The sequence below is a fragment of the Homalodisca vitripennis genome, chromosome 2 (genome assembly GCF_021130785.1).
Source record: "Homalodisca vitripennis isolate AUS2020 chromosome 2, UT_GWSS_2.1, whole genome shotgun sequence".
NCBI lineage: Eukaryota > Metazoa > Arthropoda > Insecta > Hemiptera > Cicadellidae > Homalodisca > Homalodisca vitripennis.
This window is the reverse complement of record NC_060208.1, coordinates 58127981-58200069: the sequence shown is the minus strand read 5'-3', so window position 1 is coordinate 58200069 and position 72089 is coordinate 58127981. Positions and strand designations below refer to the sequence as shown.

At 35.3% G+C, this 72089-nt stretch overlaps 3 protein-coding genes across 4 annotated transcripts; 1 reads left to right on the top strand and 2 right to left on the bottom strand.

The window, feature by feature from the left end:
* Positions 1-32112: 32112 nt before the first annotated feature.
* LOC124356259 (L-xylulose reductase-like) lies at positions 32113-36883 on the bottom strand. The gene is made up of 2 exons (XM_046807445.1): positions 36637-36883; positions 32113-32391 (listed from the first exon to the last, which is right to left on the bottom strand). The coding sequence occupies exons 1-2, from the start codon at positions 36686-36688 to the stop codon at positions 32132-32134; spliced, it is 312 nt and encodes a 103-aa protein (XP_046663401.1). The 5' UTR covers positions 36689-36883; the 3' UTR covers positions 32113-32131.
* A 704-nt stretch (positions 36884-37587) lies between these two features.
* LOC124355643 lies at positions 37588-40892 on the top strand. The gene is made up of 3 exons (XM_046806806.1): positions 37588-37720; positions 38715-39009; positions 40811-40892. The coding sequence occupies exons 1-3, from the start codon at positions 37588-37590 to the stop codon at positions 40890-40892; spliced, it is 510 nt and encodes a 169-aa protein (XP_046662762.1).
* A 12453-nt stretch (positions 40893-53345) lies between these two features.
* On the bottom strand, positions 53346-54266 carry LOC124356258. Of its 2 annotated transcripts, none has more exons than XM_046807443.1 (2): positions 53928-54224; positions 53346-53457 (listed from the first exon to the last, which is right to left on the bottom strand). In XM_046807443.1, exons 1-2 carry the CDS (start codon positions 54143-54145, stop codon positions 53370-53372), a joined length of 306 nt encoding a protein of 101 aa, XP_046663399.1. In that variant the 5' UTR covers positions 54146-54224; the 3' UTR covers positions 53346-53369. The 2 variants fall into 2 exon arrangements, with proteins under 2 accessions (XP_046663399.1, XP_046663400.1); XM_046807444.1 differs by having other exon boundaries at positions 53352-53452; positions 53923-54266.
* Positions 54267-72089: the final 17823 nt, after the last annotated feature.

Here is a 72089-nt window from a genome sequence, read left to right as displayed (position 1 = left end):
CAATTGTCTCGTCAAAGACGTACGTCCTATGGCCTTGTTTTACAATTGACAAAGACCAAATATGTATTTCTGCAATTCAATGACACTACCACTGCAAAAACCGACTAATAGAGCTAATAAAGAATCAAAGAGTAAAAGATTCTGAATTGCTAATAAAGTGAGTATAATAAACATACTTTAGGTTAATAAAGCTATAAAACGGTCCAATATTGTGTAACCATCTGATTTTACGATTACATTGTGGTTCATGAGCTGAAGAAGTAATATGTATGGACATTTTAAGATGACATTCAAAGCAATAATACTTAAAATATCTTAGCCAATAGACTAAATAAAACTGTTAATACGATATAAGGCAATGAATTTCCTTTGTACAGGTCACATACACATTCAATTTCCTGCATAGTCACACGGACACACACACACACACACACACACGCATGCACACGGACGAACACGCACGCGAGCGCGCGCACGCACACACACACACACACACACACACACACACACACCACACACACACACACACATACACACACACATACACACACACATACACACACACACACACAAATATAGTGAAGAAGGTTTATACCAAGAGAAAAGTATTTTTGGTATATAACTCAGAGTTATTGTGTGCTGGCAATCTAAAGCTCATTTACACTTTGTACAGTGCTTATTTAAATTTACTAATTATAATTGCTTACACAAGAGCATGTAATACAAAATTATTATGCTCACCGTTTAGTTTTTTAGTTTTGTTAAAACAAGCCAAACTAAAATCTTCGATATGGGGTATTTGACTCATTCATAGTTCTGATATACTGAAACATTATGGTAGAAAATAATTATGCAATAAAGGATTGCTAAAGCAAATGCAGCGATCGAGTATGGTGAATGTTGGTAAAAATAAGGCTATTAAAAAAATAATCAAGATGTATAATGACACTTTATCAAACAACTATATTGTAGCGTTTTTAAAGCTACATTGATTTATTTTTTAATTAAAACTGAAATTAAATGAAAATTTTTGGGGATCTAAATATTGGGATTTAATTTTAGATTAGATTGTGAAAAGTCAGGGTGAAAACGAACATGTAATCCTTTTGCCAAGTTAGTACTGGTAGTTTTAAATTGTTAGCTTGACTGCCTTGAATTGATTAGAAACTTGACTTGTTGCGACTATTGTTTCTCCTTGTTTGATACAGCTGGACCAATGAGAGAACACCGCGGATGTCCTTCAAAATTGATTGGAAAGGGAAGTATTTAAGCGCCCGCTCCATAATTTTCGCCCTTCTTTTGGTTATTTTCGTGATTAAGTTGATTACAGTGCGCCGTGTTTCTTAATTTTTTTTCCGCGAGGGATTTTGAGGTAAGCACCAAATTTATTGTAAGTTTTATTGAAATAGTCTTCCAGATCTGATATTAAATTAAATTTTTTTTGTCTTTGTTATAGGAGAAATTTAAATTCATATAAACTACAGAGCAATCTGAATAACTTATTCTCGAGGAACAATAGAGCACAATAGAATCATACAAGTTACATTTGGTTGATACTTGCAAGAAAAGTGAATTAAAATTGAACTTTGTTAATAACTTTAATTGAGATTTTGTAAAAGTATTAATTTATTAATGTTTTATTGTGAATTTATTAATTGGAAATTAATTAAACATTAATAATTGTTTGAGAGAGTTGTAATCTGAATTGCAGAGACTTTGAAAGTTAAGGTTCAACTAGTGTAAAGGGAAGTTTAAATTTTTATTTTTTGAATTGTGAGTGTACTTAGAAGTGAAACATTTTTATTTTAGTTATTTGCAAGTGGTATTTGATTTTTATTTTAAAAACTTTTATAAAAGAGCTCTGATTTTTAGTTTGATATATTTTATTAATATTTTATTTCTTGCCAAAGGAACTTTTAAATTTACTAAACGTTTTGTCAATTCTTTGTGGAAAATAGGATGATGAAAAATTCTGAAACGTTGAACTTATTAATCTTCCAGTTTTAAAATAAATCCATTGTAATATTTATTAACTATATAGGTCAAATATACCTTTTGGATATTTGTTAACCTCATGTTTTGGAACTGTTTTCAATAAGCTAATATAACAAGTAAGTATTATTTACTTACCATGAATATACCGTATACGTTTATGTGTGCTCAAATAAACAAAAAAATATGTAAAATATTAAAAACAAACTGGGTCTGACCACAATCGCATTTAATGCATTTGTAAGATAAAGATGTCAAACGGGTTAACAAGGTTATGTGCTCTAGTGCTCTGATAAAAAAGTTCATTGAATAATGAGTTTATAGCTTGGGTAATATATAATAGATAAGTACTGCCAAAAAATCAAGAATAAATATAAACAGATAACACAAGCCGTGGAGCTGCGTTATTTTTTCAGAGGTCGCGCGGCACTCCTTCGGCAGCAGCCTTCTAAATTTTCGACCCTGTTGTTTCTGGCGCCCTTGGCAGGGGCAACTCCTGCCAACCCCTAGGGACACCACTGAATAGGAAACAAAAAACGGTCCAGGTCAATCACTCAACTGTACGGCCAAGAATAAATCTAGAAATGAGAATAGATCAGAGAATCGATTAAGCTACTACCATTGGAAATCTTATTCAAACCATGTTAAAATTTGCTTGTTAGCTTGAATAAAACTATTCTTTCCACAATTAAAATTGAGTATTTCTTTAAGGTGGCATGTTAATTCGTTAGGATATTAAATTGTTAATTAAGTCACATGAAAAAGATAATTAGCACTTAGCAAATATCAAGTTATCAAAACATGAGAAAACAATAAGTTATTAACCTTTCAAGATAAATATTGCGTATAAACTTAAAAAAGTTAATATTATGATAGAATAATAAATTCAACGAAACATATTGTTTTATTTGTTTGCATTAGATCAGAGCTTCGATAAAAAGTTTAACGGCAAATTCCAATGAGATTGAGCGTTATTAAACATGGACGAAAGAGACGTTATGGAAATAAAGAGCGTGAGCGTTTTGGCAATGTTCAGCGTTAACTAATTTTCAAGACAAAAAATATTTATTCTGTATTTCTGTAGGACTGAAACATCATCCGGCCCAGTGTGAATATTTGTGTCGTGAGGGGCATCGATAATAACTAAATAAAAATAATAAAATATATGCAATTATAGGGCAATTAACATACACTAAATATTACTATTTAAATAGGTTCATAGTACCTAAATTTGAAGGACCATTAGATCACTCTGCTACCACTAATGCTAGTCCGAGTCCACATCTGGGAGAGAGAGTGACCAAAGGAGTTCAAGAGATGTAGCACTGAGAGGATGGATAACGAACGCATAATGCTCAATGCTAGTTCACAACCGCGGTAGTCGAACGCAGAAAGTCTTCAAAATTCGTCTCATAATAACACTTGCACAAGACACTGTTTGAAAGGGTTAAAAAGGAGTTTTGAAAAGTAGTACGGTTTAAAAATTATAAAGAGCAGTTTACATATAATGTAATTACGAGAGGGAACAAATAACCCTGAGGTGGGTTGAGGGACTGCTTTATACCGGATACATTGTGCTAGTCATCTGAACAGGGACTGAGCATTATAGATGGTTGGTGTATATGACGTATTAGCAGTGCTTAATTTCTAAAATTTTAGGTGTGGGAACTCTTAAAGCGGGAAGCTCAGACCGGTGGGTATGGAATACACCCCAGGAAGGAGGGGGGGCCCTCACCCAGGAAAACTTTTGAAAATTATAACTGTAATCCTTTGTTTTTAGGCCACCCAGACATAATAATACATTCATTTTTATAAAATACCAAGTGATATTTTAATGCTGTTTATTTTCTTTAAGGTGCTTGATTAGGATGTAAGAAAAATAAAAACATGAATTTAAATTATTGAGTTTACTCTCTACTCTACTCTACTCCATTAACACCTTGTTGCCTACTTTAAATTTCCCAGAAATATTTGGTTTGATTTCATTGACCATTTTGTTTGAATCAATGAAGCTCGCCAATATTAATTTTTTAATGAATTGGTAAAATAAAAACAAATTGAGCCTTATTCACAGTTTTATTTATACACATTACAGTAGTAATAATAATACATATTAATATGTAAATGGATGTTTGTTAATATAACAGCTTTTTTACAAGTTTGCATATTTTACAAAAAAATTGCATACCTTATGGGTACAAAACAATATTAATACATTCAAAATAAACCAACTTCTTGGAAAGGAAAAGGAAGCGTTTAATTACACACAAAATAAATGACACACAGAGTGGAGTAACACGGTTTCATTTTTTTTTAAATTTAGTGTAGTTTTAAAAAGTTAATGTTGTTTATTTTATTTGCTTATTAGTTATTATAACAAATATGTACGGATTTGTAGTATAATATTGTAAGGCAATGCCAAGACTGTTGGTAAACTTAGTTTTAGTTGTTTGTTAATATTTTAAAGTGAAAACTACAAAAGAAACAAAACAACAATACACAAAACTAACTGTAAGTACAAAAAAGAACTCAGAAACTTGAGTTCAGAACACAAACTATAAGTTAGGCATAGGCTAGTTATTTTAATGAAAACTTAATGTTCTGAAATTCTAAAAGATATTTAAAAAACAGATTTAGGAAAAAAGTTCCCACAATGCAATGCTGTCTTTCATGGTAAGTTTTCTGCCCTCGTTGTTTTGACTTGGTGTCAAGTGCAGAATGGTGTCCCTTCGCCAGCCAGGTTTTGACGTGTCGCTCGGGATTGTATCTAGCCACAGGAGGTCCTAGGAGCCTGATCCGCAATAAATCGCAAACAGTGCTAATGTAGAGTGAAGATCTAAGAGGAGACATAATTAGATTCATTGCAGAAAACCCACGTTCACATTCAGCACTAGACACTGCAATAATATTTATGATGGAAATCAGTTTCTTAAACGACGGCGGTTGCTCTAGAATAGTAGGTTTCTCTCCACTTAACATAGGCTTCAGTCCCTGCTTGAAGTGTCTGAAGTCTCTAATTATATCCTGAGAGCTGCTAATCTTAAATCTATCGCAGATTCGCTGGATCTCACATTCTCCGTAGGTGATGGATAAGTCTTTTGGCCAATACATGGGGTGGATCACTTTGATGTCATTCATGATTTTGGTGTAGTGTTCAGCCGCATTTGAAGATGATGATAGCAACCTTGAAGTCAAGTTGTTAGCGAGGCTCCGATAGAAACTGTTTTTCTGGAATACTGGGTATCTTGGATCTTACACAAAGTTTAACATCTTGAAACATCAAATCGTCAATAGCAATTTTAGCTTCCACTGAACGTCTACCCATGTTTTCAACTCGGTTTTCAAACACTTTGATTAACAGTGTTACATCACTGTGGGCTTGGATAAGGTTGAGGCTTGATTTTTGAAGCTGTAAGGACTGAGCCGGGGCTCAGTTTTGGACAATTTTATTTTTGTCTTTTATTTTGCCCACCTCGGCCACTCTTGTCAGTCGGTGGGGGAGTCACTCCGTCAGAGTATTGATTTTCTGCCTGGTTGAGGTCAGCTGGTTGACCTTGACTAGTTTACCGACCAGCTGTTCACCGGCACCGGCACCGGCTACTGTTCGGAGCGGTCAGGACTGTTCGGAGACACGTTTGGAGAAGCTTACTGTGTTCTGGCTGTTCTCTGTTCTTCCCGTTTCTCCATGGCTGGCTAATTCACCGACTTTCGGCAGGTAATTGTCTTTTTCACTTTCTTAACTTATTTAGTTGGCGGTTTTTCTCTCCCACCCAGACATATATTATCGTAGATTAGTTATAATTAATTTATATATATTTTTTTGTAACTTGTGTTCCTCGTGTACGTGTTCGTGTCGCAAAGTGTTCGTTCCTGTCTTCCGTACGTTCTAAAATTTGTTAATTTATTTACTATGCTAGTTTAATTTTTTTATCTTTCGCTCTTATGCTTTCTAACTGATCCGTTCGGCGAACGGAAATTATTTATTCCGTGTACACACCTTGTTTTTATTTAGTGTAAGCGAGACGGTACAGACTTTGCAAATTTTTGTTACCTCGTGTTTTGTGTTGCGTGCAAATTTGGGTGGCAACATCCATGATTTCAATTTTATTATTTAATTATTGCCTTTATAGTAGCGTGAACTGATTAGAATTTAATTATTGTTATTTGGGAAATAATATATTGTTATTATTTGTAAATTATATAATTATTATTATGCCTACCTTACAATTAATATTTAATAGCAAAATGTAAATTATTATAATATTATAATAGAATGATTAAAATCCAGCGAATTATAGTTACAAGTAATTGTTATCACGCTTAATCATTTAGTATGGCTGTTCTAGCCTATAAGTAAATGTTTATATATTTGAAAATTTGTTTTGTTTGTAATATTTAATATTGTCACCAAGTAGTGTATCTTTTTAATACTTGGTGTCTTGAGGTATTTTTGGGAAATAGTCTTCTGATACTTAAAAGGTACTGTTAGTTACAGATTGTTATTTTTTTTTTAATTGTTAAATTTAAATATTTTATTATACTTTGTGGCAAACATAATTAAGTTTTTATTATTTCTCGGGTTGTAGTAAAGTTGTTCTGAATATCTACTGGTTATGTTGGGATTCTATAGGGTCCCCGTGAGTGTCGTCAGCGGGACTGGTGCGGCGAGTCTGCCAATGAAACCACTGAAACCAAAACTGAATGCCCCGCGCCCTGCCAGTGCTCCTGTACCGGCATCCAACCGGAGTGCATGTGCTCATATTCATTTCATCTGGAACAAGGTTGGATCCAAAATGTTTTTTTACTTTTCTAATACTGAACTTGCGAGGATTGGGGGTTTGCAGCGAGCGCTGCCAGATATTAGATCTGGAGGAGGGCCAGTGTTAAGAGTAGTGTGTATTTAGTTTAGTTACATGAACTGAAGGGGAGGATTTCATCTTTAATTCGGATTCGTGGAGGCAACTAAGCCCCCGCCTCCTTCGAAAATCGGCTTTAAATATTTTTTTTTTATTTTTTGGCTACAAACCTGAAACCAAATTACTTTTTAAAAATAGTGGGCCTAGAAATTCTACAACCTTTTCCCTCCCCTCAGTTCATAACACTTACCTGTTAAAGATAATTTTTCCTACATGCCGTACCTGATATATGTTATTTATAGACCAAATTTCTATTTATTGTGTTATTAATATTATATTATTTATTTATTATGTTATTGTTATTATTGGAATTTATTTTATTGTTGTTATTTAGTTTTTAAGTTACGCGGTGCACCGTGGTGCTGCATAATTGTATTTTACATGGAAATGTTTGCCACCTACTAATTATATTTCTTGTACTCGAAATCTTGTCTCGTTTTTGTCTCTTCCCACTAGTGGCATGTGATTGTTTTTTTTTTTGATTTTGCTCCGAGTTTGGGAGGGGCACGCTTCCGAGGCCTCCTGTATTTTTCACTAACTCGGAACAAAATGGTAGCAGAGACGTGGTTACGGTGTTTTTACCCTCTACGGGCCCGGGGTTTTGTTTTGCCACTGGTGGTGAGAGAGATGAGTTGAAGTTGTTAGTTGACTTCCTGCGCCTGTGCCGTCTCGCTGTGCTATTTCCCGCCGATCGACAGGAAGTGTGTGAACCTATTTATTTCCTGATTATTGTTACTTGTGTGTTTTTGTTATACTTTGTCATCGTTGTTTTTTTTTCTGGTTTTGTTCTGGTACGGCGTAGTGTTTTGTTGTGGTTTTTTGGTTTCGCTGCCGTGTTTCGTGGACGGCAGGAATTCTGGGGACCCTGCTGAGAGTGTTGTCTCACTAAGTTATTCACTTGTCGCCTTAGTTATTGCTTTGTTAGTCGTTGACTTCGAGTCAGTGTGTGTTACTTGTTAGTCTGTGTCATTTATTTATTTATCATGCCTGTCTCTCTGGTGCCTGAATACTTGTTGAAGGAGGATCTCCATTTTGAGTTGTTGGCTCGTGGGCTTACTCCGGGTTCCGACTGCGAGTTCCATGCGGAAGCAAACTGCGTGATAATATGGAACTGGACCACGACCTGGCCTAGAGATTTGACGTTCCAGAAGCAGAGGCCTAATTTTGGAGGCAAAGTTGGAGACGTTTGAGAATAGTCAGGAGGACTGGTTGGAGTCGCCGCCTACTGGCCGAGAGAGGGCTAGGTATTTGTCCCGGCTTACCCATCTACATATGAGGCTGTCACTACTTAGAGCCAAGCTTACCAGTTCTGGTGATAAGGAGTGGTTGGAGGAACGCGTCACCTTGGTTGACGGCCTGCTGACTGTACTCGAGAGGGACGAGGGGGCAAAGGCTCCTGAAAAAACTTTGTCTGCGATTGACTCTGCTGCGGCTGTTAAGGGTGGAATGCCGGATCCCTGGGTCAGTTGTTGCTGATTTTGATGTGGGCGTGGCGTCGGGGGTGTCTGGTGTGGACGGGGCCCGGGGGCCTGTGACCCAAATGCCTGCTGGATCTGGGGGACTGGGGACTGTGGTGACGGGATCCTTTGTTCAGTATCACAAGCTTCCGAACCCACTTACCCCGTTGCTGCAGCGACTACCAACGGTGGGTGGTCTAGATACTGAAGCCTTGCTGCGGTTTCTTTCTGAGATCCTGCGACTGCATGACTTGCCTGGTCTTCAGGGAGCGAGCTTCCTGCATGTCATCTCTCCGTTTTGTAGGCCACCTTTGGGTGACTGTCTGGTTCGAGTTCTCCAGAGGGGTTGGTACCCTGGATGATTTTCATAGGGAGGCATTGGATTTCTTTGTTCCTGGTCAGTTGAGGGAACGTCTCCGTGTGGAGAAATTCTTTAGGCCTCAGGGCAACGGAGAGAGTTTGGCTAAGTTTGTGGCCGAGGTGAGGGACACTGATAGGGTGTTAAGGCTCAATATCCCCGAAAGTACTGTGGGTCACCACCATTCTTGAGGGTCTCAAATCCTGAAGAGAGGTCCCGTCTAGTTTTTGCTGGTCGCCCTTCCACCTTTTCTGAACTGGACCGTCTGTGCATTGCTTCGCGCAGCGTGCAGTTTGCTGACCGGCAGAGGGCGGAGAGGAACAATCATCGTTCCATCCAGCCCTCCAGGGCTGTCACGGCCGTACAGAATCCCGTGGATGGGCCCACATCACTCTGGTGGGCTTCATTCCACCCATCTGCTATGCCTGTGGTGAACGAGGTCATACTCGTCGGGAGTGTCCTAGGAGATATCGCACTGGTCCAAAAAAACTAGATCAAAGGGGGGTTTTCTCTGAAGTTCCCCCGAGGTCTAAGAAAAAATTTCAAAAAAATAGTACCTGTGCGAAAAATTTGATTAATAGTTTGGACACTATGAGCCTAGCAGAGAAGGGAGACCTACGGCTTAGGACAGCATCTTCGGTGTGCCCTTATATCAATATCTTAGTGGGAGACTCAGTGCATAAGGCCCTAGTTGATTCCGGGTCAGCCTGTAGCCTCATCTCTTCCCGTCTTTTTTGAAAGCCATTTCAAGGTTAGGTTTGGTGAAGCACACCGAGGAGTCTTCTTTAACTTGCTGGACTGCTTCTAATTCCCCTCTTCCAATTTCGAAGAAGGCTTCAATCAAGTTTAAGGTTGAATATTTTTCATGGGTGTGGAGCTTCCTTGTGGCCCAGGACCTGAGTATGGATTGTATTTTGGGGGCGGATTTTATTCAAAAGACTGGTTTGGTGCTGGATCTTCAGGCGGGCCAGTCTTATTTCAAATTCAATCGGCGAGTGTCAGTCCCCTTTTCTGATAAATGCAAATCGACGCCGCAGGTTGTGGAGGTGGAGTGTGAGGAAGGTTCTGCCCCTGGGGACCCGTTCGGTCACTTGGATGAGGAGCAAGCTGGGGTTCTCCGTGAGCTTTGCTCAAGATTTCCGGAGGTCCTCACACCCAAGCTCGGTTCTATTCTACCCCATCTCATTGAATATGAAAATTCGTCTGACTGACACTCAGCCAGTACGCTCCCACCCATACAAGTTGGCTCCTCCAAAGATGGAGGTTATGCGTGGTATCATCAAGGATCTCTTGGATCAAGGAGTTATTGAGCCCTCAAACTCATCGTATGCCAGTCCAGCGTTCTTGGTTCCAAAGCCTAATGGAAAACATCGTATGGTGGTTGACCTAAGAAAACTTAATGCCAAAATTGAAATAGACTCAGTGCCTCTCCCCCGATCTCCATTCTGCTTTTGATTGGTTCGGTAAGGCCAAATTTTTCACTATATTTGATTTGAACCAAGCATATCATCAGATTCCGTTGAAGAAGGAATCACGTCCTCTCACGGCCTTCTGTGTTCCGTGGAATTTGTATCAGTACCGATCTGTGCCTATGGGGCTAGCTGTGGGGGCCCAAACGTTAACTAGGTTGCTCGACTCCATCTTCCACGATGTGAAGTTCAGGTATGTCTTTAATTATCTTGATGACCTTCTGGTCTACAGTGAGTCTTTCACGGAACACGTTAAACATCTTGAGGAGGTCTTGGTTAGGTTGGGTAGGGCTGGCCTTACAGTCAATCCGGAGAAGGTGTCTTACGCCAAGTCTGAAATATCGTTTCTCGGTCACCTCGTGTCGTCTAGGGGTGTATCTATAGACCCTGCCAGGACCCAAGGCATTCGGGATTTCCCTCCTCCGAAGGATGCCAAGGGTGTTGCCAGATTCATAGGCATGGTTAATTTCTACCGTAGGTTTATTCCTGACTTTGCCGAGGTGGCCGCCCCTCTGAACGCCTTAAGAAGGAAAGACGCAAAGTTCGTTTGGGGTGAAGATCAAGAACGTGCTTTTCAACTGCTTAAGGAGGCAATTATCCAACCTCCTGTGCTGCGAATACCGGACTTTAGTAGGCCCTTCATCTTGCAGACTGACTCCTCATCCTGTGCTGTAGGAGCTGTGCTTTCTCAAGAATTCGACGGTGCTCGGCAACCTATAGCTTTTGCATCTAGGACTTTGACCCTTCAGGAAAAGAAATCTTCTATTTATGAGCTGGAGTGTCTGGCGGTCGTTTTCGGCATGGATAAGTTTCGGAGGTTCCTAGAGCATTCCGAATTTCTGCTGGAAACTGACAATCAGGCTCTTTCCTGGCTATTGGCCCATCCTTGACAACTCGGGAAGATTGGTCGTTGGGTTGTCAAAATTGCGGCCTTTAAATTCAGGGTGCAGCACATTCGCGGCACCCAAAACGTCGTCGCCGATGCTCTTTCTAGAATGTATCATCTACCCAGCGATCCTGTTGATTCTCAAGCACCGTTGTGTGGGACTGTGATGTTGGATTTCCCTGCTGCCTTTGAGAGTTTTGGCTCTCACCAACTTCAAGACCCCGAGTTGTCAAACATCATTGGTGAGCTCCAGGAGGGAGAAGCCCACTCTCCTTACTTCTTGTCCAAGGGTGTCCTCTGCTGTCGTGCCCGACGCGGAGGTGGTGGTCCCAAGATTGTTCTGCCGAGTGCCCTCATACCGATGGTCTTTTCCTATTTCCATGTTTCTCCCGTGGGCGGTCATTTAGGGATTCACAAGACCATCGCTAAAAATCAGAGATAAGTTTATCTGGAAGAGTATGGACAGAGACATTGCTGGTAGAGTACGAGCTTGTCATCTTTGCTCGGTCAGTAAACCTGCACAAAATACCAAATTAGGTTTTCTTTCCTCCGAGGTGGCGGAGCGGCCTCTTGAGAAAGTGTTCATTGACTATGTGGGACCCTTTCCCCGTAGCAAGTCAGGGAACACCTCCCTGCTTGTTGCTGTGGATGCTTTCTCTAAGTTTTGCTGGTTGATTTCCTCTTAGGAGTGCCACGGCGTCGCTCACCGTCAAGGCACTCAAGTCCCGCCTTCTACAGAATTTTGGAGTGCCCGCCACCTTCGTCTCAGACAACGGCACACAATTCGTGTCGAGGGAGTTTCATCGCTTCTGTTTTGGGCATGGAATCAAACATGTTACGACATCTCCTTACTACCCCCAGCCTTCTCATGCTGAGCGGTTCAACCGCAATCTCAGAGCCGCCCTCATCGCTTATCACGCTGAGAAACAAACTACCTGGGATGAAAACCTGAGCTGGCTTCAGTTAGCCTTCAATTCTGCTCTTCACGAAAGTCATGATTCCACGCCTTTTCAGGTCATGTTTAGTCGTCCTCCTTCTGATCCCTTGTCTAATCTCTGGAGTCTGGATAGTCTTCTACCAGTGCCTGGTACTCCCAATGTGAGTGACACTTGGGAAGCAGTCAGGGTTAAGCTCCTACAGTCTAGGGAAAGGGTGAGGAGAAAATTCAATAAGGGACGTATTGCTAACCCCTTCCAGGTGGGGGATCTTGTCTTTTGTAAGGCCCATCCGGTCAGTTCGGCCGTGGATAAACGGGCAGCCAAACTTTGCTATCGGTGGACAGGTCCTCACCGGATTCTTCGGTTTCCTCTCCCCAGTTACTGCTGAGTTGGTTGATCCCGTATCGGGGAGGTTGTGGCGGAAGGCCCCACGTTTCTCATCTGAAGGCCTTCCGTGGTGATACCTCTGGTCATGCTCTGGATACTGGTGCGGACCTGCGGGGGTGTCCGGGGACTGATCACCCCTGGTTTTCCCTGTGGTGTCGTTTTACTCTCTTTCTGTTTTCTTCTTTCTCCAAGAGAGGCGCCTCTCAAAATTTCAGGAGGATCGTGTTTTGTCTGCCTCCTGCTCAGGACTTCGTTTCCTGTTAGGGTTCTCGACTTCCCGTTTCCTGTGCCAGAGCTTGTTGGTTCTTCTTTCAGTGGGGGAGAGGTTTTGTTTGGGGTTGCACCCTTTTTAGTGGGGGAGGTTGAGCCGGGGCTCAGTTTGGACAATTTATTTTTGTCTTTTATTTTGCCCACCTCGGCCACTCTTGTCAGTCGGTGGGGGAGTCACTCCGTCAGAGTATTGATTTTCTGCCTGGTTGAGGTCAGCTGGTTGACCTTGACTAGTTTACCGACCAGCTGTTCACCGGCACCGGCACCGGCACCGGCACCGGCTACTGTTCGGAGCGGTCAGACTGTTCGGAGACACGTTTGGAGAAGCTTACTGTGTTCTGGCTGTTCTCTGTTCTTCCCGTTTCTCCATGGCTGGCTAATTCACCGACTTTCGGCAGGTAATTGTCTTTTTCACTTTCTTAACTTATTTAGTTGGCGGTTTTTCTCTCCCACCCAGACATATATTATCGTAGATTAGTTATAAGTAATTTATATATATTTTTTTTGTAACTTGTGTTCCTCGTGTACGTGTTCGTGTCGCAAAGTGTTCGTTCCTGTCTTTCGTACGTTCTAAAATTTGTTAATTTATTTACTATGCTAGTTTAATTTTTTTATCTTTCGCTCTTGTGCTTTCTAACTGATCCGTTCGGCGAACGGAAATTATTTATTCCGTGTACACACCTTGTTTTTATTTAGTGTAAGCGAGACGGTACAGACTTTGCAAATTTTTGTTACCTCGTGTTTTGTGTTGCGTGCAAATTTGGGTGGCAACATCCATGATTTCAATTTTATTATTTAATTATTGCCTTTATAGTAGCGTGAACTGATTAGAATTTAATTATTGTTATTTGGGAAATAATATATTGTTTATTATTTGTAAATTATATAATTATTATTATGCCTACCTTACAATTAATATTTAATAGCAAAATGTAAATTATTATAATATTATAATAGAATGATTAAAATCCAGCGAATTATAGTTACAAGTAATTGTTATCACGCTTAATCATTTAGTATGGCTGTTCTAGCCTATAAGTAAATGTTTATATATTTGAAAATTTGTTTTGTTTGTAATATTTAATATTGTCACCAAGTAGTGTATCTTTTAATACTTGGTGTCTTGAGGTATTTTTGGGAAATAGTCTTCTGATACTTAAAAGGTACTGTTAGTTACAGATTGTTATTTTTTTTAATTGTTAAATTTAAATATTTTATTATACTTTGTGGCAAACATAATTAAGTTTTTATTATTTCTCGGGTTGTAGTAAAGTTGTTCTGAATATCTACTGGTTATGTTGGGATTCTATAGGGTCCCCGTGAGTGTCGTCAGCGGGACTGGTGCGGCGAGTCTGCCCAATGAAACCACTGAAACCAAAACTGAATGCCCCGCGCCCTGCCAGTGCTCCTGTACCGGCATCCAACCGGAGTGCATGTGCTCATATTCATTTCATCTGGAACAAGGTTGGATCCAAAATGTTTTTTTACTTTTCTAATACTGAACTTGCGAGGATTGGGGTGTGCAGCGAGCGCTGCCAGATATTAGATCTGGAGGAGGGCCAGTGTTAAGAGTAGTGTGTATTTAGTTTAGTTACATGAACTGAAGGGGAGGATTTCATCTTTAATTCGGATTCGTGGAGGCAACTAAGCCCCCGCCTCCTTCGAAAATCGGCTTTAAATATTTTTTTTTTATTTTTTGGCTACAAACCTGAAACCAAATTACTTTTTAAAAATAGTGGGCCTAGAAATTCTACAACCTTTTCCCTCCCCTCAGTTCATAACACTTACCTGTTAAAGATAATTTTTTCCTACATGCCGTACCTGATATATGTTATTTATAGACCAAATTTCTATTTATTGTGTTATTAATATTATATTATTTATTTATTATGTTATTGTTATTATTGGAATTTATTTTATTGTTGTTATTTAGTTTTTAAGTTACGCGGTGCACCGTGGTGCTGCATAATTGTATTTTACATGGAAATGTTTGCCACCTACTAATTATATTTCTTGTACTCGAAATCTTGTCTCGTTTTTGTCTCTTCCCACTAGTGGCATGTGATTGTTTTTTTTTTTATTTGCTCCGAGTTTGGGAGGGGCACGCTTCCGAGGCCTCCTGTATTTTTCACTAACTCGGAACAGGACAAATCCGATAACTCTTCTAGAGCATCGAACATCAATGCCAGGTTGTGTACAAACGTTGTAGAAGATAATGTACTACAAAGCCCTTTGTAAGTTGAACGTTGCTTCCAGTCCCTTTGTTTGTCTTCAGATGCTTCAATGAAATGATTGTACAAAGCTTTAAAATCTGTCCAAACTGCTTTCACCGCCATTAAGCTGGAGGCTACCCAACGAGTATCTAAAACACGGCCGATTTTCAACATTTGCTCCTCTAGTCCTTTAGCAACTTCTGCCAACTCCCTGCTGTTTTTAGGTGAACAACTAAACATGTTTCTAATTTTATCCATGAATATCTTAAAATGATTGATTTCCAGCTACTTCTTTTTATGGAATCGTGCACGGCAAGCTCTAAACGATGGTTCAAAACAATGCCAAATGAACAAGTTGGGGAACGTTTCAGTAAGCTGTATAGCAAGGCCAGATTTCTTGCCTAGTAGCACTGAAGCACCATCACAAGTTAGAGCAATCATATGGTCTTTCATGAATTCAAAGCTTAGACCTAATGCTTGTAACTGATTTAAAAGTTCTTGTAATATACCAGCTGATGTTGTGCTATTTAGCTCAAAAAGTGTTAAGAACACTGGTCATAGGGTTTTGCATTCCCTTTAGAACAGTTCTGATATAAACCACCAAAGGATTTTTGTTTGAAACTGAAGTGGCTTCATCCAAAAGCAGGGAAAATTTTAGAGTCTGACTTGATTAGGCCATTTATCAAGTCTGATTTCATTTCATCAGAAATATGATGAATTATATTGGAGCAAGCAACATTTGAATGTAGTATTCGCCCCATATCTAAGCCATTCATTATTTGAAGATCAATTATCAACTCAAAAAATGGCCTATTTAGTTTAGCTTGCTTATAAGCCGTGCGGAAAATGCGCTCAGTTAAAATCTGCTGCTCTTTATGCATAGAAGCAACAGCTTTTTTCATTGTATCTTTCTTAGCTTCAATGAGTATTTTTTCAGCTAAAGAAATGAGCTCGAGACCCACGGTGTAAAAATATCTTTTTCCTAAGAGAGGATTGCTGGTCTTTTTTATTGTTTCCATAAGCGGTAAACAGTTCCTAAAACCCACTCTTCGCTAATCTTTAGGCCCTTCGTTTTCTCTGCACCTAGAGTACTCACACTACGGCAAACGTTGCAAACCTAGTTCTCTGTTCACAATTAACCATGGATTTTTGGCTTTAAAATTCAACAATTTGTTCTTCAGACCAACACACTGGCTGTTCACCCCTATTAACAAAAATCATTATTTTCATTACTAACCTTAGCTTCGTCTGCATCAAGATCCCAAACCCACCAACCTGGATACTATTTTGACCGACGAGGAAGTCGAAGGGGAATGGTAATCGCAATTATCCTCATTGATCCCGATTGCGTCTTCTTTTTTATCTTGATCAACAATTGAAGTTGTAGTCAATGCTTCCGAACTGCAGTTCTCATTATTCGCATAACCTTTTTGTTTCTTAGGGTTAGGTTTAAAGAAATCAACAATTTTTTCTGGTAGTCATAGTCAATTAGCAAACTATTTAGCTGCACCAGCACTAATAAGCATAAAACACGAACACAATCAACGACCTGCACCTCAAAAACGAACTTAAGCGTGATGGGATGCGATGCAACTTGTAACTTAAAACGCGAAACACACCAAGGTCAAGTCAACTAGTCAACACACTTGTGATCACTGGGGCGGTTGGCGCGGTGAAGGAATGGAGGGGGAAAGGAAGGGGGCGGGGTGGGGTGGGTATTGCTTTGTTATTGAGAGGCGCAGCCGCGCATGCGCGAACTAGGATGACTCGCCCGTCACCTTCCTCCTGCCTGATTCCGTGCAAGACTCATCACAGCACAGCTCAACAACTGCTTTGTACGGGCGCTTACTATCTGCTTACGAGTCACTCGCAAACAAAGCATAGCATAATATTGATCCTACCTACAATTTTTTTTAACTAAAACTTGTACTTGTGTAGTTTTTAAAAGCGTTCCCTTGCGTTCCCGGCACTCTTGGGAGGTAAGGGAACGCCGTTCCCTTGCGTTCCCACTGAAATTAGCCACTGCGTATTAGTGACGGTAACATCGTTATTCAGTGGTAACCTATTACCAGGATAATGTGTTACAAGTAACGTCATGTTATTTCATTAACTTGTGAGTTGAATTATGTGGTGTTTCTCATAACGTCTCTGGTATTAGGTTACTCAGTAATCTGATTCCTGAGTAACAGCTGAGGCTATTATTGTACAATCAATGTGGCTAGGAACGGACCAGTTCCGGTAATGCTTTTCTGGTATTACGTTACTGAGAAAACCAATAACGTAGTGAAGTGAGCTGGATGGTGCGGGAGGGACAGGTAATAAAACATCAGATCAAATTAAATAATAATGAATAAATAGAATATATTTATCAAAATAGAAACGAAGACTTGTTCCTATAAAAAAATTTAAAGTAACCCAATTTATTCCTCACTTAATTGTTCGTTCTCAGTTATCATTAATTATAAAGTAGTCTACTAATTTAAACATTACATTTTATGGATTATTTAAGTGTTTGTATAGTAAAGAATAATTGTATTGTTAAGTGAGTATCTTAAATAACCAGCTTATGATTAGTATATATCAAAGTAGTCTACCAGGATAAACTTATATTGTACTACTTTAGTTGAATCCACCGTTATACTTGTCTAAATAGCCCTACACGTTTAGATTTAGTCTGACTCAGTTTACTTGCAAATTAATAACGTCGGTTCAGTAACAGCACGATGCTAATACCGAGAGTGGGTCGGCTGGTAACTTGTTACAACGTTAACAGGTTACTGAAACGTTATAAACAAATAACCACTATATTTTGGTAATAGGTATTGACAAATAACGTTATTTTTTCGTCTTGGCTGAGTGGTGGAGTTAGTACGGTTATTTTAGGTATTGTTCCTATAGGGGGTGAGCATTGCCTGATCCTCTTTCTTCATACTATAAAAAAAGCTGCTATGTGCTCAAATCAATGTCTGTTAGATTATATTAACTCTAATAAATTACGTAAATTAATATCTTTCTAATTTATTTAAACAGTAATTGATTAAAAATATACTAAACTAATAAGGAAATATTTTTCAAGCAGACTACTGAACATATGTATATTAAAATTTTTTATACAGAGGAAAAGTATGAAAATGTTAAAATATAAATGTTACTCATTTTCAATGCTACATGCTTGCTATTTTTATATTATGATAGTATTTTAGCGTTGTAAGTTAACAATAAGTTTTCAATAACAACGAAATAAGAAAATTATACACATTTATTTTGGAATGTAAGTAAAACTGTATTTAAACGGTATTGGCCAGTTTATTGAGCACTAATGTAAGAATATATTGATTTCCAATAGTTATGCTTTTGAAGTTCAATAAGATGAATCGTACTCGTGCCCTAAACAAAGCCATTAAAATTCAACTAAGGAAGTGATAACCATAACACATTACAGAGAAAATTATAAATTCATTTTCAATAGAAACTAATTTCAGCATTGGTCAGAATACGGACTATTTTATCTCCATCGTTAAATATAAGAACCACCAAAGTTGTTTTACTCAAAGAGAAATAATGTGGGAAAGTAGCTGTGTGAGGAAGCGTGAACCATCTGCTCGTTGGATAAACTGGATTTATCTTAAGGTTTCTGATTTACTTTGTTTCCCTTGAGATGGTCTAGAAAATGTACGTAGTTATGGTTTGCTTTACTGTGGTAAGTTAAGTTAACATTACTACCATAATCAATTCACTATTTTATTTTTCTTCAAAAATATAATAAACTCTAATTACTTAGATATAATTATAAAAATAGGAATTATAATGCTTTAGCTTATGAATAACCTTAGTAGTGTTAAAATATAACAGAAATTAAATGCCTTTTGGATTGCCAAAGAAAATATATCTCACCTGAATAACTTCAAATTGATTTTTTTAAATAATTATTTATGTCTGTCTTATAGAAAACTACGAGATCGTATTTGCTTGGATGAGACAAATGTAATGCTACTTCCCCTGTGCAAAAATACGTTTATTATTAATATGCGTCTTTCAAGCATATAAGACTCGGATTTCTTTGTATAAAGAAGAACGAAAGAGAAAGCTGATAGGAGCATATGGTATGAGTATATTATAATAAGAAATGCTGCGTTGTAAATAAACAGAACTCTAACTGACAATGAACTCTGCAGTACTCTGTTTCATAGGCAAAGGACATTAACGGGTCTTGCGTATGAACTGATTATGATATAGTGGGTATAAAGTTCTTTTCGTAAAATAGCTGATTTTCATTACTAATAGGAACTTTAAATACCTTAGAACTGCTAGAACAACCAGGGACCAAAATCGTCCATGTTAGCACACCTTCCCACTACACAACACTTTCCATGCGCTTTAGAAAAACAATTAATCCATCTGAATATCTCTTTTTAAACATTGTGTGTATAAGCTGATCAATAGTTTTTATGGGAATGGTTCAAGCCGGTAAATTCTAAAATTCTTTTATTTTAATACACGTACAGATTCATATTTTAAAGATATAGAAAGACCTATAAAAGTAACTATCTATCTAAGTGTACACAAAAGCAATATTATTTTTAAAATTTTCTGTTTTTATTATCCTTTTTAATGTTTTCAAATTAAGAACGTGTACCACTCACAAAAGCAATTTCTACTAATTTATTACACGTTTTAAGTACTACAAGAGCATGACACATATAATGATCATCTGAAGTTGCCATTTTCATTAATAACAAATAATTACTTACAAATCCACTACCTGAATCATTCTCCGACTTATAAAATGTAGACTCCCCATATATAATTGCGGATTAAATTGTGAATTAGACGATAAAAGGATAGCGGTTAGCATAACTTCTCAGTTAGATGTAGTAACAGTTTCCATAACACAATGAGCGCTTCTCGAAGGATAATTATAATTGGTATAAGTGTAGAATTGGTATTATGATTATAACTAATTAGAATATATTGAATATAGGTCAAAAGTAATAAAAGTTTATTAGACAAAAACACCAAAAAACCCTTTCCTGTTAGAGATATAGATAATTTAATGTATCCTACAATTTAATTTTTTCCCCTAAATATTTTCACATTTCCATAAATGATATTTTATTCTGAAATTACAAGTACTATTCTATTGTTTTAAGTTATACAATTCAATATTACCATATAATAGTTTGAATATCAGTCTAGCCTTAAACTAAACTTAAAGTCAAATTGAAAATGAGAAAACCGCTAATTAACATTTTACCTAATATAAACTTAATACAAATAGAAACGATACCCTTTCTCATAAATTACATCCAAGAGATTAATGGGGGGAAAGTCAGGTTGGGTCGGTTGGCTAGAAAGACTTACATAAAGCCAGTCATTTGTACGTCCTCTATTTTATCCTCTAAATGCCACCTGCCATTATATAAAGGATAACGTTACCGTCAAGAAGATTAACGACCTCATTAATGCTATTGAATCGTACCATTACCAAAGATTCAAAATAAAATCCCAATTCATTCCAGTGGAAGAGTTGATTGATAGTCTAACAAAATTAGAGGTAGTAAAAGACTTAAAAGTAAAATTTAGTTTATGAAGCGTATTATATGAGCCATATTCCACGAGTCAAAGTCATATCTAGAAGTAGACACTTATTTTATTAAAAATCAATTTTCTAAACAATTATATATGTGATTCTGTTGAATGTAATTAAGCTATCAAATTAATTGGACATTTTTTGAATGCAAGCTAAAGTAACTCCTTAATAATGTTGAAAAAAGCAACACCACTTGATATTCTTAAAAAGATTTAAGAACTTATTTTCTGTTACGAAGCTTCAGTAAAATAAAGCTCATCAAGAATTATTTCTAATCCATGGGACAGGAAATTTTGTTAAAATTTAGCAATTTAATTGATAGAACATAAAGAGGTAGGGAAAGTTAACTTTAGAGGAATTTAATTGATATTTTGGGTTGAAATAAAAGCTCAGAAAGTAGCATTTAATTGAATTTACAGTTTAATAACGTTAAAACGAGTAATAAGTTAAAATTTTATATAAGTTATACCTATCAACTCAATGTATTTTGAAACAGACTTTCTAATATATAACGAGTGTTTTGTTTCTGTGTCTACATCCTTCATAAGACCTTTTATTCAGTACATTAGTTTCATTGTGTCTTTATATTAGTTTTGTTTGTTTTACTTAGAAAGACCTTGAAAAGTCCCAGTACTCGCTCAGCATTAAGTGAACACGGTAATATTAGGTTTCATTTGATGGTAATTCTTTCGATGGGTTATTTTGATTGTTAATATTTTTGATTATAGTGCACATCGTAACGCAAGTGATTCAAACGTTTCCATGTGTCAATATTCACTATCAGTTCTATCCGTTGAGTCCTCAAACTTGATTAAATCTCTGAGCATTACTACGTCTAATTATCTTGTAGCATAATTACTACTGCGTGAACGCTGCTATAACTCACGCCGAAATCACCAAGCTACATCTCAATGCCCTTACGGATTTTTCTTAAATTACTTCACGTTCTGGTTGTACTTTAAGGAACTTCCTTGACATGCTTTTTTGAGCACAGTGAAGCATTATACGCTATTGAGTGCGACGTCTCAACTACATTCAACCCTGTATTAGCCGCTCTTATTTTGTGAAAAATTGGGCAGTGAACTGCATGAAAACTATAAGCCTTTTGGTCGAAACAATGCTACTCACTCTTTACCGGAAGTTAAGAACGTAATAAAATTTCTTAACAACGGAGAGTAAACAAACCAAAGGACACCTCTGTTAATCTAATGCAAAAGGGTAATGCAAACTGTTCCTCTGAAAATACACCAACAAAGGCTGTTAGATTCGCTAACATAGGCCGAACGACCTAATACACCAGTAGACATGCTCTCTGTACAAAGTGACTCTCAGGGACAAATATGTTTTGCATACGATAAAGAACACAGTACAATTTATTGTTTGTCCCACCTTTTAAAAGCCCCAATCTTTAAGAATATACGTTATAAGTTAATGAAAGTTGTAAAACGCTGTAACTCTTGTTTAGATAACCATGATCGAAAGAGTGTATGTCCAAAGCATAGCTCTTCTACTTTGCCACAAATGCCATCACAGTTTGTCCACAATTTACCCAACCCCTATGTCGCAATAGTTATTCGGATTACATTTAACTCATTCTATGGCGAAGAGATATTTTTAAGGATGTGACTGTGTCCAAAGCTAAATACTATAAACTTATGGTATGAACAGCCCCCTTACCTGGCCGTAAGGACCCTTTAACAACAACTTTCCAACTACGTGGACGATATAATAGCGGTATCGAAGACTAAGTTATCAAGATGCAAACATAACTTATTTCTATCCTAGACGGTAGTGGCTTCACCCTGCGAAAATGGTTCTTGCGCAAACGCAAGTCGGCTACTCCGGAATCTGCCCTAAGGATTCTCTAGAGACTCCAGGATTTTTGCTATAGTCCTCTCTCAGCCCCACGCCATCACCCTAGGGACTCCGCTGGTCACCGGTCTCGGACTCATTCATCTACGAGCTCACTCTACCTTAACACTCCTCAAAAAAAACGGCAAATTCTCACTGTTATTGCTCAGATTTTATGATCCCGTGTGGGGGAACTCCAAAAATTTCAATGGCTCTCTCACTAGACCTGCAAATGAAAGTGGCCCCTCTTCCCATTGATAAGCCCATTGAGAAGATAAACTCGTTTTGGTGGTAGAACTCTCTTTAGTTTTTAATAATTTGGTTTTATAGTTATGTCAATTAAACTTTTTGTTTTCTTAGGAGAACTTCGAGGCCGCCAGGATGGAGAATACTTACTTATTGGTTTTAGTATTTAAAATAACAACTGTTTCACTAAATTAAAAAATATTATAATAAATTTATTTCGCCGTAACTTATTTAGCTTTAATCTAATTTAAACAGATATTGATTTCAGCATGGGTTTCCATAGTATAAAGTTTCCCGGTATTATTATTCTGCTTGTAGTATAATAATTATACATTACCATTTAAACATAAAAAATGTTTACACAGAACAGGTGGTTTACATTTGACAAGCTCAATCACAATAATATTTCACAATTAATTAAAGAACAAAATGGGGTTTTTCGCTATTGTAAAGACCAGTAAGGCTTATTCCGGAGAGATTTTCGAAATAAGAATAGGCCTGTTTTCATACCAGGGACCATAAGAATTTCCATGTAAAGTATCAACACAATCAGTTAAATAGTTTACCCGTGAAATCAAAACTAAGAAAAAAGTGCACTGTTGTATTAATAATACTATTAGTAGTATATGTTACAATCTCTTTTATTCTGTACTCTGAAATGTACTCTAGAGATATTTCAGATGAACTATCCTCAAACCAGATATTCAATTTCAGATACGGACACTAGGAATAGATTAAATTGGCATGTCACCACATCTGCCAGTTGCAACTACGTGTATGTTACATATCCAGGTATATTCTGTCAAGGGCCAAATTTATCTATGTTCATTCTCCAATAATTGCGTAATCTGCTGTTGCCATGTCGAAGTTCCAATAATCCGTTCTTTGTTTATTTACATTGAAAAAAGACTATTCGCTATGTGTTTTATTTATATATATATATATAATATATATATATATATATATATGTGTGTGTGTGTGTGTGTGTGTGTGTGTGTGTGTGTGTGTGTGTGTGTGTCAGACAATTATTTTGGATGATTGGGTACGGTGATGTTTCCATCATCTGAAGCATAATTTTGTGGTTGCTATTGTCGTTGTTGGAGTACGTGACCGATCTGAACTTGCCACACTTTCAATAGTTTGTAATAAAAAACTAGCCAAATACAGAGAAGAACTCCAATCATTGAAACGTTAACCTCCGTCGTTATCGCATTCTAAACACTCTTTTAGGTCTTACATCTAACCTGAAATTTAAAAAAATTTCCATTTAATAGCTTTCAAATTAAAGTAACGATTTAAATATAGCCTGTTTAGTACTAACAATATGTGAAGGCGTCACATGGCAATATTAACTTGAGAGAGGTAACTTCAGCAGAGGGAAAATCTGTTCATTCTTCTATATCCGAAAGAGTCTCTAATTATTGTCTCGTTTTACATTCATCTCATTTATTTTTCTTGCTTTACTATAAATTGAGCGTTTTTGCCGGTTGATAAATATGATAGGCAGTTATTAAAATGTTGTTTTTCAATTTAAAAATCTACGTTATAAGCTTTTGCACCCTTGTAGTTTATTTAAATTTTTGAAATTTTTAGTGTTAGGTTGGCGGTATATTAAAATAAAGCAATTTTTTTCTTACTATAAGAGCTAGATGCATTCTATTTTTGTCCTAAAAATCTTAAAATTAACAAGAAAAAAGCAAATATTATTAATTTCAACTTGCGACAGCTAGGAAATGAAAATTTACTAGCGGTCATAGTGAATTTTTAACAGAGCAATTCGGTTCTACTACATTCACAGTTCGATAGAGGGCTGACGTTAGAGTGATCACGTGCTATTTTCCTAAAGTTACCAATGGTACCTTCGCTCTGCGGAACCTAGCAAAATTTTGTACTATAACAGTTATAAATATGGCTTATTACTAGCGGTCATAGTGAATTTTTAACAGAGCAATTCGGTTCTACTACATTCACAGTTCGATAGAGGCTGACGTAGAGTGATCACGTGCTATTTTCTAAAGTTACCAATGGTACCTTCGCTCTGCGGAACCTAGCAAAATTTTGTACTATAACAGTTATAAATATGGCTTATTACTGGCTAGTATACCCGTAATAGGGGTACTTTACTTTCATATTTAAATTCATTTTCTGGTTCTAACCATTACAACACTACGACAAATTTAATATGCTATTTATTGGTACCAAGTTAACATTGTCTTTTTCTAAATAGTTAGGCAATTAAGACTTTAAAAAACTTAGTAGGACATCAGTAAGTTTGGGGGTGGGGGGGGGGGGGGGTGGGGGGGGGGGGGGGTGGGGGGGGGGGGGGGTGGGGGGGGGGGGGGGTGGGGGGGGGGGGGGGTGGGGGGGGGGGGGATTTACATACAATGTGTTATTTTTGTGTTTTAATGGCACAATATTCAAAATTCAACATTTTAAAAAGTTTTTTGTGGTATGAAACATTGAAAAACAGGGATATACAGAGAGGGCAACATTACAGTCTGGGCACTCGTACTGTGTATCTTTTCGTTTTTTTGTCTTGAGTTTTTGAGTTTGTTCAGGTAACATCGTTTTTGAATTTTTCGGATTTGTCTCTCACAGGTTGGCATTGGACGTGGAAAGTGGCGGCCAGTCAGACGCAAAGGGTGCTTGTCACCACTTGGGGCAATTGCTCTTGGTACTGTCCTTTTTTCTTTTGGAGTGTGGTGGATTAAAAAATCTGCCTTATTACATTCATCCTGAACTCCAAAAAAAGAGATGCATTCATCAAGATAAACATGAAGAACGCATTCAATATAATGATGTCCAATAAATGGAAAGCCAACTTTCGGTACCATTTGGTTGCTTTTCTGGTGGAACCATTGAACGATATAATCATATCTGTGTGATCAATTGCACCCATGTCCTGGCAGTAATCAACTACTATGTTTGGTTTTAGTTTTATTTCTCCTCTTTTTTTAGTTTACATCATTTCGTGCTTGTGCACAGATGAAATCATTGTGACATTTCTCCGGTCACACCATTTGACTACAAGTAACTTTTCATTACTTTGGACTTCACACTCACCTTTTTCCATCTTTGTTGGCAAGTATGGTAATCCTTTGCGGTTAGATCTAACGGTACCACACGCACCGGTTTCATGGTCATATAACTATTCAAACAGTGCAGGACTCAAATACCAATTATCTACAAAAAGTACATGGTTTTTTTCCCAGATACGGTCGCATAAGAGTCTGAATCACTTTAGCTCAAGATTGGGAGTCATCATACTCAGGGTTAGTTAAGGTTTTGTTATCGTTGAGTACGAATAAATTATGAATTGATTCATATCACTTCAGAAAACGTACCGGTACGACCTTACTCCTTTGGGCCCAAGTAAGCAAATCACATATCGGTACTTTACTACTCCTTTCCCAGTAAAACTCATACTCTTAAAAGGGTTAATCAATGCATTTTTGTTTTTTATAGCAACGTTATAACATAAAGTTTGGTATTTATAGTAAAGTCAAGTACCTACAATTTAAATATTTTTTTAGACTCTTTTCTAACAAATTTCTATTTCCCATCATGTTTGAGATATATATTAAAATTAAACACTATGTAACTATTCAAACTTTTTAAAAATTCCACAGTACAAATATCGGAAATTTGAATTATTGATTAATATAACATATTGTGGATTGATTAAAATATGAGATAAATTTCATGTGTTTTAGTTTTGTTGTTTATGTTGATTCCATTGCAATTAATTTTTAAAATGTAAGCAATATATTTTCTATGGCAAGTTGGATATTCAGTTAATGATATTATACTGAAAAATGGGTAACATTTCTCCTCAAAGTTACAATAAGTTTTTAGTTTTGTTGTTTATGTTGATTCCATTGCAATTAATTTTAAAATGGAAGCAATATATTTCCTTTGGCAACTTGGATATTCAGTCAATGATATTATACTGAAAAATGGGTAACATTTATCCTCAAAGTTACAATAAGTTTTTTAGTTTTGTTGTTTATGTTGATTCCATTGCAATTATTTTAAAATGGAAGCAATATATTTCCTTTGGCAACTTGGATATTCAGTCAATGATATTATACTGAAAAATGGGTAACATTTCTCCTCAAAGTTACAATAAACGGTTTACTGTCGTGTTCTTAATTCCCCAACTCATTAGGAAATGCCAAAATGTTTATTGCCATTGTTAATTACAGCTATATAACAAGATTAATGCTTATAAAAGGTTAGCCTTGTCTTGTGTGGTAAAAGTATTTTGTTTTTCTGGCAATATGAATCTGTTATCTGATGATAAGATATAACCTTATACAGTATACATGTAACTGACACATACTTCACAAAACATTCTTTTGATAATGAATCAATTCTTGAAAATCACTGCTTGTATTAATTTATTGACAATAATAAATTGTTACAATAATGTACATTTGATTTTGTATCAAAATTACATACTGAGTATTTGGTTATTAGAGTACGTGGTCTCTGCAGTGTGTACCTCTAACATATGACAGCTAGAGTAGTAGTTAAGTTCAACAAAACAATCTCAATGTAACTGACTGTAGAGTTCCAACATGCTACATTTCAACCTTTACTTAATTGGTTGTTTTACCAGGACATTACCTTTATATCATTTACTATCATACTTAGTAAAAATATAAATAAACACTGCATATTAAGCTCTTGGAACACCAATAAATCCATGATGTAGGTAGGATAGGGTATAATAAGGGCTAAATCATATTTACTGCTAAAAGTGGGTTCCACAACCATTTTTTGTTAGAGTAATGTTAAAAATTATTTCAAAAACGTTTGCTCTTCATCTTTTACTGTTTTGTACAGAATATAATTTTTAATTGAGTTTACAATGGCTAAAGCACTGTTTCACAAACAATGGGTGCACGTGAGGGAACACACTTTATTCATTAACCAACTCACAATACCTGCCGGTACAAACATAAACATAAAATGGCATTTTAAATTAAACTCCCACCAACTCGAATAATATAAATAAACTCTAGTACTTTAAACAAGCTTCAATTAAAGCTAACATATATTAAATTTTAAGATGAAAATAAATATCAATATTCAATGCCTCTCAATAAGAATTTTTCACCTGTAAAATGTTACACTTAATAAAAGTGTTAGAAAAACTGCTAGAATTACAACTGTCGTTTATATGTTACAAAAGGGTCTAAACTTGAAAATTATGGACATCAAGGACATTTGCCATCATTCGTATTTGTATTACAACCAAAACACTATGTTTCAAGAACTTGTATATGCTTGTACTTCAGATATTAAATCCAAAAACATACGATTAAGCATGAAAAAAGTAAACAAATGAAACGTGGTGATGAATACACTAAAATCAATGTTGATAACAAAACATTGATGTCAAAATGATAAAGATACACTTTAATTTCAACATCAATTTGTGAGAAGTACGAACGTAAAAATCACATAATATCACAGACATACTACTGGAACGTGAAACACTTTACAGCAGGCACATTGGAGCTAAACAGGAAACTGTTATGGTTTGTTTTTCTAAAGAAGATCCCTGACGGAGCCGGGTCCCTGCGACCTCTCTCTCACACACTAAAGATGTTAGTGGACATGTCTACCACACTAAAGTATATACATCTATTGGTTTGGAAACAATTTTTTACTACATGGGTGTTATTATCTATCTATTCAAGTGAAAGAAAAATAATTTTTGAGGATTGTTATAACCAAAACTATGGAGAAAACAGCTTTCTGGTTAATAGTGCAGTCATTGAAGCAGTTTAATTGCTCCGAATCTTTTTTACTGTAGAACCGAATTGCATTACAAAATTAGAATTAGGTTCATCTTACCTTAACTTCAAAAGTGAAAATTATTTGAAACTCCGCAACTACCCTGGGGTGGTTGCCACCCACCTACTCGGGTGATTTTTTTTGTTTCAAAATAACCTCGGAAATCGATAGAAGGCATCATTTTAAGCAAAAAACATCTATAAAGTTTTTCAAAAAATCCAATACTTATCACGTTACTCGGCAATTGCCAAATTCTCAATTATTTACACGTTTTTCATCGGTTTATTTGCAAATATCACCAAAAATAAACGTTTTTATCGAAAGATTTTAATAAAGACCAAAAATGTAATAACAGTAATAAATAAAACTTTGGCTTTTTATAAAGTAATCCTAAGTGACAGTATTTTTTTTAAAGCCTTTAGATATTAAAGATCAAAGCCGTTTTTTATTTTTGTCTGAAATTAGAAATCTGATGTTGCTCTAATGCCACTCTAGTGGCATGGAGCATGTTGCAGCATTTTATGGCATTCTATATCAAAAAATATTTTTGTAGTGCTTGAAAAAAGCTTTAAAATGAGTACTATTAAACGTCTTTTGCACGTAAAGTAAGTGAGTCTGTATTGCAAATAAGAGGAGCATCTAATGTTTTTTCTTTGAAATCAATGGGTTTCATAAGAGCCATTTCCCAAAATTAAAATTATAATCGGATTCCACCTAGAATTAACATTATTATGAAGAGTTATGATAGATTGTAACAGTTTTTGCTCGCTTCTGTACACTTATTTTTTTTATTATTTCTTTTTTCTTTTCTAATATCCTTCTTCTGTTTTATTTCTTTTGTTTTTAATTCTTTTTTTTTTTTTCCTTTTTCTTTTCTTTTTATTTTTTTTTTTCTTTATACTTTTTTTTTTCTTTTTTCTTTTCTTTTTTTTTTTTTTTTTTTTGTTTCTTTTTTAATTTTCTTTTTCTCTTTTTTTTTTTTTTTCTTACATTCTTTTTTTTTTTTTTTATTTTTTTCCCGTTTTTCTTTTATTTTTTTTTTTTTTTTTTTTTTTTTTTTTTTTTCATTATTTTTTTTTTTTTTTTTTTCTTTTTTTTTCATTTTTTTTTTTTTCTTTATTTTTTTATTTTTCTTCTCTCTTTTTTTTCATTTCTTTTTTATTTTTTTTCTTTTACTAGAATCTTAATCAAAAGCATTTTTAAGCTACTTCGTTTTTTATCAAATTCTGTTTTTTAATTTTTTTTTTTCTTTTCTTTTTTTTCTTTTCTTTTTTCTTTTTTCATTTTTTTTTTCATTTGTTCTCCTTTTTTTTTTTTTTTTTTTTTTTTTGTTTTTTTCTCTTATTTTTTTTTTTTTTTTTTTTTTTTCTTTTTTTTTTTTTTTTTTTTTTTTTTTTTTTCTTTTTTCTTTTTTTTTTTTTTTTCTTCTTTTTTTTATTTTTTTTGTCCTTTTTTTCTCTTTTTTTTTGTTTTTCTTCTTTTTTTTATTTTTTTTTTTTATTTGTTTTATTTTTTTTTTTTTTGTAATTTTTTTTTTCCCTTATGTTTTATTTTTTTTTTTTTTTTTTTTTTTCTTTTTCTTTTTTTATCCTTTTCTTTTTTTTTCTTTTTTCAATTTTTTTTTCCAAAAATAGAAAAAGGGAGAAAAAAAAAAAGAGTCACGATTAAAAACAATTTCAAATTTAAAAAAAACCACCTTTTTTCATAATTATTCTCAAAAATGACTATAGATACTATAAAAGAGTAGGGATAAAAAATTTAGGTATTTTATCTACAAGACAATTTGGTTTTTTGTTTTTTTCTGACAGACACAAAAATTGACGGAGATATGATTGTTTAAAGAGCGCGTGGCAGCGCAATGACACCTCCTCTTAAGCCCATTAACCCTTCAAACGACGTTTCATAAAAAAGGTTTTTTACTAAATAATTTCATTAAAGGATGTTGAAGCTCTCTTACATTACCTTTACAATTGGTTTATTATAAATGTAATAGCAAGAAAATTGAAGGAGTTATGGTCCTAAAACTTATAATATGTATTTTCTACTTAGTAACAGAAAATTCGGAAGTTGTGAATATTTGTAGGCACTGTGAAAGTACGCAGCATAATAAGACCCAAAACTATTGTAATGGTGCATATATTCTACATAATATGTCTCATATATTTTGAAACGTAGCATGATTACATACCAACGTTCTTATATGTAATATATAACACTTGAAGTGAATTTTATTATAATTTGTAAACTTTTTTGATTCAATACATGGCAATTTTTACTCTAAATTAAATTGGTTTTTCAATATGTAATCAATATATTATACTGTTTTAATTTTAGGGTTAGTTTTTAAGGGTATAAAAGCTTAAGAATTTGATAACATTTTCGAGAGTGGGAACTAACATTTAAACCGTTACCATTTTATCAAAAAAATGTTTAACAATTTTTTATCAAGGGGTCGTTTTTCAAGGTTGAAAGGGATTAAAAATTTGATAATTATTGTAGAGAATATAAAATATTACTTACTCTATACTTACATCTTTTATGTCATAACACCAAAGTATTTTTTTTGTGTTTTTTCAATTTAGAGGGTTGTTTGCAAGGGTTGTAAGATTTTTCAAGGTTGAAAAAGATTTTAATATGAGGTAATTGTGTTAGAAAACACTTACAATATCACCACTTCTATAGACATGTGATCTAGCGATAAAATTGCTCAATGTCTATTTTTCCATTAAGGGGATTGTTTACACCCCTTAAAAATAATATGCTGAGTCAGATCATTATTCACTTATTGAAAGTAATGGTAAGATGAGCCTCATTTCCAAATTTTCATGCCAATCGGGTTTCACAGTAAAAACAAAATTCGGAGGTAGATCGTATTTTCGCTTCAATGACTGCACTATAAGATTTAAACTTTCTCCACTTTAACTCATCATTATTTAAAACATAATTTTTAGTAAGTCGTTCTACCAGAGACATACAAGAAAGCCTGTATAAAAATTCTTTTACTCCCATTAATTTTGGAATAATGAGTTAAAGTGGACAAAACCTAAATATAAAACAGAAAAATGTGTTTTTCCATATTTTTGGTTATGAAAATCCAAATAAACACAAAATATATGTTTCTTTCGCTCAATTACATGAGTGAATACTACACAAGTAGTAAACAACTGTTTTGAGGTAATATATGTGTACATTTTAATGTGGTAGATATTTTAAGTGAGATGTTTAGTGTGTGATAGAGGTCGTTGGGACCCAGCTCCATCAAGGACATTCTTTAGAAAAACAAACTGTAATCATGAAACTGTTCATATTATGCCCTCAATGAAACTATTTTCAATTATAGGATAAAACCTACAGTTAAAATAAGTGGATGGCTAAGGGTTGACAATAATATAGGAAACAATTTATTCCAATATCTTTATAGAAGAATTGTAGGAAAAAACACTAGCTCTAACTAAAGCAAACTTCTCAGCAGTCCATTTGGTGGAGATATGTGAGTAACATTGTTGTCTTCCCTCACGAAGGCAGTAAATAAATTACTTTTTATCCACCTTTTAAAATAGCAATCTCAGGTCCATTTGCCTAACCACAGAGGTAATGTACAACACAAGCTCTCCTGTATGGATGTCAGTGTACAATAAAGGATAGGTTGAAGCACAGGCTAGCTTGATTGTAGATCTAATTTAACTCTGTCAATAATAAAAAATATATTGTGAAGAGAAGCATATTTAACAAAATAATTTTGAAAGTATTAACTCACTGGTCAATCTCCTCTGGTGTCACTTGTAGGAAAGGTGTACAAATGGCAACAGCTGCATTGTTGACCAAGCAATCAAACGTACCAAGACTCCCGATAACCTCTGCGGTGTGCTGCCAGTTCGCTGCGATGTCAAGACATACTGTGCGAATAGTGGGGCACTCTGCAGCCAGACTATCTAGTGGGGGTTTAGATCGAGATACTGCCACCACCTCTCCACCACAGGCTACCAACTTTTTACACAGGTCCCTTCCAATACCTGCAAATAAAGAACCTCTCACAATACTAAACAATAGTAATGCATCTGGTAAAAACATTAATAGTAAGAGATAAATATAATGGGAATAACCAATTTCACAGCTAATAAATTTCTATTGAGATAGAATAATAAATTTGGTGATTACAAAAGTAATTTGGTTAGACAACGTTTTTCTTTTAATCTTTTGAGCATTACTGCATCAATATACTCAATTATATATAAATGCTCATAAATTGAGCTGTAATATCAATGTACTTTGATGGTTAATAATAATATTAACATTCTACAAAGAAGGCGTTAATTCAATTTTTCAATCTATTAATTAATTAATGTTAATTTCATACTTTTTCTACGTCATCTTGATCTCACATTGCTTTGTGTAAATCATGTTTCTATTGTCAATCACTGGTATTTTTAGACACCATGATTTATAACAAGTCATGACATCACTGACAAGCCTTATTTTAGGTAATACTCATTCATGTATTTTCCTAACAATACTATAGCCTATAGGTAAGGTCCCAGCTTTGACTGAGATGCTATGGGTTTAATTGCCAGGGAGATTAATAAAAAAATTGAAAAATTGCAGCAGATGCAATTTATGATTATTTTTTGATCCGAAAAAAAAAAAAACAGAATAAGAAAATAATGAATATAAAAGAAAAGAAAATCAAGCCTGCGATTTTTAATGATGCCAAGAAAAAAAAGCAAGGGCAACTAAGAGGAAAAAGAATGATTCTACATCTGATGACTCATTGGCGTTTTTTTTATTCTATTCCTCGAGATGTTTACGGGGAAGATGTGATGAGTGAAGGAATAATGAGAAAGTGGGTTAGATTGTTCAATGGCGGTCAAATAAATGTGCATGATGAGAATCAGAGCTGACGGCCTTCTCTCGTCACTGATGATTTGGTAAGGGCGGATGATCAGAAAGGTGTTTTGCTGATTGATTTTCTCCCAAGAGGTGAAACTTCAAGGAGATTCATTTCAAGGTATTGTGAAACCTGAAGAAAACTAAGGCAGGCAATTCAAAACAAAACGAGAGGAATGCACAGTAACGGAATTGTGTTGCTCCATGATAATGCTCAGCCCCATCATACCGCTGGTGACATTAAACATTGGTTTGACAATTTCGTTTGGAGCAGTTCGATCACCCACCCTACAGCCCGTACTTGGCACCATCTGACTACCACTTGTTCCTACACATGAAGCATGAGCTAGGTGGCCAATGCATTGAAAAAAAAGTGAAAACTACCGTGGAGTCGTGGCTAAATTATTTGGTGGGAACCATCTACGTAAAGCGTATAAACAAATTAATTACCCGCTGTGACAAGTGTTTAAACATCGGTGGAAACTATGTTGAAAAATAGTTTAAGGTTTGGGCTTTCATGTAGAAATAAAATTGTTTAACTTGTTTGTTTATTTTTTTTTTAACGGTACTTACTTTCTGCACACGCCTCGTATTAAATTACATTGTTTCTCTCATTATTTGTTCATTACTTATAATTCCTGACTCCACAACATGTTTGGTTTAAGTTGCAAAGGTTAGCTCAAGGTACAATAAAGGGTGGTTGGTACAAGATACAATCAATGTCATTATATCTCAGGCTATGTGAAAAAGTTTAAAAAAATAACTTTAAAATATAACATATTTAGTTAAAATTATCAAAAAAATTAATATAGGGTCTTATTCATGCGTTTTACATATTACAAAGTAAAATGAGGTAGAGGTCAGACTAATTTAAAAATATTAAATGAAATAAAAATTCTGACCAAAAGTACAATTATCTCCTCTGTTTATGATATAGAAAAGACAATGGTTTACTTTAGCCACTGTATAATAATATTTGTTGGTTGAAAAAATAAAAAAAAATGCTTAAAAATTAAACAACAAAAACAACACCAGAAAACAATAAAATTTAGGAAAGACTGACAGTTTTTTATCTCATGAAGCCGACATAATCTGAGATTGAAAAAGTTGGACAATCTGAGACATGATCTGCGGTTGGGGAAAAACGCCCCTGGCCATCAGTGTGGGCTTCAGCGGTGGCGCTACCCCGCACTTTTGATAAAGAAAGCAAAACATCTTTTGAAATAGGACCCAAATTATAGCTCACATCACGTGAGCACTAGTAAAGGATATCTTTAACTTTGGTGCTATTAGTAACATATTTATGAAAGCTTAATCTAAACCTACGGTACTTTGGGATTATACCGACCACACCCAGACATGAATCGTTATTTGACATTTTGCTTCTACTGATTACTAGATTAGCGTAGAACAATATTTCGTCAATATAAAGCAGGAATTGTCTTATTGCAAACCCCTCCCCATCCTCAAACAGAGGTCAAAGTCGAGCGGTCTAGTAGATAACGTGATTGCAGAGTCTCGCTGCCCGTTCAGCTGTGGTCGCTTTGTTGTACTTCCGTGTTTCACCCCTACATTTCTCCAAACACAAAAATTAAACAAAAACAAACATTACCATACAAAAACTAAACTCTTTATTGAAAAAAATACTCAAAACTTGTTTTTATTCTCGATCACACTCCGCTACCCAAAATGCGAGTGCCTCCGGCCATCAGCGCGGGCTTCGGCAGCACTTTTGGTGCTGCCCTGCGCTGATGTTGACGAAAGAAAAACATCCCTCGAGATAGTACTTATCAGTAAACTATCAAATTCTAGAGGGGCTGATCAGAAATATAAATTGAATTGTAATGGAAAGGCAATTATGTACCGTACAAAAAACTTAAATAATCATGTGATGCCGCGCGGCCTGCCGTAATCGGGATTCTCGAGAAAGATAAGATAACAGCCACAACAATACCGATCACAATACCTGGAAATGCTTGTTGATTGATGGAATGTTAGTTCTGTTACTCAACTACATCGTTTTATAACGTTCTAAGTTCACTGAAAAAAGTTTAAGCGTTGGGGGCATATAACGGAATCTGACCCCATTAACAATTGATAATCGTTGTAAGTTTGTAATTTTGTAATTAAAGAGTTGTTTTTTCATTCTATCATGTTTGTTTCTATAAATTTATATTTTTGTGTTCTTCATACTGGTGTGGTCGGTATAATCCCAAAGTACCAAACCTACTTATATCGCATAGTAACAATAAGTAAATAGGGATTGAGTTGTCTACTTCTAGCCGCTCGCTGACATTGCATCTTTTAGGGAGGCAGAAAGCAAAAACCAATTATGAAAATAACATGTAATTTTTACAGCAAGTCAAATAAATCTGTTATTTATAACAATGTAGTTATTTTAGGTTAACGGTAAGAAAAACTGTTCTAATAATAGTGACCTTGAGATACTACAAAAGTACCCACCTATTTGATATTTAAAAATTAGTTTCAATCATTGATAATAAATATTCTAGTAAGTTAGTTATAAATTAATAACATTTGATAATCTAGTTATTTATTAATAAAATAGATTATTTAGAAGTATCGTAAGCCTACCAATTACCAAAGTTTACACATTTCATGCTAAATAAAAGAAAAAAAATCCTGGAAAATTATTTGAAAAGTAGGCCTACATAAAAATATTTGTTGGGAAATTTCTACAAAGTTTAGGTTAAATATAGGTAATTAAATATAAAAAGTAATAATTTAATGATGAATAAAAAAAAACTACCCAGGCTACGTGTAACATTCATAAAATGTAACATTTAGTGACTCTTTACTATTTTGAAGGATAAATGTGCCTGACAGTTTGTGTTACAAATAACATGTACTCAATACATGTTACATTACATTGTCATTGTAGTTGTGGCCATTACTCAAGTACTTTTACTTAGTTTGAATAAATTTGGAGCAATATTGTTATATGATACATTAAAAAGAGCTGACAATAATTAAATGTAAACAATTATAATTAGAATGTTTTTTATTCAATTAGGTATTTGTAATTGATAATTTTTAGTACCCTGATTCCATTGTGGTTGTGACCACTTATATAATACAGCAAAAAAGTAGCTTTATAAATGGTTTTATACATTTAGAAATTTGATAGTAACTGTAACAAACTAAACAATGCAATTTGTTTATGTTGTGATAACCTCAAATGATAACCTAAACTCAACAACAAAGATGGCAACACTTAACACTACCAAATAGAGTGTCTAATTAGTTTAAACATAATTCTGTGCATAGGGTCTATTCCATGTATAAATTATAAAGATGTATAGCAGTTATTTTTATAGCCGTACTTTGTTGTTTCAAAACAAATTATTACTGACCTTTCCCACCACCGGTGACGAGAATTCTTTTGTTCTTAAAACTAATCTCCATTTTATAGAATCAAAGGCTGTTAAAATCAGAAAGAACGACAACACAGTTGGCTTCACCCGATGAGATAACAGTATACCTTACTACTAGGTACCTAACTTTAGATAAAAATTGTAATCAAATTAAAAACATCACAAACTCTACTGATAACAACGGTACTATACAAACAAGCCTATTGGTTTCCACCGGCTGCACAGCAGCACACGTTATTCAGTCAGACTTTTTTTTTTGCCTGAAGGCAGGCTTTGGGTATTTCCTACGAAGCTTCAATGTACACTGCTATTTTATTTATTGAAATTACCATATTTTTATTTAATAAAAAAAAGACATAATGAACACAGTCACTTGGTCATTGTGGTTGCCTGTAAACGGTGATTACATTAGTAGTATTAGATACTTGTATACATAGAGTGAATGATTTGTCACATCACCATTACATTATCCCCAACACAAAGTTATTACATTCCTCTTTGGTAGAACGTTCATCTGTAGGAGAAGGTTCCTCTATGGTAGAAACGCATGCTATCTTTTCAATCTCTATCTGTATATGTTGGTTTCTCGAACTTAACCTAAGTTACAGGCAGATTGCAGATTACTCAGACGTGAAACGGTTCGCGCATGGAGGGGTGTGGAGTTTGTGGAGAAGGGTGGGGCGGGGTGAGTAAGGGTAAAAACATAGTGGAGCAGCGAGTGAAGAGTCAAGCAGTGAGTCAAGCTGCGCGTCATTAAATACGCAATATGTTTAGGTTGACCCGAACATAGTGAGGCGCCAAGAAGCGCTTCATGCATCGACATGAATCTTGACTCGCCGCTCGTGAAATCATAAACGATTTCTTTGCAGCGCAGCTCCAGTTGACTCGGGGCTTCCTGCGCAAGTGATTATTGTAACATAACCTACAAAAATGAACGTGGAGGCCTTTGTTATTTCGATCCGGAATCGTGAAGCTATATGGAACCAACAACTGAGTGACCACCATAATAGATATACGTTGGACAAGCTTTGGAAGGAGGTTGGAGCAGAAAATAATTGTTCAGGTACGTTTGTGTATATATTAATTGTATTTTAAACATTATACATTTAAGTAGATATATAGCCAATTTTTACTGCAATAAGCTTGAAGTACAGTACAGTATATTCATTATAAGTTATAATTACAATAATAGGCTACTTTGTTCATTCTTTCGTAAAATGAATCATATTTTCGTTAAAGTATTGTGTGTATGTGTCCCGCATAAGAAGAGCATCACTTGACTGACGACCTCTCTGCCGCTGCCTTCTTGGAACCTGAATATTCTTGGGTTGAACTGTTTTGACCTCTGTCAAATGCCTCTCAAAGCCTTCTCGATCTATAATAGTATTTTGAAGAACACATACACTCTTAATTATCATATATGCAGTTTTATGACCTGTTTCAATATTCTTAGATAATAGTCTCCATTTTGAATACAAGATTCCAAACGTGCATTCAATACTTTTTCGAGCTCTTGTGTGCCTTTTAGTAAAAGGCAGATGAAGTAAAAGTGGCTCCATCACTCTGTTTGCCGAATCCCCCGACATCAACTACAAGAAATCTATAATTTGCATCACAAACTCCTAATAAAACAATTGAGTAAAACTTTTTGTAATTATAAAACATTGTTCCTGAATTCGGTGGGCACAAAATTCTGACATGCTTTCCATCAATGCATCCTAAACAGTTTGGAAAACTCCATAATTGATAATAGTCTTTGCTTGTCTGGACGAAACATTCTTTTGTGGGATGTGGCATATGAATAGGATGCAATACATTCCATATTTGTACAACGGTCTCTTTTACTATCTTGCTAACTGTGGACGCACCAACACGAAATGAGAATGATAAACTCTTGAATGAAGCTCCTGTCGCCAAGTATCTGAAAAAAGTAATAATAATACTAATTAATATTATAATTTTAGACTGAAATTATTGAAAGCATTCAATGATTTACAGACTCTTGAACGAATGAATGGATGGATGAATTGTGTTTAATATACTCTGTTTTTTTGCAGTGAAAGAAGCTCAAAGCAAATGGAAGTCACTGAGGCACTACTACAGAAAGGAGGTGAGGAAAATGCAGGAGGAGAGGTCGGGATCCAGCGCTGATTCAGTTCATAAATCTAATTGGCCCTATTTCTTGATGTTAGATTTTCTGAGAACTCAATTCAAAACCAGACCTACTTCTGGAAATCTTATGAAGAAACAAAAGACTAATGTGGACCAGTCTGTAGCTACAATTTGCGATGATCTATCTGTAAGCAAACATCAACTGCATGTCGAAAACACGGATGAGATGTATGCAGAAAGGTACATTCCCTACTATCGTAGCTCGCAGCTTCACTATACGCATGGGAATGCCTCTTGCATCTGTATTAAACTACGCTCAGCTTGACTCACTGCTTGACTCTTCACTCGCCGCTCCACTATGTTTTTACCCTAAGAGGAGCGGAACGGCAGGTGCGGCCGGCAGCTACTAGCACTACTGCAGACATTGGGCTGATGCGCGTGTCTAGGCATTGTACTCGCTTAAAATTACACGACTTTAAAATTACACGACTCCAAGATTTTGCTGGTTAACAAAATAAAATATTACGATGAATAAATATTTAATGAATAATAAAAACTTATGTATTAATTTTTTCTGTGCTGTGTTGTATACACTAGACTTACCTTAATCATCCACTAAAGGAGTAATCCCAGCCATGCAGTCGTCATCGGTGATTTGTTCTTCGAAACGGCCGGAGCAATCGGCATCACTTCCTTCGCTATCACTGACACTGCCCTCACTTTCATTGTCTTCCCCCAAGCTAATAATAAATCTCTCCTAATAATTTTTATTAAGTTGTACAGTTCAGGTTTTAACATAGCTGAGTTGTGAGTAATATTTTTCACAGTTAACCATTTGATCATATCCTTTTTTAAACTAGACGATGTTGGTGCTGGATTTAACTGTACATTATGGTAGGGCGCGTTATCAATAACTAGAACACTGTTCTTCTTTAGGTTTGGAACAAGTTTGTCTTCTACCCATTTCTTATAATTTTTAAAATTCATATCTTGGTGATAATCACCTGTCTTCTTTCCAGATTCAAACATTACCACGGCATTAGGGACGAACCCATCTTCACTACCAGCATGGAGAACAATCACCCGTTTCCCTTTACTTATTGGGTTCTTTAAATCTTTGGTTTCACTTTCTGTCCAAGTCTTGGAGACCGCAGAAGAGCTGTGAAAATAAGTTTCATCCATATATACAATGTTATGCACTGCTTCACGAAACTCTTGAATTTTCCTCAAATAATTTAACCTCATATTCCAAATATCTGACTTTTCTACGAGGAGTTTCCCATTATTTTCTGCCCTCTTCCACTTGAAACCTAGGTCCAGAATAATTTTTCTTAAACTAGATACACTCCCTTGATATTGTATTCTTTCTTTCATTGCCCTTAAAATACCCTTTAATGTTGGCCTTTCCTCTTCTGTTACGTGAAACTCGTTTATCACTCTTCTTAGTAAGCATTTATTAAAATCATCGAAATCACTCTTTTCCTTTTTTCTTGGTCTTCTTTTATGGGGAGTGGTGAATTTCTTTGTTTCTCCCAGGGAATTTTCACTTTCTTTTAAAACTCTATACACGGTACTTGATGATTTCCCACAAGCATCTGCCACTTTTAGTCTGAATTGTTTTCCTGACATTCCGGGGTACTGTTTATGCATATATTGTAAACGTTGTATATTATTTCGCGTGCTTGACTGTGAATAACAGGTTTTTTTTTTACAATTTTAGAAACCGAAGCACCTCCGTTGTCCATTGTAACAACTGATACGTATGTTTTTAGTCACACTAATAGACACTTCACTCGTAGAGCAGATAGAACTGACTGACAGCGCTGCTCGGTGAGCGGGCCGGGCCGCGCATGCGCGCAGCGACATCTGTCCACTGCGCAACCAAGGACCGTTTCACGTCTAAGTAATCTAAGAGTAACCTAAGTGTGTTATAACCCTATTATGTCCATTAGTAAATATAAATAGAATAGGATTTTGCTAGGGATCTCTAATATATCTGGATGTTAAGGAGCAGATAATTAAATGCGATCTTCTCTGCCAGGTGTCTTTCAGGCATAGCCTATCCCGAAAAGGTGGACAACGGGTGGAAGAACCCAGGCCAGGATAACGTTTATGTGTACTAATTGATCTGTTATTCGGTATGGTTAGATTTACATTGTTCTTTGTATCATGGATAGGAATTTATTAATTTCCCTGAAGATTTCAATGTCTGTTTGTTTCAACAAGTCGATTAATGTCTTTCTTGGGGATTGCATATTTATTGGACTTGGTGGTTTTATTATTTGGAAACAGTGTTGTGTTGTATAATTGTTCTTGGGACATTCCAATAAAACATGTTCAAGTCAGACGTTGTTCGTTTTCTCAAATAACCACCTCAGTGAAGCCAACACCATAATCATTGACAAGGAGATTTAAAGTTCCTCCTACTAACCTCTCTGGCGAATACACTTCATTGTATGTACCTTTTTCTACTGAACGTTCACCTTCCAGCAACCAATTTTATTTAAATATATTTACTTATCATATTATTTGTCATACTTTTCTTAGGGTTGGATTACTAGATGCTCTTTGAGGCACACTATAAATTGAATTTATTTTTATAAAATGAAAACTAAAATGTATGCAAAACTAACATTATTGGAAGAAGATATTGGTGAACTGTATTATATCATTTTCAGACATTTGCCACTGTTTTATATCAACAAAATATAATGCTGAATTTCTAGGATTGGAATCTGCTCTCTTCAGGTGTCAAAACCTCAAGGTATAAAGTTAAGCAAACCCAAAAAAGCAATAATTTCATATAAATAATCAAAATTCTGTCAAAGAAGGAGTTAAATACTCTTTGTTGGACAAAGGAACAAGCCTATGCTCAGTAAAAGAAAAGATCAGATAATTTGAATTGAACCTTATAAAAATGGACATCTTCAGACAATGGGCTATACACATTATCTGTAATAGCCTATCCTAATTCTATGTTGATGAGTTGAACTTTGACGTAAGAATTTTCACTGTTTTGCTCAATACTAACTTGACAACGTGGGCTCTGCCTCTTAAAAACATAGATCTACATTGTTGCTTAGTACAAAGGTTGTAAAAAATCTACTTTTCTTTCCAGACAAATAAATTTTATTCATGACCGAAGTTCTCCCATAAACGTATTCCATTATTTATTAGTGAGTGGAAAAGACAATAATAGGATAGCAGGAAATTATGTAGGCTTACCGATAAATTCAGGTTTCTAGGTAAAAAGACAACTTTCAAGTAATTTATAATTAAGTTGTAAATGTGTGGTTGCCAGTTTAATTTATTATCTAGTGCAATACCTAAAACTAATCTCGTTTTTTGAGCTACTCTGTATGGAATATCTTAAAATGAAAAATGGGTTAGTTCAGATTTGATATAATCTATAACAAGCTTATCACACGATGGACGATTGAAAAGGATTGTAAGATTTTGAACTTTCGCCATCGTTATATATTACAAAAGGAGAACACCACGTTCCAAAGATTGAATCTTTCATCTTCTTCAGGTGTAAAAACTCCTAATATATAAGCATGTACAAAACAATTACCGTAAATGAATAGTAAAATTTACCATCAATATGAGGGAAAGGCAATTGGGTCTCCTCTACAGTCTATTTTCACCAATATATTTATGGAAGAGTTTGAGCAAAAAGTCCTAGCTTCAACTCAGTCCAAACCGAGGGTCAAGTGGAAATGTGTGGAAGACATCCTCATAGTCATAGTGCGAGGTTACGATGTTACTATGTGCAAATAGTTGCTGATGGGTGTATGTGGTTGTCACCTTGTTTGATTTTACTTGATTGTGTATAAAAATAAAGCAAACGCCTTGCGGTGCAAAGGAACTGATCGATCTCTCTCGGTTTACACCAGCAGTGGTGTTAACTACATGTATTATAGCTAGACAGTTATTGTACAATAGTTAACATATATACGACAACACAGTAACATTAATATTTGTAGCTAGACGGTTAGTGTACAATAATTAAAACATGTATTATATAGATAATGAATAATTACTGTACAACAGTCTGACAACACATGTACGAGTACAATAACACACTTAGGTTTAATAATGTTCTCTTTATTTTTGAACAACAATGCTAACAGATTATAAATACAACCAAGACTGATATCTTAGGTATTTAGTAGAGTTCAATGTGATTGTGAGCATAACTGGCGTTCCTCTCATTACAGTCATATGCGTTGCTTTAGTTCCCATAAATTTTTTATTCTTACCTGGCACAAATAATCTTTGATGGATCCCCGTGCAAAGAAATCTAGGGATTAATATCTAGCGATCTTGTTGGCCTTGCAATAGGCCGTTTTCAATTCTTACCGTTCTCACAACTGAGAAACATCATTACGGTAATGTGCTGGAGTACCGTCTTATTGCAGTATGGTTTGGTCTATAATTTGAGATAATGAAGAGATTTGTAACATGCTCAAATAACTGTTGCTTGTCACTGTCTGTTCTATAAAAAAAGGGCCCAGTGATTGCATTGCGCATCAGTTCTAACCAAGCATTTACTTTGGGGTATGTTACTGCTTAATGAAAACCGTTAGAGCAGAATGACTACAACCAATGATATGGATTAAAAGTCAGCAGTGGTAATGTAGCCTAATCTGCAGAATTATCAGTACGGTAAGCACCGTAATTAGGCTCTTATTCTCGATAGCAGCAAGAATGGTGAAGTGTTGTTATGAGCAAGGATGTGATTTGGGTTACGTTGGAAGATTGTATTTTTCTTAATTATTACTTTTGGGCATGTTGTTTGAGATATAACCCGTTAAACTTTAAACACAATCTTGATTCTTCTACTTTCCGTTTGTAATTTCGCCCAAAAATATTCCAGAAACATTCTGACGTAATATATTTCTTATTGGACCAAAATCAAAAAGGCCTCTTGTCCAGCCGGCTTTTGGATACTGCCAGTTGTCTCTCTGTTGGTATATACAGGGTGTTCACAGAATAGTGTTAAAACTTCTATGGGCGATATTTTAAACAAAAACTCATCATTTTATACAACAATTTTTGTATAAACATAGGTCGATAACACGTCTCAATTAGCTGCTAGGTGCTACTTTGTTTTGTTATAAAAACCTATCTCCAAAACTAGTTAAGCTAAAGAATTCATATTCGGTACATAAGTTTAGATAGGTAAGAGGAAAGTTTAAAAACAATTAATTATGTTATGTTCTTTATTGTTAATAAAATGGCTCGTGATGAAATTTTAAATTAAAAAACCAGAACCCTAGTTTAATATTATAAAACATTTAACAGATGACATCGATTTTAACATTTTCATTGCAATTCCAGCCGTACTTGTTCAACGAAATCCGTCAATGCATAAGCCGAGCTCGACCACTTTAAAGGTAGGCTTAGCACAAGCCGGGTGCAACAAACAACTGATACCTCTTAACCGTGACATATTTGGCGCTTCTCTTTGTAAGTAATTAGTCAGTCTGTTAACATTATTGGTTTTTCATTGGCTCTTCAGTTAAGCGTTTGATTACACGTTTTGGGCAGAGTCAAACTTGTTGGTTTTTAGCTTTGAATTAGTAATTGTATACTTGGCATAAAAAAAGAAAATTAATATAATTTATGTGAGTAGATTATTCTGCATAACTTAACAGAACCCGTAAATTAAAATGCGCAGTTTTGTTACAGACAAAGCAAATATTGTATAAAGTATATCCTTCTGTTACAAAGTGTTGCAAAGTTTACCATTCTTTTCCGTGTAAAGAGCACATGCACTATCCTGAACGTGACAAGTAAGGGTGTAAACATTTCCTGTTCTAAATGTGCCACTTTCCGGTCTGAAATGCTTACAATAGGACAGATCTGACTTCACTTGTATAAGATGAGACAAGTAAGAGAGTAAGGCCCCGGGCACGATACGAGCGGTGAGCGTCGAGCGTTAGAGCGGCACCGCTCTGCTACCGCTTTGCAATCGGGTCCCATATGTTGCCGTGCAAATGTGAAGAGGGGTGTCACGATAGACTTGAGCGGTGAGCGACAGTGAGCGGCGCCGCTTAGCGTCGAAGGCACCGCCAAACCCTGCCCGATTACTTTTTGTACGACGCTCGACGCTCAGATGAGTCATGCTTCTTTCCACGGTTTTCAGTCTATTCAAGATGGCAGAGGAGCAAGAACCACGTGAGCCTCCGGCAAAACTTAAGAAAAAGGACATTGTTGCTTTGAAGAAACTTAGTGATACTCAATTAACCGATTCTTTTCTTCTCCAGTCTGCCCTTCAGTCTATTTAGAATAAAATCAAACGTCGGTACGCTCATCCGAGTGTACTGGAAAAAACGTTCTGGATCTTCTTTCAACTGTTTGATGAGATGGTGGTACTCTCCATAAACCCTTCTTCTCCTGTTAATTGGATGAACTCCCCATCGTTTTATCCCTCGCTTGCAACCCCGAACTACACGCCTTTTCAAAATTGAATTTTCCGATAACAATAGCAGATGTACTAGGTCCTCACTCGAAGGCATATTGCAACACACTCGCGCCGCTTGTATCGTGACCACCCTCGCCGCTCTGGTGACGCTCGAGTGCCGCTCGACGCTCGACGCTCACCGCTCGTATCGTGCCCGGGGTCTAACGTTTATAAGACGTGACAAGTAAGAGTGTAAGACATTTCTTTCTTTAAATATCCTACTTTCCGGTCTGAAATGCATACAGTAGGGCAGATCTGACTTTACGTTTATAAGACGTGACAAGTAAGAGCGTGAGACATTTCCTGGTATTCTACTTTCCGGTCTGAAATGCATACAGTAGGGCAGATCAGATTTTACGTTTATGTATCGTGACAAGTAAGAGCGTGAGACATTTCCTGGTATTCTACTTTCCGGTCTGAAATGGATTCAGTAGGGCAGATATGACTTTACGTTTATAAGACGTGACAAGTAAGAGCGTAAGACATTTCCTGTTGTAAATGTGCCACTTTCCGGTCTGAGATGCATACACTTGGCAAGATGTAAGTTTACGAGTTATAATATGTGTCATAATATATTTGAGCTAGTCAATTATTATAACAATTACTCTCCCTTCCATAATTGTACATAATAGCGTAGGAACATAGTTTCAATTTGAATTGTGAAAGAACCAAACCTAATCGATTTTCTCCTAAGAAGGTATTCAATTGTCGTCAGCACTAACTTTGGTGCAGTTCGAAATGACAGGGGATCTAAAGGGTTAAGAATATAAAACAACTAGCTGATACCCGCGGTTTCACAAGCAATTTTTAAAATCAAATTCTGCAACTTACTTAGTACTTATGATACAATATGATGGCCCCTTATGTTATTTTTCTAACGTAAGTAGGCATAAGATCAGGTACATGTTATTTTAATGCTGATGGTTAAACTATCAGAGGTTGAGGGACTAACACATATATGATTTTTGCGCGTTTAGGAGTATTCTGGTTAAAATTAATTATATTTCCGATGCCATGACTGCGTGTTCCTATTGCCCTGATCAAGAAAATATATATGTCTCAAAGACCTACTTTTGTTTAAATAAACCGCTTATTTCTAGATCTGGTGATTTTCCGGTCCAAGATCTTCCATGAAAAGATGAATTCATATGTATGATGTGCATATATTTGGCTAGATGTGTGTTTACGTTTACCAAGGGTAAGACAATATCTTCAAGTTAGTAAATTATTATAACAATTACTCCGGCTTGTACAAAGTTACGTAATAGTCCAGGACCCTAGAATTAATATCATTGTAAAATATAACAAATCGAGTTTTTCTTGAAATGTATAGAGGAATTTCCTATAAGAAAAATTTTTACACGAAATTTGATAGAGGTTAAAATTAAGGCCTATAAACAAATACAACGTTTCTAGTAAAAATGCGTGGTAATTTGTGTATATTTGGTGATCTACCGTGTATAGTCTAAGGGCTGATAGTCAGTTTGTCAAAAACAATTTCTTATTATTCAACCATATTTTTATAACTGGAATAATTGAATTTGCAATTAAATATTCTTAATAAAATATAATGACTGTACATTTTTTATCGTATGTAGTTTTTACTATTTACGTCTAAAGTTTTTAAGAAGCCGCCATTTTGAAAATAAAGATTTTAAAAAACTTGTTATTTGATTGATAACTGCATAAATATCGATAACTTTAATACTCGTATTATTTAAAGTGATAATTCGATTAGCAAATACCCATTGAGTTAGTTTCTCAATGCTCATTAAGGGAAATTATCAATTAAAGATTCTATTGGATCCTAGAAATCAAGAGTAATGTCTCCTCGTGCTGAAGAGTAATCAATGTGGAGAAAGTTATTTCACAATAAAATATCTCCTTTTGTTTATTGTATACTTTTAAGAATGAGTTTTTTAAAGTGTGACAAAGGTTATGACAAATTTATTATCCGGTGATGAGCCAGAGAGATAAATTAAATTAAAATTGCCTCATAAGTAATCCGTCATTCTTACCTCGTGTTAACTGACTGAGCGTGTGTAAGAGGACCGTTCACAGCTTTATGGTTGCCTACATCTCTATATAGATGTTACTTTATAGGTAATTTATTTATTTCAGGAACATGGTTGACTATCTTCGGGAAATAACAAGTGTTAAATTACAACGGGAATTATAGAATTCATTGCGCATATTGGATTGTTATTAGTTAAAACTGATCAACTAGGATTTTATGTTTTATTGTTATCAATTAGTGGTGGATTAAACTTGTCTGTATGATTTGTTCATTGAAGTAGTAATTATTACAAATCACATTCAATGTTATACGAGTATTAACTTCTCATTAAGTAGAAGGTGAATATAAAAATATTAAATTGTTTTGGGTCAAAATTCTGAGAACATACACAGATGATAAGCATATGTACTAAAAACAATATTTTGCCCAACGTTTACCGGTAGGGCAGAATCGTCCGTCGCGCAGTCTGGTGAGGCTAACCGCAACTAAACGTCGATAACACAGATCACATGCTTACATTTTGTAGGACAACAAACCCATTTATTCATTACTACGATTAGTTCTGGGCCTCGAGAAGAGTAGCAAAGTGCTATTTTCTCACTGTTATAACAGATCTACAAAGTAACTTCTTATAGTAAAGTCTGTATTAAAAATACCGTTGAGCAGTTCTCGGTGTCGTCTTGTAATGTATTGGTTGATACTTATAGCCAACTACTAACAACGTTCTGTACACTTTGTTGGTTGATGGATCCTGGGGTTGCTTGACGGGTGCGAGCTTGAATAGGAATTCTGGGTGAAGTTGACCTTTTACTTATTTATTTTTTAGTTTTAAATATTTTGCTCAAATTATTGAAGACTAAATTTTTTACATAAATATATTTGTATTTTGATCATTAGAGATTTTTTACTAAAACATTTCCACGTTTTTGGTGTAAAAACATCAAATAGACTACATTTTCGATCCACAACAATGTGTTTCATGACATTGGCAGACTGTATATTCTACGTATTTGACATTGATTTGCTTGATAGATCTAACGTAGGGTCTACTGATTGTTGAGAGTTCACAAACTTCGCATTTAAGTATTTATATATCAGCTCTCGAAACATAAAACACTTATATACTGTTCGATATATTTTTTTTAACTGTAAATCATTATTTTCTTACAAGTAAATCCACGCAATCCCCACAGTCTAATAATTTTGTAAAATGATGACATAATTTCAACCTACAATTACGTGTAATTCAAATGGTTCTCTAATATATTACTTCTGTATCATTAAACAAATCTCAAAGATCTCTTAAAATACAAAGGAATGGTAAAAAGACTACAGGACAGACGGTATACTACAAAACCGATAATCCTTGAAATCGTTATAGCAGAAATAATGCACTTATAACAATATGTAACTTATTTCTGGGGTTGAGATAGTTCACATGTAGTTCACACTATTTGCTCCATTTCTAGCTTACAGTTTATAGGTAAACAGTAAGATACAAAAGTAGTCGTGTTTTTCATATTAGGATTTGGCTACTTGACATTTTTACGAAACAATTAAAAAGGAGAAAACCTCGGTACCTTATTATTACGATAAAATGCAAATGTAGAGAGTGAATTGTTAAAATTCGTTCACAACTGAGTTGTAAACACTGACTGCATACTTCTATTGGTTATTTTTAATAGAAAGCCTCAAAACAACTGCAACTTTTGGTGGTTGCAAACTGTTTTTGGAGTCGAGAACAACCATTTTTATTTCCGATGGAAGTTAGTAAAGGTCAAGTGTTGCCAGCCTCGGTCGGCTATGTTAGTTGCAGCTTCAATATGAGCCTGCTACTAACCGGCTGAGTGCACGAGGGTGAGCGGCCACTATGTGCAAATAGTTGCTGATGGGTGTATGTGGTTGTCACCTTGTTTGATTTTACTTGATTGTATATAAAAATTAAGCTAACAACTTACATCGTTACAAACCCCACATTGAAAACTTCTTTCAGCATTAGCGTCTGTTATCAAAGTTGGCAGATTTTGTGTAAACTCCAAATCAAACACAACTGTGGCTTTAAAATAAATTTAACCCATAGTTTACTTTTTTAATTTCACTACATTAGTATAACGTTTTATTTCAATTATGTCTATCGTTATCTTAAGGACAGCCAAAGTCAAAGAAATGGTTATTATTTCTGTTTTTGTGATTATTATTGAAAAGTATCCTCTGAAATGTCCTCCTTTCTAAAGCGCGACAACATGGTAAAAATGTTCCTAGCCTCTAATATTTTCACTTAAACTCTGGCCTGGCGCGGCGCCGTGATTAAATGACTCGATTACTGTCCCCTATAACATGCTGCTAAACGAGTTACACCATCACTGTAAATTTTGGTCCAGCGTGGCACCATGATTATATAACTGGATTACTGTCCCCTATATCGTCCTGCTAAACGAGCTACACCACGAGTGTTAACTTTGGTCTGGCGCGACGCCGTGTTTATATAGGATTACTGTCTAATGTATCGTCCTGCTAAATGAGCTACACCACGAGTGTTAACTTTGGTCTGGCGCAACGCCGTGTTTATATAACTGGATTACTGTTCCCCTATGTCGTCCTGCTAAATGAGGTACACCACGAGTGTTAACTTTGGTCTGGCGCGACGCCGTGTTTATATAACTGGATTACTGTTCCCTATATCGTCCTGCTAAACGAGCTACACCACGAGTGTTAACTTTGGTCTGGCGCGACGCCGTGTTTATATAACTGGATTACTGTCTCCTGTATCGTCCTGCTAAACGAGCTACACCACGAGTGTTAACTTTGGTCTGGCGCGACGCCGTGTTTATATAACTGGATTACTGTCTCCTGTATCGTCCTGCTAAACGAGCTACACAACGAGTGATAACTTTTGTCTGGCGCGACGCCGTGTTTATATAGGATTACTGTCTCAGAGTTACATAACCAGTGCAAACTTTGGTCTGGCGCGGCGCCGTGATTAAATGACTGGATTACTGTCCCCTATATCGTGCTGCTAAGCGAGCTACACCACCAGTGTAAATTTTGGTCTAGCGTGGCACCGGGTTTATATAACTAGATTACTGTCCCGTATATCGTCCTGCTAAACGACGCAACAGAATGTTGGCAGGCCCTGCTCAGCCTTAAAAGTCTTCGTGATTTTATGATCAGTAATATTTTACATTTACGACTGTTTATAATAATCAGTTTAAATTAAAACAAGTTTATAGAGGCTTTAATTAGTGTCGAGCAAACAAATCTGAAGCCACCAAAACCATAGTGAATGGTCTTGTCACTAACATCCTGCATTGGAGCCGGACAGTTCTGGAGCGTAATTAGTGATGGGAGAATCGAATACAGAATCGAATAGTATTCGAATACAGCCAGAGTATTCACATATTCGAATACATCAAAATGAATTCGAATACTTTTGAAATGAATACAATTTCTCTGGAAGAATTTAATTCAAACCTGGAGTATTCCTTTATTCTGACAAATAGTATTCAAATAAAATAAATATTCAAGAGCTGTATTCGTTTATATAGGATTACTGTCTCAGAGTTACATAACCAGTGCAAACTTTGGTCTGGCGCGGCGCCGTGATTAAATGACTGGATTACTGTCCCCTATAACATGCTGCTAAGCGAGTTACACCACCAGTGTAAATTTTGGTCTAGCGTGGCACCGGGTTTATATAACTAGATTACTGTCCCGTATATCGTCCTGCTAAACGACGCAACAGAATGTTGGCAGGCCTGCTCAGCCTTAAAAGTCTTCGTGATTTTATGATCAGTAATATTTTACATTTACGACTGTTTATAATAATCAGTTAAATTAAAACAAGTTTATAGAGGCTTTAATTAGTGTCGAGCAAACAAATCTGAAGCCACCAAAACCATAGTGAATGGTCTTGTCACTAACATCCTGCATTGGAGCCGGACAGTTCTGGAGCGTAATTAGTGATGGGAGAATCGAATACAGAATCGAATAGTATTCGAATACAGCCAGAGTATTCACATATTCGAATACATCAAAATGAATTCGAATACTTTTGAAATGAATACAATTTCTCTGGAAGAATTTAATTCAAACCTGGAGTATTCCTTTATTCTGACAAATAGTATTCAAATAAAATAAATATTCAAGAGCTGTATTCGTATTCATATGAGGTTTGAAATGAATACATATATGGAGACTTTGAAAAGAATAATTTAGGGGAGATTCATAATTTGAAAAAATAATTACAAATTTTAATACTTGAAAAAAAAATGTATAATTGTATAATTATTAAATTAAAGAATACATATTATTTTAGAGTTACAGTTGAAAGCAATAAAGACAAATATGAATGTTTATTTTATACTGTTGTGTAAAAACAATATATTATTGAGGTTTTCTTGCTTCAGTCTATTTCTGCGGTCATTAATAACAAGACCTCCTGTGGAAAATAGTCTTTCAGACGGAACTGAAGTAGCAGGTAAACAAAGATACAGGTATTTCTTCTGAAGTTCGTATATCATGGGTATGACTTGTTTATACGAGGCACAAAAAGCCAAAGGCACAAAATTCAAATACATATTCGAATACAGGGGTGAATTCGTGACTAACAAGTGAAATAACCAAGGAACAATAGATTGCGGGAAAGAAGTAAGACAGTTCTAGCTAGACCTGTCTGTTAGAAACGCTCAGCTGAGCAAAAGTATTCGAATACAAATTCAACTACAGGGGTGACTGGTGAGTTCAAATTCACTGTATTCGATTCTCCCATCACTAAGCGTAATCGCTGTTGGAGCGGCAAGTGGGGCTACTGCGTATCTACACTGCACAGCTGGGGCCACCAACGTCGCCGCTCTTGTTGTCCCGCTACTAACCTTCGTGCCGCCCTGAGCCTGCCGCTGCTGTCTGCACACTCCGCTATGCTAGATTTCTCGAGGCGCCTTCATTAAACTGATACCACATCGCTACATTGCTGTCCTTCAGTCGCCTCTACTGAGTACTGAGTGATATAGTTATCAGGCGTCTAAATTTACGAGCTTAGACTTTTTTATTAGCTTTAGTAGAATCTCAGTATTATAAGCTTAAATTTAGTAGGGTAGCTCTCAGTGTTATTGTTGTTCGTTTTTGACGTGACAACGTCTTAAATTAGGTTGCGGCTCGGAGTCACTCATGAAAAAGTGTAACGCCCGGTAACGTTACGATGCCCGTCCAGTGGGTCCGCCGCACGGGATCCGCACGGGATAAAGCAGATAACTGTGGGTCCGCCGCACGGGATAAAGCAGATAACTATGTTTATTCGTGAAAATGTGGAGTGCTTAGATTCGTCATTTACAACAACTACAACAAAAAAAGGTAAAATAATTGTACACTGATATTTCATTATCGTAAACTATGATTGATTGATTAATTGTTAGATTGACACAAAAGTTGAGAAACTGAGTTTATAGGTTATGTCATACTATTGACAAATGTTGATAGTGTTAAGTAAATTATTAGTTTAAATCACTCTACAATCAATCGTAATTCAGTCGATTGAGAAGAAACAGCGCGTATTGCTAGTCAAACATTTAAAATAACAAATTATAATCTCTAACCTGTCATAACAGTGCGACCAAACAAACGAACTAAACCGACCAATCACCACGCGCGGAGTTAGAATTTAACTGTGTTTAGCAAGAATTTCAAATTCCAATTTTAGTAAATGTTTGATTCAACTTTACCATTTACAATAACAAATTTTAATTAATTTCAAATTATGTACAATGTTTTAGTAAACAAAATATATTTCTATAGTTAAAATTTGTGCAATTCTTATTTTCATTCAATTCCTTGTTCCTATTGTGCAATTTAATAATATTCATATCAATAAATATTCTACCGAGAAAAAGACGTTGTCACGTAAAATCTTCGCCCGTAAAACCGACTTTACAGGCAACCATAATTTTTTTTTATCTATTTGTCTTGTTTTATTTATTTATTTTAACTGTGACTCATATTTGTTGTATTCGTTAAGTTTTAAACTAATTACTGTTATTATTTGATTATTTATTTAATTTATTGAAGATTTTAATATTAATATTAATATTATTATTAATTATTTATTACTTAGGTTAGTTTTTAATATATTGACACAAAAATGCCTCCTATCACTAGGTCAAGCGAATTGCTGAATGTTGTTTGTTGATGGCTTGTTTTATATTGAGCAAGACGTTATCGATATAACATCCCAGTTCTACAACGAACTTAAATCTTGCTCAACAACATTTGGAGAGGATGCTATTGCAAAACTTATTCCTCGCATTAGCCTAATTTTAAGTAAGCTAAACGACCTTTCCAAGCGAATAGAGAGTTTAGTGAAGAATTAGGTATTTTGAAGGAAAATCTATCTTCAGCTGAGCGTAGGTGTTCAAACCTCAACAAAAGTTACAAGGACATGTCGGAGGAATGCTGTGAACTAGAGGCCCAATATGAAGCCGACATAGCTAGGCTTAGCACTCAGTTGGCGAGTTGCAGGGAAGGCAGTTCACGAGTGTCACCTACCCATAGCGTGAACGAGGACTCTGAAAGGCTTCTCCTTGAATGCAGAGAGAAGATAGCTGTATTAACTGCAGAGCGTCAGCAATATTGTTAACAAGTGTCGAGGTGCTGGAGGCTGACGCGAAATGTCTACGAGCAGACCTGGGGCGGGCTGAGACCATGGCGAGGCGGAGGCGTGTCTCCGTAGACGACACTTTACTGGTTGAGTTGGACACGGTCGACACTCGCCTAAGCCTTGCTCTTCCTCCCCTGACCCTCAGGACAGCAGTGAAAGCAGTGTCTTCAACCATGTACTGTTGATAGGTGACTCGCACATGAGATACGCAAGTAAGGAATGTGTCTCTCGGGGAGGCCATCTTGAACGCTGTCCTGGAGGGAAAATTTTAGACATAAAGTATCGTTTGTTAAGTTATGTAGGTCTAGATTTAAGAGTAATTTATATTCATGTAGGTGGTAATAATTTTAGACGGGGCTATCGGGGTGGTCCGGGGTTCAATGGTGGGCATGGAAAGCGTGAGGTCCTCTATAAATCAAATCAAATCAAATCAAATCAACATTTATTCCTTAAACAAATGCACACTTTAGAAATACAAATTAAAATACAGGAATAATCCCCGCTAAGACTGTAAAAAGTTAACTAATATAAATATATTCTAAAGTATATAATATCTTTGTACTATTTAGAATAATTAGATTACCAAGTTTGGAGTATCCATCAGAATATGCGATGCTGACATGTTACTAGAAATTATACTAAAAGAAAATAAAATTGTGTTAAAAATAAGGAGAACGCAACAGCCTCTCAGCAGCCTCCCAGCCAATGCGGTACAACCATCGACTCACCCTCTGTTTGTAGACAGCCACACTTTCACTCTCCATTTTTAATTCCTCTGGCAAGTTTCTAAAGATGATTTGAGCAAGATAGAAAGAGTTAATAAGTTCTGAACCATGATTTAATTATAGCATTATTATTATTATGCATTATTATTATTATAGCATGGCGGATCTACTATACACTGTCAAGACTAAGTTTCCAAATTCTAAAATTTTCTTAGACAGTGTTTTGATTCGGCAAGCCATTGGTTATAAGTCTCTCCACGACTTCAACCCAAATTGGAGCTCATGTGCAACAACTTCGGTGTTGAATTCGTGGAGGCCAATACTTGTGTAAGCAAGCGAGACCTTGCTCGGGATGGCGTTCACTTTAACAGAAGAGGTGTCGCCCGCTTAGGTTCCCTATTTGTGACGGCCATCTCAGCGGCTCTGCGGTTTCTTGGTGCGGATACAACCTCTCCCCCAAGTTTTCGGGATGAAGCCGTCTCTAGTCTCGGCCGGGATCCTGATCCTGTGCAGATTGTCGATGAAAACATCGGTCCCCAAGGGAGTCGTGACACTTCGCAGGTGTCGGGAAACTAGCTGAGCTGGGGGGTAAAGGGCGTCTCAAGATCGTGCATCTGAACATGAGATCTCTTAACACAGGTTTTGATGAGATGAGCTCTCTCGTGCGCGATTTTGATTTCGATGTCTTTGGGGTTTCTGAGACTTCGCTTCATACTGAACCTTCATCTGCTGACTACATGATACCGGGGTACACTCTGCTGCGTTGTGACCGCCTTGATAGTCAGGAGGAATTTTCCATTGAAACCACAGGTGGAGGGGTGGCCCTGTATGTTATAAGGAGGGTATTGCCTATCAGCAGTACACTCTGGCAGATGATGTGGACCCTGGTATTGAAACTCTGTGTGTTGTGGTCAAAGTGGAGGGGGTTAGGTTTGGCATATGTGTGGTTTACAGGCCGCCACACGAGAGGTACACTTCGATGTCAGCTCTGTTACACTCTCTCTTTGTTGGCTTGGCAATGGAAGTAAACACTGTTATGTGTTTAGGGGACTTAAATATTTATTTACTGTCAAAGACTTGCAATGAAGCTAGATTTTTACGCTGACTCTTGAAGGAATCAAATGCAGTTCAACTTATAAATGAGCCAACAAAAGTGACTGCAACATCAGCCACCTTTTTAGACCACATAATAGTGGACAGGTCCGCTGAGGTCAAGAGGATCGGCGTTATTGATGCACCAAGTATATTGGACTATAGAGGAGTAAAGACAACATACCATAGATTGATTTACTGCATCGTTAAATTTGCTAAGGAAAAGGAAAGGACTCCTAAAATGATTACTTATAGAGACTTTTCAAAGTTTAATGAAGAACGTGCTGTAGCTGATATTGCTGGTATTGATTGTGACATTGCAATGTATATAGTGGGAGTGGATAATATTGAGCAATTTATCACAATGATTATTCGAAAGGTTTTTGATGAGCAGGCTCCTCTAGTTTGCAAGAGAGTGACAAAGGAAAAGGCACCCTGGAGAAATGATGCTATAATTAAAAAGACTAAGTGTAAAAATAAATTGCATAGAAAATATTGGAAAACCAGGGAATACAAAGATTGGGAATTGTATAAGACAGCACGTAATGAACTTAATCGAATTGTGTGGAAAGCAAAGAAAACATTTTTTACAGAAAAGCTGTCATCGTCAAGTAACTCCAAAGATTTCTGGACTTGCCTTAAGAAGTGTAATGTTGTTGGAAAATCTACTAATAAGAATATACCGCACAACGTGGATTTGAACAAGTTAAATAGATATTTTAATGAAATGGGCAGTGCAAGTGGTGCTAGCGATGGAATAATTAATTACTATAATGTGAATAAGATGAATGATGCGACAGCTGTCTTTAACTTTCATCCAGTCACTCTTGATGATGTAAAATCAGCAATTAATAACATAAATTCAAGAGCAGCATGAATTGATGAAATATCCATTCAAATGATTAAAGCAGTGAGCCCTTATGGTTTAGGTGCCATAACGCATCTGATAAATGAGTCTCTGACTGAAGGGTTGTTTCCTCAGAGATGGAAAGAGCGTATGTATAGTTTACCCCCTACCTAAGGTATCCACCCCTCATAGTGTTAATCAATTTAGACCAATTTCAATTTTGCCTGCAATGTCAAAAATGTTAGAGAAAATAGCAACTCGACAACTGATGAAACATATGTATGATGAGAACATTTTACCAAAAACTCAATCTGGTTTCAGACATAATCACGGTACTTGCATTGCCTTGACAAATCTGTTTTGTGATTTGATTGATGCTAAAGACAGCAAAAGTATAGTTCAGTTGTCATGCTGGATTATTCGCAGGCTTTCGACTCAATAAGTCAAAGGATGTTGCTGGTTAAAATGCACTTTTATGGTTTGGTTGTAAATGCTATTGAGTGGGTGAAGTCTTATATCTCAGTCTTAACATAGATTGAGAATGAGACATCTGCCTCTCTAGTCAGAAGTCGAGGTGTATCTTAGAGAAGTTGTCTTGGTCCTGTACTGTTTAATCTGTACACTTCTGACTTCCCTACGTGTATCAAACATTGTACGGCACATTTGTACGCCGATGACTGCCTATGATCCTGGTTCGGTGCCTGAGGCCTTTACCCATATAAACTCACACCATGAGAACATCTGTAAATGATCTGTAGACAATGGGTTAAGGTTCAATGTAGGTAAGTGCACTGTCCTTCATGTCATCCTACAAAATCTGGTACGGGCCTTGACGGATAGAGGTGTGGGGATCGCTCTTGATGATGAGTTTTTGGCAGTGTGTGACCAGGTGGCATCTTGATTGATAGCGACCTAACTTTCTCTGATCACGTCACTCATGCTATGCAGCGTGCTCTTGGCAGATTAAGAGGCCTGTACAGATTCAGAAGTATTCGCCAAGCTTCAGCTTATGCAGTCAATGGTCTTTTCTGTCATTTACTACTGCGATGCTGCTTACGGTAACAGCATCTCGCGGAGTGACGTCGATCGCATTCAGAGACTTCAAAACTCTGCTATACGTTTCATTATCAATTTGAGACGATTTGATGACGTATCCCCCTTTCGGGATGCTGCTAAGTTGTAGCCAATGGAATCGGCCTGCAGGATGCTGACGTGCTACATGGTCCACAAAATCCTATCACACAAGGAACCACGGTACCTGAGTGAGCGGTTCTTGTTCCGGGAGGAGGTCTCGCAACGTAGCACCCGCCATGGCTATCTGCTACACTTTCGTAGAGTAAGATATAAAGTCGGAAGAAGGAGTTTCTCATACTTCGGCCCTAAGTTGTACAACGACCTCCCTCTTAGCCTATAAGAATGCAGTTGTTCCTCATTTAAAAAGAAACTTAAAGACTTTTTGATTGTTGACAATTAACTAGTTAAGCTATTAGTATGTACGAATAAGAAACTAAACAGTTTTTCCCACTGCATTATTTTAAATTAGCCACTGGATTTTATTGTACCTGTTTAAATTAAGTTTAGTTTAGTTTTGTTTTCTAGTTTTTAAGGCATTCAGTGACATGAGTTGTCCTGAAAAACAGTAACTGTACTGAGAAACGCTTGCAAATAAAGGCATTTTTATGTATTTATAAACGAGCTACACCACGAGTGTTAAATTTGGTCTGGCGTGACGACGTGTTTATATAACTGGATTACTGTCTCCTGTATCGTCCTGCTAAACCAGTTAAGTTACATAATCAGTGCAAACTCTGGCCTGGCGCGGCGCCGTGATTAAATGACTGGATTACTGTCCTCTATAACATGCTGCTAAACGAGTTACACCACCAGTGTAAACTTTGGTCTAGTGTGGCACCGTGATTATATAACTGGATTACTGTCCCCTATACCGACCTGCTAAACGAGCTACACCACGAGAGTTAACTTTGGTCTGGCGCGACGCCGTGTTTATATAACTGGATTACTGTCTCCTGTATCGTCCTGCTAAATGCTGACGTGCTACATGGTCCACAAAATCCTATCACACAAGGAACCACGGTACCTGAGTGAGCGGTTCTTGTTCCGGGAGGAGGTTACATAACCAGTGTAAACTTTGGTCCGGCGCAGCACAGTGATTATATGACTGGATTACTGTTTCCTATATCGTGCTGCTCAACGAGTTACACCACCAGTGTAAACTTTGGTCCGGCGCAGCACAGTGATTATATGACTGGATTACTGTTCCCTATATCGTGCTGCTCAACGAGTTACACCACCAGTGTAAACTTTGATCTGGCGCAGCACAGTGATTATATGACTGGATTACTGTTCCCTATATCGTGCTGCTCAAAGAGTTACACCACCAGTGTAAACTTTGGTCTAGTGTGGCACCGTGATTATATAACTGGATTACTGTCCCCTATACCGTCCTGCTAAACGAGCTACACCACGAGAGTTAACTTTGGTCTGGCGCGACGCCGTGTTTATATAACTGGATTACTGTCTCCTGTATCGTCCTGCTAAACCAGTTACATAACCAGTGTAAACTTTGATCTGGCGCAGCACAGTGATTATATGACTGGATTACTGTTTCCTATATCGTGCTGCTCAACGAGTTACACCACCAGTGTAAACTTTGATCTGGCGCAGCACAGTGATTACATAACTGGATTACTGTTCCCTATATCGTGTTGCTAAACAAGTTGCACAACCAGTGTTATACCACCTTCTTTTGGACAAACCTTACTCTTAATATTTATCTTATTTTCTTTGTAATAATCTACCCAAAGTAAAATTACTCAACTATAAAAACTCAGCTATTCTCTGTTATATATCACTATATAATAAAAAATGTTATTATATATTACAATAACTTTATTGGATTTTTTATGTGATTGCTCAAAGGTACCTGTTTTCTTTGCTCATACTTGTTAATAAACATCGTTGTGTTGAAAATTCTTGACAACCCAACGCATCTTCATACTGAGCAAGGTTCATGCTACATCGTAAATGTATGTGAGTTTGAAAATTACTCGCAAAAATATCAAAAAAATAATAATTAACTAGATAATCTTCAGAATTATTGTACAGAATGGTAATAGATACAAGAATTGTACAGAATAAATTACATTACTTTGATAAAAAATTAACAAAGCTTCGCATTCGCCCTACAATGAGCATCGCCCGGTCCTCAATGGACCGATTTTTACCATTTTAAATTAATATGTAGAGGTAATATGATGCAAAACTCATCTTGTATATTGACAGACGCACACAAAATACTAATTCAAACAGTAAAAGTCTATTTTCATTAACTAATTGATTGGAGTGACTCCACTGGCCACTCTTTGCCAATCAAAATTTACAGTGGCCCATTTTAAACACAGTATATTAATACATTTTAACGTCATAGTCTTTGCTTTTGCAATCAATACATATATTTTAACATGGCATAGTACATCTTTCATACAGGAGAAGGCACCAAGCGAGTTCACTTATGTCTACAATACCCTGCATATAAATTACAACTACATAATTCAATGGCAAATAATCTATTAACTTTTAATTTACAGAAAATATTTCCTCTAAAAATAGTAGTATTTAATAAAAATGGTGCTATCCTAGGCATGTATGCAAATAGACATATGATTTATATGAATATAATATTTCATATGTAGTTTAATAGAAACTTTTAAACTATTATACCAGAAAAAAGATAATACTATATGTCTCTACCGTTAAATATACAATTACCCTAAACTTCATCTCTCCATTTGAAATCATTCTACTTTTATTGTGCGTAAAGACTGACAGGAATTGAATCTCATCACCAGCAACTGGCGAGAGAGACTTCATGAAACGCTCATCCTTTGAATCTATAACTCTGCCACATGTCAACAGGAGACGTCAACGTACTCAAATTTGTAATTTAAAGAGGAAATAGACTAAACATGAGTGTATTGGATCAACAAAGACAACTTTGTCATTATAGTATGTGGTATATGGCGATGTGTGAGTTAAGAAATCTGGGTTTTATCCTTTTGAAATGAATAATCCCTTGTGGTTCTATATTTCATTTTTTATACAAAAAATATGTTAGAAACAAACTGTTAAAAATGATTAGGACATAGTTATATTCGGTCAAGCACGTTGTAACGTAACAATAGAGCTAAACTATCTTTTTTATATTGATTAAGGTTAATATAACTCTCCGAAATTAATTAATCCGGAACAAGCTATGACTTCAATAAAAAAATGGGTTTTGGGTTTCTAAGCATAATAACCAATATTTAATTTTTGTAATGGAAAAGATCGAATATTTATTAAATTTGGAATAATCAATAAACAAATAATATTAGTAAAAGAATGAGCCAACAAATACTAATGATCTGGAAGAGCTGCTTGTAGTCGGACTGTAATGGATCCAACTCGTTAGATGGTTGTATCTAATACGGCGTGATGTGTGACGTCTTTTAGATGCTGCAACTGTGTAGTCTATATACGTTGGGATAATTGAAGGGTCAATGAGAGTCCGCTACGATGATGTGATGATCTGGTCGAATCATAATTTATTGTAATACTCGTAAAAGTGTGGTTTGATCATTCATAAACTACGTGTACATTTGTATGAGCTTTGTAACCTATAAGAAAGCTTTGTTTATGCTTAAGACATCATAATTAATTATATGTTTTGGAGCAATACTGATTACATTATATCAATTAACTGGTATGATTCATACAATAATTATTAAATCAGAGAAGTTTTACCACAATTGATAATGTTAGTTAGCTATGTGGTAGCCTTTAATTAACAGTGCGTTACCACGGGGGTGTAATTAGCTCGGTTGAGCATAAAGTCTGTGTTTATGTACATTGTTCTCTTAAATCAACACATATTGATTGAATATACATGATTAATTGAATTTGAAATATTTAATAGATTGAATTCCGATAATCTTGTTTGTTGCATTCACATAGAAATTGTAATTAAATAGTGTAACAAACTATATATTATATCTTTAATATACTTATTAATATGATGTAGTAAATAATCCAAAATTTAAAACTAATGTAGGCCTAAGTTGTGAGTGCCAAGAATAATGTACCTATGATTTCAGATGCCATGAACAAGTGGAGTTTTACTCATAATGATTAAAAGTTTCCTTATACATAAATGTAATTGAAAGGTCACTTTCTTATAGTTTGTTACAAAAAAAAAAAGCTACAACTTTTCTCGAAAAATTTTTAATGTTTTTAAATTTAAAACGTAACAAAATAAAAAAGTCCAGAATATAAGTGCAGTCCTGATATGGTACGATTGAAACGATGAACCTTTGTTTACGGTTTTAAAATCTGTAACGATTTATCTATCGACTAAAAAGTATCGAGAACCATCGAAATAATTGATAACGCTGAATACACATGGACATGTTTCGGTGTCCTATTAGTGCAGCCAGGCTTATATCTCCGTATTTCGGGCACAACATAGTACTACAGAACTCTCTTTGTTATCAATTAACGACATAAGCCAAAAAGAGTCAATTTTAAGCTGTATACAGAGGTTCACTCACATTAGCCACAAAAACATGTGTATCTGCTTGTGTTATAAATCAGTAGATTATATATATATATATATATATATATATATATATATATATATATATTTATATATATCTTAAAAAGGAACAAATTTCTTCCTTCATTGGTGATATTGAAGGTGGGAACTTAGGAAAACATTTTAACTTTACTATGGACAAACTGTAATACAATTAAAAATGTGATTCTTAAACATGGTATACAACAGTAATTAGTTGATGATTTATAATTTTTTTTTAGTAAACTAGGGATAGAATATACCATTGCGGACTGGTTGTGCCATAATCTACTTGGTTAGGCTCTAAAACTAGCAATAAATCTATTATTACAGCTCACTTCAGGTATAGAACTAAGCTCTAGATGAAAACTGGAGAACCCAGTGTTGTTCACAAGACACTTGAAATCGTTAGTGACGCAAATGGCCGACAAGACCTGTCTGTGCTTGGGCAAAAGAAAAAAATAATGAAAAAGTAAATTTTATCTACCTTGAATCTACCTTTTATTAACCTTGAATATCTTTAGGCCGTGGTATTAATTTTATTAAACATTTAAGTTACAGTACTCATTTAAATTTAAAGGTTTTATTGTATACTTGAGATGTGCTATAAGACAGAGCCACGTAACCCTGCATAAAGGATTTTTCCGGACATTTGCCATCGTTTAGTGAAACAAAAATTCAGTAACACAACGTTCCGAGATCTGCAATCTGATTTCTTCTTCACGTAAATAAATAACCTAACACATAATTACAAACTAGGCTAAAATAAAAAAAAATCATACCAGAGCGCTGTGACACGCCTAAGTCAAGAATCACAACCACCATGTTGTGTGTCAACTTCACTAGCTTTAAAACATACACTTAATACAAAACTAAACACAACATTAATTATTAAAACCGAACTACAGAACACAGGTCACAATACGTCTGCATTCGGCCAGCAACCACCTACGACTGATATACCACCTGTCTTCATATACTCGAAAGTACTTTTCGTGTAAATAAAAATGTTGAATTTCATTGAAATAAATTTTGATATACTCATCAATAGACCGTGACACTGGTTGCGGTCCATATTTTTGTAATTAAAAGGAGAGACCTAACCACTTTAAAATCTTAGTATGCCCGTCACGTCCTATTGTAATAGGGTGGTTGCAATATTCATATCTCCAAATCATTAAATCTGGCTAATCCAACATACTAATTACAAATTATATTACTCGATACACTCGGTTAACTTACGTAATGTAGTTTAAGATTAAAACCATGGAGTTTTAAACAAAATATTGTGTCCATGGACATCAGAAATAAAAGTTAAAGCTGATGTTAGAAGTTTGCCTAAATGTGAGAAGTTAGCAGGCCGTTAGCGTGTAAGACAAAGTTGAGGTTGTGCGAGCATGTAATGCGTGTTAACCGCGGTTAAACATATATTTTCTTGCTCAGAATTTTTTCATAGTAAAGATTTCCTCTGTTCTTGATAAAGAATCATGTATTAATACGTGATTTAAGATATCATTAATTTTTAAACACTTAATAATTAGTAATAAGCAATAATTGAAGTCCTACATCCAGATAAAAGAATAGTAAACCTAATTAATTACAATTTAGACTATAACTGAAACTATTTATTAGTGTTCCATTTTGTCATAAAACAAGGAACGTCAGCTTTTATACAGGGTGGAGCAAAAGTCACTGGACCGTTGGTTAATAGAAGAAAAAAAATAACAGCAAGACGTAGTACAATAGTTTTTGTCCGTGATGTTGGTATTACTAAATGTTGGTAATTATGCCTTTTTAAGTTGGCAATACAATGCAATGAAACGCACAACAATCGAACTAGTGAGTTCATCTGTGACACGTGTTTAAAGCTGTAGCCGCCGAATTATTATTTTTCTAATAGAATTTTTGTTAAACATTAGTCATAATGTTAACGAAAGAAGAAAGGATTTTCGCGTTAAAAACATTTTATAAAAGTGGTGCTACTGCAGTTGTTAATGAATGGGGAATATACTTTAGATCAAAACCACCGTCTAGACAAACAGTGTACGGCATACGAGATAGATTTGAACAACATGGATCTGTTATGGATGCACCAAGGTCTGGCCGTCCAACAACAGTCTCAACTGATGACAATTTATTGCGGGTATGTTTAGCTGTAACCAAAAGTCCTCGAAAATCGACCAGACGATTAGCATCTGAGCTGGATTTATCACGAAGGTCAGTGCAAAGAATGTTACACAAACAGAATTATAAATCTTACATTCCACGTTTATTGTATGGGTTACTTGAAGATGATCCAGATCGACGACTTCAGTTTTGTGGATTGATGCTTAACCAACAAAAACATGATCCTAACCTTTTTAATAAAATTATTTGGTCTGACGAGGCCAATTTTAAGTTAAGCGGACAAGTTAACAAACATAACTGTACTTATTGGTATACTGACAATCAAAGTCTTTTGTTAGAGCAACAGCTGAATCAACCTGGTGTGAGTGTTTGGCGGGCAATATCATTATTTGGCGTAATTAGACCATATTTTTTTGAAGGAACAGTGACAGGAGATAAATATTTGGATATGCTTCAGAATTACGCGGTACCAGGACTCATGAAGTTTGCAGAAAACTTTCAAGAACTTTACTTTCAACACGATGGTATTCCACCACATTACGCCACTGCCGTTCGCAATTATTTAAACGAGCGTTTCCAAAGAAAAGTTATTGGTCGAAGGGCAGATATTGACATGCCCCCACGTTCACCAGATATTACACCAATGGATTTTTTTCCTATGGGGAGTAGTCAAGGACTCTCGAAAGCCTCATACTATTGACGAACTGAAAGACTACATACATGACGCATTTTATAATTTGGACAATGATCCCACACTATGCCGTAGAGTATGTAACAGTATTCCAGAAAGACTTCAAAGATGTATTAATGATGACGGAAAACAATTTGAATATAAAAAATAATTGTAAGTAATGTTTGTAATAAAAAATAATTTCAAATAAATCTAGTCTTGTTTTAACCAACTGTCCAGTGACTTTTGCGCCACCCTGTATATTGATATTTTATTAATTTGATTTGCGATAATACTTTGTTCACCTTCTCATCTATTACGAATAGTGCAACTTCGATTTTGACATTTACATGTTTCTGTTCAATAAAAACCAAGACTACAATCACATAGTTCAGGTTTATTTCTTATCACCTAGTTCATATAGATCCAGTTCCTTGCCAAGGAGTCTACGACTAGACGATTTTGAAGGAAGTTGTTTTTAGATCCTTTTGGGTCAACACTAATCTGCCAAAAGAATAAAATACGATACCATATTGGAACTTTTGGTTTAATTCTGAAATATTATTAGTTGCTCCTTTAACTAGATATTCACGAGAGAAACGCTTCAGATAATGAAATTAGTTTTTAGTGGGAAATTAAAAAAATCTTATCAATAGTCTTTTATAATAACTTTCCTAGAAGCAAAGGAGTATATAATTATTCTATCACTCCAAAATGAATTCAAAATAGGCATTTTAGAATTAAGTCCAATTAAAACGAGCTGAATATCAAACTGTATGTTTTACAATATTTACATGAGGTAAGGAGCGGCACGTTTTAAATTATTTATTGCTTAAGAACAATACTGTTTAGTTATATATAGTCAAAGAGACTAACGGTGTTTTAGGTAGTTTAATTTTCTTTAACAAATTTGTTTATAGATAATAATAATATCATATCCTTTTCTGCCACAATTGTCTTGTGGGCCTGATTACAGGATATCGCTAAACTCTGATCCAAATTCATGCCAGTTCTCGCGAAGTAATCAAAACCTTTTTCATGTTGAAGACTAATAATGTCATCTGAAGGATTGTAGCTAAAATTTTGCTTAAACTCAAAAATAATTATTCCATTCGAAAACCGACTGCATTCTAGTAAAATGGATATAATATTTTGGGCAGCTAAAAAAGCAAAACCGGTGTTCCACGTTCACCACAGCCTGGATACAATGCAAACTCATTACTCGTATTTTCGTTCTGCCCTATTGTTCTCATCACATCTGACATATTTTCCACTATTATACTTTCGGTGGGTTTCGGCATATGTATTATTTCCAGTACCGGATAATATGTTATAATTCTTCATATTACACTTTACTTAGTTCCAAATTAATTTTAGTAATCAATATAAGTGGAATAATTCCAATTGTTATTAGTAAATCTATATCTCAGCCAAGGTGATTATGACAAGAGCCATGTTCAAAAGTTCTTACTATATTAACTTTACACTTTCGAAGACAAAGAAATGAACAAACACACATGAGCGAGCCAGAATTGTTTTCTAAGCATATTTATAATTAACAATTTTAATACTTAGGTTTCTGGTCATATGATGGAGATCGTCTGAATCGAATAATCACAAAACATACCGGAAGATTTACACATTACATCGTAGAAGCATTCTAAAACATCTTTAATAATGGCCATATCGATCAATTATATACTCGTACATCTTTAGGATCTTTTACTGGTTAAGCATTAAAACGTGAATAACCACGTAAGAATAAATAAACAAGTATTTTCTTTGATTTTGTAATAAATAACATTCAAATTTAATACTTGTGCTACTTGAAATATACTGATGTGATAATATTAGTATTGTACCTCAAGTTAAGTTTCCTTCGTACATAGTAACAATAACAATTGCTTTAATGTTTACAAAACGTGCGTTTTTAATTTTACACGATTCTAATTCCAAAATTCGATATAGGTAGATTCGTATGGTATTGTATTGTATATACCATAGATTTTAAGTATTGAGTTGTTAATTATAAAATATTTTTACAACTAAACGCGTTGGGAATAAAATACCATTTATTAGAATATTCTAATTATTTAAAGTTTAAAGAAACCGCTTTATACTTTAAAAATTTTCTTTATCATTACTTAGCTCTTATTTAGCTATTTCATAACTAGACGTCACTGATTTCCGTTACTTACCCTGCCCAATGTTTACTACATTGGTTTGAAGTATAGGCAAATGAAAAATCTTTAACAGCATATAGTTGTTAAGACTGAGCACAAGGGAATCTTTTTTCTCCCAACGGGCGGTCTATGGTGAAACCTTGGGCCCCAAGAGCCTGGACATCACAGGTATGAAATAACGAATGCCTTATCATTAGAAGTTAAAAGTTTCAGCCCTACAAATCGCTGAGTGTGATTGAATAGGTAAAAGTAACAAGTAAAGGAAAAACAAAGAATGTCTTATTTTATTAGGGGGGACCAAGCTTAAAGATGATTTCAGATTCACCAACAATGGCCTGGCAGGGGGGCTATTTGCAAGGACAGGATCGCTCAGCTGTCACCCCTACTAGCAGCAGCGACGGTCGGCGACGTTATTTGATTCGGTTATCCTGCGGAGGAATAGATCTATTGCTCTTGTAAAAGGACCTTACCAAGTTAATAACAAAAAAAAAAAAAAAAAAAAAAAAAAAAAAAAAAAAGACAAAAGACAAAAAACAAATATTCCGTAAGCAATTTGACCTATTTCAGAGCATAGCCATACAGATATCCACTTTGTGAAGATGATTTCTCAGGTATCCTGAAATAAGGCCCGACATGAAGATGTGCACGTTGAGAGAAGATTGGATGTGTATATGAGAAGGTCAAAGTAGAAATATATGAGTCAGTACTGTCAATACGTTACTCTGACAGCATGCTACATTCTGTGAGTGTTGTATGTGCATCCTGTTCGACAGCTCTAAAAGCTACACATTAGAGATTCCACAGAATAGTTAAAGTTCTTCCCTTTTGCATGCTGAGCCCAAGTTTGCCAAAGCATCAGTCATAAGGAAGTTTATGTACAAGTGAGTAATTTGTATAACAGCCGATCTTGTTATAAGCATGTGAATATCTTAAACTTCTAGTATGTAGAACAAAAACCGGTGTCAGCGTAATCAAAAGTTAACAAAATTATCATTTTCTCAATCTAGAGGGTACCCCACCTTAAAGATGTCCTCCCCCAAATTGGCTCGTATCCAACGGCATGTTCCTTTTGTTTTGCCTACTAGTTTTTAAACGTAAGTTCAGCCTTGGCGTCTATTGTTATAAGACATATCTGGACAAAGTCAAAAAAATATTCGAAACCATGAATGCGCATGTAAGGATTCTTGAAGTTTTATAGTAAACGAGGAAGGATTTGGTTACTAAACAAAATTGTGTCGTATTTCTTAATCATAACTCTATTTAGATCGTTAGTAGGCACACTATTGATTTGGAGAAGAACGTGCAAGGTACTTTTCATTATAAAGCCTAAGTTACAACAATAAATTAAACTGTAGTAACAACGGCTGGTGTGGCAGATGTCACTCACGAGGTGATGGATATCGTAAGTGTATCCCATTTGATAAATTTGATAGTCGTCCCTCATCGTACCATCCTGCCGTACACATGGTGCTATTATAATTACTTATTATTACTTGTCGCTGGTGTAGAAACCAACCTTAATTCGCATACCATTTCTTTTTTTCTTTTTTGAAAATTCAGCCTGGACCTCGATAACTGTTTGATGGTGGCGATATAGAATGGAAAGGTTCATAGTATTAAGTCCAATCACCCACCTATCAGGGTTTACTCGTAGAAACACTTAAAATAAAATGAAAAAGATTTACTTGGAGATTGGTCAGATACAGTAAATGTCATCCCGTATTTCAGGTAACAATGTGTTGGTGGCCAATAATTGCACCACTCTAATTCCAACGTCTTCCACAATAGTTGTGGGATTTTGCAGAGGTTTGAGCTCCCAATGTTCTGTGGCTTCTACGATGTAACCTATTTGCAGTAGAATACCGGTCTAATATATTTTGATGCCCTTCTTTTAACTTTTTTGGCCCTGACAAAATGTTGGTATATGTACATTTTCTACTACTAAACTGTCAAATTTTGGTTAGAGAAAACACTTCGAGTCATCAATACCACATCATAAATCTTCTGGCACTTTGGAAAGTAAAATAAAATTAGCACGCCTTAAAATAAAAGTATAAGTAATCGGTGTTTTGATAACCGTGGTAATGAATTTTTCACAGCCAAAGTGTGTCCTTGTCATAAGGATGATCGAGATTTAATCACCTCTATGATGCAGCTCTAAATGTGACACCGTAAGACAATTTAGAAGTTTAAATGGCATGAGATTGAGTTGAATTTAAAAACAACATAAGTAACTATGGAGAAGATACGGGTTCGTTACTTGGGCCATGTAAGGCAGGGTGATACATAGTTGTTGATTTTGTTTTGTTTTCTTGTTGTGGATGTTTTATGAGGTTAATATTTAAAGAATCAATATATATATATATATATATATATATATATATATATATATATATATATATATACATATATATCTTTTACGAATATTAGGTTCATATTTAAAGATATAGAATTTATTTTTGAGAATTAGTAAATCAGTTATATAACCAATCCCTTAAAATATTTCTAAATAGAATGAAGCAGAAAACTAAACTTAAATGGCTCTTATTTAATTTGGTTAAATATATTTTACCCCATGTTACAGCTGGGAAAAAATAAAGCACAAATATTATTCAAATATCTTTACGATCACCGTTGGACGTTATGTTTTCATCCTATAATACCAAAAAACCTACCCCATTCACGTAATATTGTAGGTTAAATTAATACCTGAGAAGGTAATACGAAACTTAATCGTATATCGTAATTGGATAAACAGCTCTTAGAAATTCAAATAGCACTTGAAAATTTTACCTTACAACATTCTAGTTTATATATATTTACTATATATATTTACTATATATAGTATATATATGTGTGTGTGTGTGTGTGTATATATATATATATATAATGTATATATATGTGTGTAATGTATATATAAATATATATACATTTAATTGCAAAGATTATACCATTAAAATTAATTAACCAAAAGTAATAACAACTTTGCCAGATAGTGTATGATTTGCATAATTTATTTTTAACATTTGTGTGTGTGTGTGTGTGTGTGTGTGTGTGTGTGTGTGTGTGTGTGTGTGTGGTTACATAATTTATAATTTATTTAAAGTTTTGACTCTTTGGATATTGTTCTTCAAATATTAAACAGACAGTAAAGCCCAAGAGCTTTTTAATAAAAAAATCTTGTAAGGACGTGTGATTTTACTTTTAGCCATTTTGTTTATCCATTTAAACTAACAATTCATTGAAACGTCCAAGTGTTTAATCTATAAAGAAAAGTGATTTCCATTTATTTAAGAAAATCGGAAATAATAAGACTAGTGAAAAGTCAAGACGTGATTTTAACCAAGAAAAATTTCGTTTGATCTTAAAGTTCACAGTCACAACCAATAACAGAAATTCCTCCCTACCAAATTATAAATTGTCTTCGTTTTACCTGATAACTAATGTGTATCTTTAATTCTTTTTATTTTTCTTCACTCTTTTAGTAAGAATATATATTGCACTAGCTCAAATTTAAACAGAATAAAACACCTTATCCAGGATAAAGGACAATAAGGAAATGTTTTATACGTATTTCTATACGTATAAAATAGGTCCTAGTGTATTTTTTACTTATTTGTGTGTATAGAATTTGTTTTTCTAGGTGTATGACTTTCTTTCTATACATTTTGAAAGTCAGTATCAACACAGGTTGAACACCAAAACAACCAAATGAATGTACAACAATTAAGTGCTTCTAAGTAATTACCATTTCGTAATTATTGATCTAATTGGCAAATTCCTATAATTGTTACTATTTGTAATTTTCAAAACTCTCAAACAAAACACTCATTACTTTCTACAATTTCAAATTTCATTTTGTTCGTAGTTATATTTTACTAAAGAAAGTAACGGAATTTCAAGCTCTCAATACAGTGAAATATAATTCCAACCCATTTTGTGATAAAGTAATTGACTTCTGATGAGGTACCCTCATAAACTGTTATAATGTTTTAAAATTATATTATCTGAATTGACTCATGTAGAAATGTAGAAATTTAAATTCAATTCAGTTTACTTATAATAAAATTTTAATAAACGCATAAAATGTCAATATGTCAGTATTAAAACATCTCCCTCGAATAACAGTAAAAAATTATATTTGATTTCTATTCTTCATTGAACATGGATTGTAATAATAAAATAGTGTCTACTAACATCAAAGCTGAGGATAATATCATATACAACTCTCCTATTTGTATTTGGACCTGTATTGCAACACACATATTTGCCATCAAACACACATCATCTCCCTGTACAATGTCAACATGTCTTATTTGACTGTATGGCGTCATTCGTCTACAGTGAATTCAGCATGTTGACATGAAACTGTAAATTTCAATAGTTAATACAATTCAAAATACATAATGTATTGTAATGGATATAAATGTACATCAACAGAATGTCTTCGCTTGAGTAACGTTGTGAAGTTAGCTGATAAACTACTTACTCGACATTGACTAATATTATACTATAAGCGAGTCACGAGATGGCCCCTAGCCCAACACGCGAAACAGCTGTGTATTGTAGCGGTATCACCTGACTTTGCAGGCACGATGTCGGTAACACCCACAGATATTGTTTTAAATTTATTATAACACTATAGAAAAACATTAATTCGGTATGCTGTTATTTACTCTAAATGGTGAACAATAAATCATCAAAATAACTATAATAAATATCAGACTATAAAATAAACAATTTATAAGTATTAAACTTAATTTTATATATGAGAGTATTTTTGTTTATAATAGGACTGTTCAGTGGCAATCCTTAATATACATGCATTTGTTATGGAAACGTGGTTGATTTTCTCATAACCACACAATAGTCATTTTCTTAGTAATGGCTTCTGTGCGAAAGTCTAGTGCTA

Bases quoted from the DNA above. Each gene is read 5' to 3' on its own strand.
- LOC124355643 (XM_046806806.1), top strand. From the start codon at position 37,588: ATGAACGTGGAGGCCTTTGTTATTTCGATCCGGAATCGTGAAGCTATA. The intron at 37,721-38,714 runs GTACGTTTGTGT...GTTTTTTTGCAG, and splicing joins AGCAGAAAATAATTGTTCAG to TGAAAGAAGCTCAAAGCAAA. The intron at 39,010-40,810 runs GTACATTCCCTA...CTTCTCTGCCAG, and splicing joins GATGAGATGTATGCAGAAAG to GTGTCTTTCAGGCATAGCCT.
- LOC124356259 (XM_046807445.1), bottom strand. From the start codon at position 36,688: ATGGAGATTAGTTTTAAGAACAAAAGAATTCTCGTCACCGGTGGTGGG. The intron at 32,392-36,636 runs GTCAGTAATAAT...CTTTATTTGCAG, and splicing joins CGTCACCGGTGGTGGGAAAG to GTATTGGAAGGGACCTGTGT.
- LOC124356258 (XM_046807444.1), bottom strand. From the start codon at position 54,145: ATGGCCTCCCCGAGAGACACATTCCTTACTTGCGTATCTCATGTGCGA. The intron at 53,453-53,922 runs GTAGACATTTCG...AACGTCTTGCTC, and splicing joins AGCCCGCCCCAGGTCTGCTC to AATATAAAACAAGCCATCAA.